Here is a 71,010-nt window from a genome sequence, read left to right as displayed (position 1 = left end):
CCTTTAGGTTAGTTGTTGACTTTGTACAATATATGACAAGCTAGAATTGATAGAGTAGCACCACTGTAGAACTTACCAAGGGGTACTGGCAAGTGGTCCTCTCCCAAGAGGCCAAACCGAAAACTGTCTTCAGCGCCTCCAGCTAGCACTGGCAGAACCGGGTTCTCCTCTTTGGGCTGCAAGGGGCACCTAAGACCTTTCAACGTGTCATGGACATCGTACTCAGTCCCTATCCTGAGTTTGCAGCCGCCTAAAGTGATCATAAACTCCACATGTTCGGACCAATTGTTCCATCTGGGGGAGGTCCTGGGAGTTCTCCAGAAGGCAGGATTGACAGCAAACGCCCTCAAGTGTCACTTGTGGCTGACCGAGGTACAGTACCTGGGCTACTGCATCAGTTGGGGCTTACTTAAGCCACAAAAGAAGAAGATAGAGGCCGTTAAAGAGTACCCCAACCCATGATGAAGAAACAGGTACATGATTTTTTAGGGCTGGCTGGGTACTTTCTTTGGTGGTATGTCACTGAATGTGCAATGTTCAAATTTGTTTAACATCTAAATGTAAATCAGGACATTTCAGAGCTGACTCTGGCATCTTCACAACAAAAGGCCATGTGTCCATGGAATCACAGCTTTATAGCAAACAGGAATTAATTTATCATTTATGTGAATTAAATTATAATTTATGTGTTTTAGATATTTATCTCAGGGAATAAATATTTACTCACATTGGACTTCAAGAGCAACAGCAGGGGATTGATAATTATGTCCCAGTATAGCACAGCTGTAATTGCCTGCATCCTCGTGCCTGACTGACTGCAGACGGAGCAGTTTGTTGTAGGTGAGTAATCGATGTCCGTTTTTGTACCAGCTGAATATTGGAGTGGTGGTGAGTCTGCATCTGGTTTTACAAGAGACAGTGACGGCGTCTCCCTCAATCACCCTGTTAAGAATCTCCACCTCAAGCTCTGTGAACAAGAATAACAATATGGTTTAACAGCCTTCTCGTAATTACTAACTCATTAGCTACCAAACTTCATACTATCTTACTGCTAAAACTAGAACTCAGAGCTGCTTTGCTTGAAGCTGTAAATGTTTCCAATTACATGAAGCAGTGAAAACCAATGAAATTAATACAAAAACTTTAAAGAATTTCACCAGTAAACTTTAATTAGAGGAATTTCACAGTGTGTGTGTGTGTGTGTGTGTGTGTGTGTGTGAGAATGAGAGAGAGAGCGAGAGAGAGAGAGAGAGAGAGAGAGAGCTTTTTTGCTGCAGAAGATCTTTACATCAGTTCATGAATCTCTGTGATCTTTAAACTTATGTAGCTCACCAGTGACTGAAAGCGAAACTTCTGCGCCTTGAAACCTCTCTCCAGCTGACGTTACAAACATGCAGTAATATATCCCATGGTCATCTTTTGTAACATCCCTCAGTCTGAGGCTGCAGTCATGTTGTGTGTTGATATGCTGTACCCTGTCTTTGTATTTTGAGTCTGAGGACAGATCAAGGAAGTCTTTACTCCAAAAAGCTTTTACAACTTTGGAGTGAAGGTTGCAGCTCATGGTCACTGTAGATCCTCTTCCAGCACAGATATATTTCTGTGTGTAATACACACTTCCATCGTGTTGGGCTACAACAACTCCTGCCACACGAAACAATGAGGAAACACTCAGTTAATGTTGCTTTAGTTTGTGCACATTTTATCAGGTCATTTTATTTGAAATAAATTAGAAGACTCATTTATTTGTCACATATTCACTACAGCACAGTAAAATAATTTTCTTCACATATCCCAGTTTAGAAAGTTGTGGTAAGGGACCAAGGTCAGCACCTTGAAGCATTAAGCAGAAAGGGTTAAGGGCGTTGCTCAAGGGCCCAGCAGCAGCAGATTGGCATCTAGGATTTAAACCCCTGCCCTACTAATCACCTCAGAGCCTTAACGGTTTGAGCCATCACTTCTTAATGGACTTTTTGCCATTAATCTTTATATATTTTAGAAAAAATTGCAACAGTACATTGTAGAAGCAAGCACCTTTAGCAGCAATGTCAGGTAATAAAAGTCTGAGAGGATTCAAATGCAGTTTCAAGAGAAAAAGGCAAACAGATCCAACACATCAGGCAATATCACAGGTCAAAAACACACACAGGTCAGGTAAGGATCAGACCAAAGTGTAACTGTGCAGAGTCCTAGTGACTAAATGTGGCATAGAAAGGGTCCATGTGTGTGTGTGTGTGTGTGTGTGTGTGTGTGTTTGATTGAGAAATAATGAATATAATCAAAAGTCCTTTGAAGTCTGATGCGTCCATGCTTGTTGGGCCACTCAAGTGTCTTGACCCTGAAGCAACAACCCAGTGTTACCTTTTCCCCCAAATTGCATGAATTTGTTCAAGAGCCTTTGTTTATTTTGCTGAATCCAGCCAGTAGGAAGTAATTGACTAGCATGACATTGGCACCAAGATGCTTAAATGTAGCTATGGGATTACTAACACCTCTGATTCCCAAAAGAGTTTCTATGTCATCACACCATCTTTTTTTCTCATGTCCCTGCTATATGCCTTTTACTCTAGCCACTCTTCCATAAAAGAATTGCTTGTCCTTCCAGACATATCTAAATATTCCATGGTAAGAGCAATATATCACATGAGTCCCACACAGAGCTGCAGGAACACCTCCAGAACCACAGACAGCTTAATTTAGGTGGTTGAAAACTGACCACATTATACATAGTCCAATGTTGCTGAATTGCTTATCCTTCCAGTAGTGTTTTCTATCTTTCAGGGAGGACTTCTGAAGATCTGTTAGGGTGTCCATTGGGCTTACTAAGTCTATGGAGAATTTAATGGATTTCATGACTTGGTACATTCAGGTATGTGTTAGGGAGTAGGAGTGAGTACCGAGCATGGCCTGTTATCCAATTGGATAATGATGTGAGAAACTAGGCAGGAAGCCGGATCAATAATGTAGACCTCAATAACAATAATGGAATTGTGTGGCAATGGTGCTTGTGATGACATCAAGAGCAGCACTCGAACCAAGGAGACTGTGCTAAACAAGAAAGCAATATTTCAAGGAGCACACAGAATCGAGTCAGAGAACCTGCTCTGGTACTCATGCTTGGCAGCAAAATAGGAAAGTCACTGGCCAAAATTTACATGCTACAAAGATGAGGGGGAGGGACCCACTCATCACGGCTAGTTTAAAGGTCCAGTGAGGAATGTCACTCACTGAACCAGTAACAAAATAGATTTTTGAGAGAAGAGGGGAACAGTGCTAACTCTTGACCTGAACCTCAATAAAAATATATATAAATCCAATGCTGGAAAAAATCAGGTAGATTCAAAAAATAACCTCTCTCATACATGGCACAGACTTTGTCCACATGCCAAGTGAAAAAAACACTGGGGTTTAAAAAGCAGCATGCACAGGTGCCATGTGTCAGCACTGCATCACTACAGAGGACTGGCTTAAGTCCGCACATACTTAAAGTGGGGTTGATTTTCAAAGAGCGGGGAAGTTCCAGGCAGCACACGACAGGATTTATTCTCTGCAGGATTTTAAAAGGCCCAATATACCGAGGTGCCAATTTCTTGGACTTTACCCACAAAGGCAGATCCTTAGTTGACAGCCATCCTTAGTGGGCAGGGCGGAAGGTGGGAGCCATGTATTACTTGCAATTTGCCATGCAGCTGCCTGAAGGGCTGTCCTGGCCCTCTGCCAGACTCTACAACACCATTCCACCATTTGTTCTACTGCCAGGACTCCTAGCTCCTCCTCCTGCTCGGCAAACATGAAAGGAGGGTAGCAAAACTGCCACTCAAAAGGCAACATACCCAAAGCTGAGTGCCATGGAGTGTTATGGGCATACTCCACCCACATTAGGTGTTAAGCCCATGTTACAGGATTGTAGAAGGCCAGACAACAGAGGGAATGCACTAAATCCTCATCAGTTAACAGCCCTGATGTGAACCAAGTTATAGGCACTTTATAGGTCTAGTTTGGAGAAGATCCTGGCCCTGTAAGCAGTCAAAAGCCAAGTTCATCAATTTCCTCTCAGAGCAATTACCACTCTGATATGTGGCAGGGCTACGTCCACATGCAAACTGAAAAAACACTGGGGTTTAAATAGCAGCATGCGCAGGTGCCATGTGTCAGATGTGATTACCTGCATAGGACTGAGGCCTAGTCCACACGGACACGGGTATTTTTAAAAAAGTTTTTCCTCCTTCGTTTTTAAAAAAAATCTTGTCCACATGAAAATGCAAAAATGCGGTCTGACGTGCGGTCAAGAGCATGCACAACCAACAGGTGGTGATATAATCTCAACCATAACGCCACGTTGGCCAATCAGAAGCCTGAGACACCGACTTCACTAGCAGTGTTACCAGATTGGGCAGGTTTCCAAAGTGCATTGGGCAGGTTGATAAAATCTGGCATGGTTTTTGATGCAACAGGTTTTTATTTTTGACTATAATAATGATATTTTATTAATTTTCTATTCAAATGAACTTTACAATAAAGTGTAATATGTAATGTTGACATTTAATTATATATATATATATATATATATATATATATATATATATATATATATATATATATAATAAGGTTCAGGAGAGTCTTGCCAGTCAGACCAGTCTTGTCCAGTCTTGATTAGCGGGTTGTTGTGATCGTTGTACTCGTTAAGCCGATATCACAAAGTTATTAACTGTTATAACTGTTTGTTATTCTATTAGTTATAACAGTATGCATTTTGGGCTGGTATATTTTTTTTTAATGGGCGGGTTTTAAGCTGTAGTTGAGCTGGAAATCTTCAGTCCAATCTGGCAACCCTGTTCACAAGCCAGAAATCTCCAGTCTCGCTGTCTACACGATAACACTGAAACCAGAGTTTTTGAAAAACTTCACCCTGGCAGCAGTTTTCAAAAAAGTTCGGTTTCAGTGACCAGATGCTGCGTTTGCGTGTGGACGACCGGCCAGACCACATAAAAAATGCTGTGGTTTTAAAAATATCTGCGTTCGTGTGGACAGGGCCTGAGACACTATAAAAGAGTGTGCATTTGGCCTCAGAGTTGCCTGGGAAGGGACCTGCGATGTTACAGGTGTTGTCCTTTCTATACCATGTCCAATCAATTGAATTTGCCACAGATTGAACTAGACTCCAGTCAAGATCAAGAGACATTTCAACATAATTAAAGTGAATAACTTTTTTTAATCAGATACTTTAGTTTTTTTTTCAAAAATCCATAGATCTACAAGGTATTGATAATTCAAATATGCAATTACCCACTGAACAATGAACCCACTGTATAATTCTATTAATAATATATGTCTATAAGACAGTAACATGGAAAACAGCCGAGCTTATTTATCAATTTAAACAGTCACTGAATCAATCAGTACTCAAACAGACATCTCCAGAAATGACATGAAAACACTTCAAAGAGTTGAGACTCACCTGAAATCATGAGCAGAACCAGCAGAAAAGAGGGAGGAGTCCATTTGAGTGACATCATCAGTTAACCTGCATGATCACGATATATGTAGGAAAACACTGTTCAGTTTTAATATCATAAATCAATTGATTATCATACGTTTTAAGCTTCTCCCCAGATACAGTTTCTAGGCTGACAAGGTAAAATTCTCCTCCAAATGTTCATTAACACCTCATTTGTTGCCTCAGTACCATTTACTGATGCCCCAACCTCAGTATGTCTCTGTAGGTTTGGTGATCATACATCCAATCTTTCTCCAAACACAACTGATTAATTTTTTCCATAAAGTTATTGATTTGTTTTGTCTTTTGTCTGATTTGTCTACATGCTGTTAGATGTGCATTTCTGAGCTCCTTGTGTTTTTTTTGTTTTTTTTTTGCAGAGCAGTTCTGTGTGAGGTTTGGGAACAGAGGTTATTGCATTGAAAACCATCCTCCTGCTTGCAGACAATAATTTCTTACCCATATATCATCTATCCACTGCTGACAGGGGGGAGATCTAATTGCTCTAAGAAGTCCGAGATGCCCCTTCACCTTCACTGTTGTGTAAAATCTTTTACCTTATGTACCATTTACAAATACACAAAAGTTACAAATGTAAAAAATGTACAAATGCTGATGGCATGCAAAAAGCTTGAAATGGTAAATTACTATAACACCAAATTATTCAGTACATTTTACAACCAGTAAAAATCAAACTGGCTCTTAAATAGAAAGTAGTTAGAATTATAAATAGGGTATTTTAGTAAAATCATCTAGACCGCTGGTGATTTTTACAGTGCAGCTCTGATTTGTAGCACCATTTATAAATATATTATGATAAATCATATATAAAAATATACAGAGCTGCAGGAACACCTCCAGAACACATGACAGGAACAGAGGATTTAATCATGCTGAAGTAATGGGATCTGAATGTTCAACACTCACTCTGGACAGAAATATGATCAGTCAGACTTACACTGGTTAGTAATTATGTACAGGTTTCATATTCAAAACTTAGGTCTTCACGTTCACATTACAGTGGACCAGACCAAAAACATTAGTGTAGTGATCAATAACACATGAACAACCTGGTTTATTTATCTGCATCAGAAAGGCATGTCCTGAATGCAGAAATGACGTGAACGTAGAAATAAAAAAAGAAAAGCATATTGTATCTCTACACATTTTGAGAACACAAACAAATGGGACTATTTGTTAGTCATTATGTTGTCAAGTGAGTCTATTGCCCATTTTATGGAGCTAGATAATGTGTATTAATCATATCTGCTTTTTGGAAGCTGTTAAGTAAAGATTTCTCTATAAATGGTTGAATAAAGGTAAACGGAGGTTGCTTCAACTATAGCAACAAACTATACACATCAAAAAACCATCAACTGTCCTTGAAAAGGATGCTTTAATGTCTTTATACAGAAATGTCTGATGTAAAAACACCGAGATTTACTGGCTATTTTGACTTTATCCACTGTAAAGAAGTGTTATGGTGTTTAAAAAACTACTCAAAAATGGCAAAAATGGTTTCTTTCTTTGTTTTAAGCAAGACATCTTCAGTGTCATAAACCGTTTTGTGTTTGGCTTTACAAGAGCTACACCAGAAACACAGACGAATCCAACACAGAACCTAAATTACCTGAAGAGAATCTTGTAAAAGCTTTGACTTTGACAATGATGTGAATGAATAAGTATATTTTGAAGTTTTGAGTGCAGAAACAGTGTGCATGCAGGTATTTTATTTGTGTTCTGGTGAGGGAAAAAAACAGAATTCTATGCTTACCTGTTTTTTTCCCCCAAGTTTCATCAGTGCTCTCTGAAGAAATACAGAAAAGAAGAAGCAGCTCTAAGGTTTTTTGATGGCAAAATGGCTGTGACTCACACAGTTTCCGCAACTTAAACTTAGCAATTTTACTCCCCCTTGAATTGTGTTGGTCAGCTCTGGACACGACCTCATCAGGCTCATGAGTCGCTATTGTTATTATAGCAAGTTGAGCTGAAATCCCGCATAAAAACACACACCCTGGTCTTTACTTGTCCATCTGTAAATGAAGAGTCAGATTATATTTATAACATAACATTATAATTGTATCGTTATAAATTAATCCCACCATTTGAGCACGACCTTTTGGTAAAGTTTGGTGTCAGCAAATAGAAAGAGAGAAATAGAGACCCCAAGGCAAAAAAAAAAAAAAGAGGAAGATTTCGGAGGAAATACTTCGATAATTCAGTATCCAATAAACATTGCAACACTGAGCTGCTGAGCTGTGACTCAGTGCTGAAGAAGAGGGTAAAGAAGGCAGAGCATAAAGATCATTACATTCTGACTCAACTGCTATTTAAATACTGACCTAAGCATAAGAATAAAACATGAGTAAAGTGTCGTGTCAGCATATATATGAACCGTTCAACATTGTTTCCTGCTTTTTATAAAGGTTAAAAAATCCCTCTCTCTCTCTCTCTCTCTCTCTCATTAAAATGCAGTTTACACTTTAATTTCAGTTTATTGTGTAACATTTCTTTAATAAAAAAAAACATTAACAACATACATGTTTGTGCTTAAAGAACAAATGAAGCATGAATACATTGTGTTATCTGAGCGGCTAAATATAAATCTATTTAAAACAAGCTAGAGGTAGAGCACGCATGTAGAAAAAGGATGTACACAGGTGTGATGCAGAACAGTTACAAATCCCCACACACCGCTTTTATCACTCAGAGAATTAAGACCCATATGCAATATAATGCTCATAAATGCAAAGCTGTCACTCAAATAAAGTAAAACTAATTAAAGTTTGAGGTTAATATGGATTCAAAAACAGAGTTAGCATCAGTCATCTCTCTCTCTCTCTCTCTCTCTCTCTCTCTCTGTCTCTCATGTTGATGATCTCATTGTTGCGTACTTGCATTCTGAAAAAATAAATTGTGATAAAGGGCTTAAGGAAATGTTCCTTCTCGTAAATCTGTTTAAACTGGTAGATTGTAGTAATCAGAAGAAATGGTCAGAGAATCCGGATTCGTGTACGTGTCATCAGGAGGACTCGAGTGAACCTCCTGTGTGACAGAAGGAGAAATCAATCACATGTGATACACCAGATCTGAACATCTGAGCAAAGTGTGTCTCTGAGGACACTTACTGTAAGTGTGTCGTACACGCCGTTGGACCTGGTCTGAAGATCCAGAGCTGTGTACGTGTCATCAGTAGGGTCGGAGTAAATGCTCTGTGTGAAGATGATAAAGGATGTGTTTGGTGTTTTGAGGAATTTATACATATTTGAAGAAGCTGTGCATCAGATGGCATTCTGTGATGTAACACTATTTACTTATAGTTAATGAGTATCTACACACATTAAAGATGTGCATGTTTATTTTTCTGCGACAGGAAACAACTCAAACAGCATGTGCTTTCATACTGTGAAGAGAGACTCACTTCAAGTGTGTTGTACATGTCGTTGGCGGATATGGAATTGGGGTCTGGAGGTGTGGAAATGTCTTCCCCAGCATTCTGCAGAGAGAATATTGACAATTTCATCAAGTTATTTAATCAAGTAATTAAAGGAAACTGGGTTTACTTGGTAGGTTTCACCTTATTTCTTTAAGAAAAGGTTCACATGAACGTAAGTGTATGTGACAGTCATGAGGATTGAACTGAGTGAACCGTGTCATTAATCAGCTCAGTCTCCCAAACTGGAGCATCTGAATCTAACACGATGCACTGAGAACGTAAACTCTGTACAAATAAAGTGCTAGGATACTGATATTTTCAGGAACAATTCACCAAATCATTACTCAATCCTAAAACACAGAGATACTCATTAAATATCACTCGGTCAGGAGAAATGGTAGAGAAACCTGCTGTGAGGGGCTCGTCACATTGTTAGATGCCTTCTGCCTCTTCCTCCTGCTCCCAGGACAAAAAACAATCAGTTTATTCACTGGTTAATAGGGAGCTATTAACATAAGTAAACAGACTTATGTCTCCACATGCAATCACTTGTTCACAAGGGAACAAATGTGTCTAAAAGCTTCAGTGTGGCTCCACTGAATAATAAATAAAAAACAATTCAACTTTGCAAATAGATTAAAATCAAAATATGTAAAAGTTTATAATTGGAATACACATACAGTGAATTTAAATACAGACAAGTGTTACCTCATATAATAAAGTCCAGCAATGAGAGCTGCGACTCCACAGAGGACGACTACAACAACTACCAAGTAACCCGTCATATAACTGGATTTCTCTCCTAAAAGAAGAAAAAACAATTAATTTACACATCACTGTGTTCACATAGTGTTTGATTTTAATGCACTGGTGAAGACAGAACACCGGCCATTCATTTGAAAGATATTTCATAAATGTCATCTGCATTTTAAAATAAGTTTAAAAAAGTTTCCTGCAATGTCCTCCATGAACAAAAAAACAACTTTTCCATGGACTTTATAGAAAAAGCTAGAATTAATGAACTATCCTTAGGTCAAGGGGAGCCTGTGCCATCGGGCATCAAGGCAGGATACACCCTGGACGGAGTGCCAACCCATCACAGAGCACACATACACACTCCTGGCAATTTAGAGACTCCAATCAGCCTAGTAGCATGTCTTTGGACTGCGGGAGGAAACCGGAGCGGGAGCAAGACTCGAACCCAGGACACTGGCGGTGTGAGGGAACCTGTTATTGCATTATATGAATGTATTTTATCCTGGCCTTGGTGTAGTTTTCTGTGTATTTACAACTCAATCACGAATCATGGTGTTTACATAAAAATAAAAATCAAGATTAAGCCTAGGCGTGATGGTGCAGTGGGTAACGCTGCCACCTCACAGCTCCAGGGTCCAATGTTGACCTCGGGTTGCTGTCTGTGCGAAGTTTTGCATTCATGTGGGTTTCCTCTGAGTTCTCTAGCTTCCTACCTTTCTGGTTACATTAAATTGGAAAATGAGGTGTGAGCGAGACATGAGAGTGAGAGATATAGAGAGACAGAAACAGAGAGAGAGAGAGAGTGTGTGTGTGTGTGTGTGTGTGTGTGTGTGTGTGTTTCTGCAGCCACCCTGACGAAGTGCTTACTAAAGTTGAATGGATGAATTGTACCCGAAAACAACCACCCTGCTACACTGAACAACTGAACTTGGGAATAAAACAACACATAATTAGTATTAAGTATCACTAATCAAATTTCATAACTTGAGCAAAACAACAAAGGCCATGTACAACTCTGTTACAGATGAATGGTGTACGGTCCGGTTTGCTAACATCACAGACTCAGTTTCCCACAGTGAATCGACTGGACCTTACTCACCTTCCCAGAAACCAACTGTTTAAAAGCACATTTTGTTTCCCTGTTTCTTTGTTAAACAATCATTTAGTCTGTGACCTCTTCAAGCCTACTTTTTTTCTCTGAGAGTTTCCAGTTTCTGAATTTTTGCTTTTTTTCCCCTGCCTCAGTTTGCTGTGATTCTGATCATTGCATGAAACTCACATGTCTTTTGGCTTTTGTCTGTTTGGAACTGTTTCTGTTAAACTGACCTGCATCTGCAGCATCTTCTAGTTTTTTACCTGTAAGCACATTAAGCCTGAGATAATGGGAGCGATAACCATCTTTCTGCACAGCACAGCGGTACTCTCCAGCATCACTCCGGTTGACTGATGGCAGACGCAGCTGGTTTAAGGAGGATGTGGAGGAAAAATAAATTCCATTTCTGTACCAGAAGAATGTCGGAGTCTCGGTCAGGTTGCAGTTGTATTTACATGTGAGAATGACTTCATCTCCTATAAACACTCTAGCAAGATTCTTCTCCACATGGAGCGCTGTGGATGAAAAGAAAGAAAATTCTCTAACTCATTAATTAGCTGGTGTTTGACTGTATTACATACAGCATGATGCTGCTAACATTGCTCCTGGATGCTAGCTAGCATACTCGATGCATGTTAACTGTGAGCACATGCAGTGTATTTGACTAACATCTTTAGAAAATTATCCCAGTTTTTCACAAGATATTAAAAAAAAATCCACTTTGCCCCAGTTTTTAAGAAAACTTTAGCTCAAAGATCCACTTTGCTTCCACAATTGTGGAAAAAACTTCCACAGAATTCCAAATGAAATTAATTAATTCAAAAGAATAAATGCATTTTATTGCAATTATGTTTAGAATTTGTGTGTGTGTGTGTGTGTGTGTGAGGGTGAGAGAGAGAGATGTTTAAACTGAAGCAGCTCACCTGTGACTTCAAGCATAACTCCGTTCTTATCCTGAAACACTTTTCCAGCTGACGTATTAAATGTGACATAATATTTCCCATAGTCATCTTGTACTACATTTGTCATTCTGAGACTGCAGTCATTTGGAGTCTCTCTGAGATACTGAACCCGGCCTCTGTACGATGCACGTGAAGACAGGTCACCAAACCAATATGAATGGACGCTCCAAAAAGTTTGGTGGAATGTGGAATTGGTTGAATTATATATGTAGCTGCATCCCATGGTCACTGTAGATTTCCTTACAGCACAGATATAGGTGTGTGTGTAATTCACACTCCAGTTATTCTGAGCAACAGCAAGACCTGCAACACAAAATGAAGAAACAATTCGTTTGCTTATGCTGGTCTGAAGCAAGCTGCAAAGGACAGAAAAGAAAATCAGAAAGCAGAAGTGAACACACTGCACAGAGCTGCTTACGCTGCACACAACTCAATAACACAGTGGATGAGGATACACTGAATATAGACTCAATATGAAGGCTTTACTAAGAAGAAAGCGTTGTTGTATACAGTATATTTGAAAGCGATGTGCTGAAAGCAGTAACTCGCCTGAAATCAGGAGCAGGAGCAGCAGAGAAAGGGGAGGAGCCAATTTCGGTGACATCATCAGTGCAGCCTGGATGATCAGAATACACGCTGGTTAGTTTTAATATTACAAACATGCCATTAGCTGTCAAGCTCCTTAATGCTGCACATGCGTATTAGAGGCTGTGAAAATGTGGAAAATGTTTGTCTGGTGTGTAAATCAAACAAAACATACTCTAGTCAATCCCTGAAGTGTGTCATCAGACAAACATAGTCAGAGTTCAGAGGAAAACACACCACAAACATCAAAAATTAAATGCAACCTTGTGAGGTATGAATAATTGTCTCTGAGGAATGTAAACAGGGAAATAACCACAAGTCGTGACCTTGTTTGCTACATTATTATATATATAAATAAAGAAAAAATAACCTACTGATAATCAAACAAACATTAAACCAAAAAACAGTCAGTTTATCAGTTTTCCTTCATCATCCACAAACTCTAATAATCTTTGCTAAATAAATAAACAACTTTTTAAAAAGATACTAAGAACAATTTCCTACCCTCATTAAACGGTGTTCGCATCGGACGTCCAAAACACAACTCAGAGAAACTAGGTCACTCGGTCACTTCTACCTGTCAAACTGTGTGGTAAAGATGGGTTGCAAATGTTTTCTTCCCCTTTGTTACTGAGACATTTTGCAATTAGTTGGGAAACACTCAAAGGACTTGTGATAAAACATCCTTTTATTGACATCCTGTTATTTTCTCTTGAATATCTGGACCAGATTGATTTAAATGAAAAAAAAAAACTAGAGTGTGAGAGTTATAGTGAGATAACAAGTACTAAAAATGTTTTAAATGACAGTATCGATGATGAACCTTTAACTGCATATTGTGTCAGAGTGCTGCATTTAATCGTCAGATCATCATATCCTCCTGATTGCATATCCCACTGTTTTGTGGAGTGTGTATGCTGGGATTTTGATGTATTTCTTATTCATGGAGTATGATATTTCAAAAAGCAGTGTGTTTCGTGTTGAAACACAAAATAACACCTTGCACTTAGTACACTTCATGTATGCTTTGCTGTTACAACCAGATCTGCAACACCGTGATGCGTGTGCTTCATCCACCATCTCTGGGAGATGGATAGACTCTCAGAGCTCCAGTCGGGTGAGGTTTCCACTTTTGACATGGTGAAGTCTTCACCCTCATCTTCTCTCTCACTGGAGATTCCTATTTGGCCCCAAGTAATCAACCGCTCACCAAAGAGCCATTTTAAGGAACTTCAGTGGTTTCTTCCCCAGAAGTCAGCAGTCACTCTTATACTGCAGCTATGCATTTGTTATTGCCAGACCAAAGTGCGAGTGGCCACCCTGTAGAAACTTACTTTGTGGTCGGCCATATGCACACCATCCATGTTGCTGTTGTACTCAGCAATGGCCAATGGTCTTGACACCTGGACACACTTTTTGTCTTACTTAGACCATCTACTGAGTGTGTCCTCAGGGTCAGTGCCATAGGCAGATGATGCCATGACCACTGGCTTGTTGTCAAGCCACTTAATGACAGCGAGTTCAGGAGAACTTCATTTGACCACAATCTCAAATGCCCCTCTTCCTTTCTTTTTGATGGTCTGATCCCCTAAAATGTTGCACTCCTTTGGAATTCTGTTCTTCCTTAGAGTTCCAGTTCTTCTTCAGCCCCTTCTCCATCAGGGCCTCCAGGAGGTCAACAGTTGTAAAGGACCTGTGGGTTCCTCTGGGAACGGATTCGGCCAAATGAAGGACAGCTTGTTCTCTAATGCCCCATGCTTCTGTGACTCCACCCCTACAAGTTTGGTACCATTTAATAGTCCTAAATGTCCTCTTTGCAGAACAAAAGAAGTTAGGTCAGTGATATGTAGGAGGTGGGAGATATTCAAGTTTACATATGTCCTCTAGCGAGGATAAAATTTTGAACTGAGGGTAGTCAGGGGGATTTTTTTTTGTAATAATATAATAATAAAATAATAATAAAAATAAAATAATAAAAAAAACTGGAGTCAAAGTATGAATCTGGATTAATTGAACATCACGCCACCTTCCTCACATCTTATTCAATCCATCAAGATGGATTGTTATTAAGAGCCTCTAAAAACTAGTTAGCTTAACAGAGGAAAAGTCTGAGTACATTTTATCTAAGCCAATATGTTTACTGATTTCAAAAATAGCTGTTCTTTATATGCCACATTTAATAGATGACTTTATTTTTCACATACTTTACAGCACAATGAAATTCTGTCTTTGCACGATGGAAGTTGGGGTCAGAGTGCAGGGACAGCCATGATACAGTGCCCCTGGAGCAGTGATGGTTGAAGTCAATGAAGTGAAGGGGCTGGAAACCTGAGCCTCCGATCAACTCTCTCACATCCTGTTGTAGAACGTTAAAGTGAGAGTTGTAAAATTATAAGTAAATAACATAGGGTTGAGTTGCTACTTTTCAAAAAATCACATGCATTAATTTCAGCTTTTTCCATGAATACTGGGCATGATGCCACACACACACACACACACACACACACACAGAGTCTATCCATTTTGGGAGTTGGGAATAAACCTGGAGGAATATTTTTTCCATGTGTGATTGTATGAGTTACACTGCACACGAGCATGTGTGAAAAAAAAAATAAAATCACAGGCCCTGCATGTAAAAAGAGTACTAGTTATAATATAAAGTTAACCTGAATTTCCCTCATGGGATCAATAAAGTATCTATCTATATGAATACAAGCAAGTTATGTGTTTATTCTTCCATCAACGTCTCTCTTTTTAAGCAATTTCCTAGCCTTATTAAGCAATGTCTGTCTCCAATAATACAAAGGTCAATTTCATAGAAATCTCTGTCAAGTCGACCTTTCAAACAGTTTTGGAAATTTTTTGAAATATGGTGCAAGTTTTTCTGTACAAGATCATGGGCCACTTTTTTTTTCTCTTCCTCTTTTTTTTCTGAATTAGTCCTTCCTTATTCAGCAAGTAGGCTGCAGGTTGGGAAACACTCAAAACATTTAAGTCAACATTTTCCTTGTTCACGTGGAAACACTTTTCAATTACACCACTTCCTTCTGCATGATACAAGTGGTTGGAATATATTTAGATTTCCATGGTGTCACGGTTCCATTGGACAATTCCCCTTCAGATCACCAGAGGGCAAATTTGTGACATAGGGAACTGAACTGAGCTCACACCATGCCTGTATATAGCCATGACGTTCAGATCATTTTAGTTTCAGGGGAGTTATTTTTATTAAACCTTCCACACACAGGCAGAATTAGAGCCTTTTTAGGAGAGCACCTGTACTGAAAAATAATCTGAATTTATTTTCATCCACTTGATTAAATGTCTCTGCTGACTGCAAACGACTAGTACTACTGTCACTGACAGTCTGGCCCAACAACCTCCCTTGGACTAAATGAGGGTTAGTTGATAATGTTCCCTGTTTGTTTCCCTGTTTGTTAGAACCTTGACCAGATGTAGACGCATCACTTTGTCTACGAAACCTCTCTGAGGAACGTGACTTGCACGTGCTGTCTGCCGTTTATTGAATTATAGAAACGGACATTTCCTTTTTTAAACTATCAAATAAATTAAATTATTATTTATTAATTAAATAAAATCATTCATTTTCTGTGTTTGTGATAACCCTCATAATACCCCCTTGGATTGGTCAATACGCCCTTGAATCTGCCCTTATTTGATGGTCATTATCAGTAATATCTAGTTATAAGGAGGAATGACTTCACTTCATTTGCCCAGTAGGTGGCACTAAAATACACAAATGTGCAGTACACAAGGAAAATAAGTTATGAAAGGAGATGTATGGTGGCATTTAAGTTATTTTTTATGAGATGAACTTTCACCAAACCAATTACAGCAACATAAAAACATAAAAAAGTTTAAACAAAATAAAAGAAATTCTTTAATAAAAAAAATAACATACATCATTGTAATATTATGCTGGCATTAAATGCAAAGTTTTGCTTAGAAGTTTCAAAAATGGATGAGAGAGATGGAGTCATTAACATTCTTGAGTCCAAATCCTGCAAAAAGTGTTTCTGTAAATGTTGTACGGAAAGTGTGTACGCGTGTCAGTGTGGGTGGGTCAGAGGAGATGGTGTAAAAGGACAGAATCCCAGCTGGGACATCCACATACACTGCTACTCTGTTAAACTTGGAACATGAACTGACCATTATCTTGTTATTGTGCATTACTGAACAATTGTTAAGATCTCCAACAGAACCAGACAAATCCAGGCTCCAGGACTTTTTTGAACATCCGAACACACAGTCATTTCTGCGTCCCCTCTTACTGATAGATTTGTATGCCACAGCGATGGAAGCCTTTTGATGCCACTCAATTTCCCAGTAGCAACGGCCAGACAGACTCTCTGCACTGAGCACCTGTGTCACGTACTGAAATTTCGGTCTGTGGTCTTGACCTTGTGGCTGATGTTCTGTCATAAGCAACAACCTGGTGTTTTCTTCGGTCAGTGAGAGGCGTGTGTTTGCTGTGTTGGGGTCCAGCGTCAGCTTGAAGGCATCTACACATGAGAACTTCCTTAGTATTACAGACATATATTTTACACTGACACTTTTCATAAAATTTTACATAAATAATAATACATTTTACAGCAAAAGTCAAAATTAGGAGAAGTAGAGTCAAAATTCAAAATTATGAGAACTGTATAATAGTTTTTTAACTTTACTTATTACTCATATCAGAAGTAAGTGTGTATTCTGATATTTTTGTGGTGTGTGTGAAACACAGCTTACACTTCTTGAGTCCTCTAGCTATTCTCAACTCTCCACAATGGTCCATACTAGAAGATAACAAAACATAACTAACTAGCCAACAATTACTAGGGTGGAATCAAACTTCATACCCAACAGTTATAGAGTTATATATACAGTTGTGCTCAGAAGTTTGCAGACCCTGACAGAAATGGCTAAACATTGCCATTTATTTGGAAAATATGACTGATAATGCAAAAGTTTTTTTCTTATTTAAGGATAGTGGTCACATAAAGTCATTAATTATCACATAGTTGTTTGACTCCTTTTTTAAAACCTAATGATAACTCAAATCACCCAAACAACCCTGATCAAAAGTTTACGTATCCTTGAATGTCTGGTCACATTATTAACACACAGGTTGACACACAGAGGTTTAAATGGCTATTAAAGGTTTCCACACCTGTGACTCATTGTAATTGTAATTAGTGTCTGTGTGTAAATAGTCAGTGGGTTTCTCAGCTTATGAGGTGATGCACTGACTTGGCTGGATACTGCACCATGGGGAAGATAAAAGAACTGCCAATGGACCTGCATAATAATGTAGTTGAACTTTATAAATCCGGAAAAGGATATAAAAAGATATCTCAGCACTAGAAAAAGAAAATACCTGTCACTACTGTTCAAACTCTGATGAAGAGCAGGAAAATAAGAGGTTCTGTTGATACTAAGCCACCGTCAGGTAGACCAAAAAAGATTTCACTCGATACTGCCAGAAGAATTGTTCGGGACACAAAGAAAAACCCCCAAACAACTTGGACAGGAATGCAGGCTGCTCTGGAAAAAAGTGGTGGTGTTGTTTCCAGAAGCACAAAAAGTAGGTACTTGAACACAAATGACCTGCATGGCCAGGAGAAAGCCACCACTTCACCCATGCCACAAAAAGGCCCGCTTTCAGTACACCAGACAGCACAGACAAGCCTCACCGCTTCAGAAGTAGCATCATTTGGAGTGATGAGACCAAAACTGTCCTTTACAGTCACAACCAAACATATAAACGTTATATTTGGAGAAGCGTCAACAAGGCCTATGGTGAAAAGTACACCATCCCTACTGTAAAGCATGCTGGTGGATCTCTTATGCTCTGGGGCTGTGTGAGCTCCAGTGGCACGGTGAAGTTAGTCAAAATTGATGGCAAAATGCATGCATCATGTTATCATAAAATACTGGCAGACAATTTGCATTCTACAGCACAAATGCTGTGCATGGAACGCTCTTGGATGTTCCAACATGACGATGATTCAAAGCACAAAGCCAAGTTGACCCTCCAATGGCTACAGCAAAAAAAGGTAAAGATTCTGGAATGGCCATCACAGTCTCCTGACCTCAATATCATCGAGCCACTTTGGAGAGATCTCAAACATGCAGTGTGTGCAAGGAAACGAAAACATTTACAGGAACTAGAGGCATTTTGCCAAGAGGAATGGGCAGCTATACCACCTGAGAGAATTAATTATTAAACAATTATTACAAAAGACTGCATGCCATCATTGATGCTAAAGGGGGCAGCACATGATATTAAGAACTAAAGGTATGCAAACTTTTGAACAGGGATTATTTCTTCATTTTCTTTAAACTCATGTTTTGTTTGATGATTGTGCTTCATGTCTTACATATGAACTTGAGTCCTATAAAAAAAACTACATAAATTAGTTTTGCCTTCTCACTCATGTTTTCTTTAAAAAAATGGTACACAACTTGCAAATTATCCCAAGGTATGCAAACTTTTGAGCACAACTGTGTATATATAGGTCAGATCAATAAGCTTGTCTTACTTGGCCTCCAGTTTATTGTCTGAAGTCCTCTTCAGTGAAATAAATTCTTCTAACTCTGGTCCTAGATGATTGTAGCTTAAATCCAGCTTGGTGAGGTGTGTGGGGTTTGAATGCAGAGCTAACACGAGTGAAGAGCAACTCTGTGATGTGAGACAACAGCCAGACAATCTAGAGATAGAAATACACAGAAAAAAAAATCTACCACCACCAGTGAATAATAATAAAACGCTCCAATAAATTATGAGAACACTTAAATCACACACTGGATCTTAATAAATGAAATATTCAAGTTGAAAATGTTTATTTATATACATTGTGTACATTGTTGAGAGCAAAATTATGTGACAGTGGTCATTGGAAACCAAACCACTGAGAAAAAGATTCAAAATTAAAATTACAGACTGATTCAAGTTGCATGAATTACAACACAGCAACTCATAATGCAAGTCTGTATTGCCCCCATGTGCACTCCTAACAATGTTTCATCTCCAGACTCTTTGCCATCCATCACATATGTTCAGTGTGGACCTGTCCTCATCAGTAAAGAGAACAGGGCACCAATGGTTGACCTGCCAATTCTGGTGTTCTCTGACAAATGCTAATCGAGCTGTCTGGTGCTGGGCATTGTGAACACAGGTGTTGTCAGAAATATGCACACCCATAGACTGCTTGAGGTCATTATGTAGGTCTACCTCTTTTCATATCCCTGAAGTTTATACCGTGATATCCCTTCATTTTTTGAGCAGAGTATATTTCAGTAATATGTTCAATTTTTGACCACTTACCTCAGTATTTCCAGAACACATTCTGAACTCTTTAATCCATCAGATAACACTTTGATACCAGAATCCAGCAGGTCGTTATCACTTAAATCCAGCTCTCTCAGGGACGAGTTTGCCTTTCTCAGAACTAAGGAGATACCTGGACAAGACTGCTCAGTGAGTTTACAGTCTGAGAGTCTAAAATCAGCAATGGGAGAGAATATTTAAGTTACCTATTAGACATTGTAAGGAGCACAAAGACTTTTTTTTATGCTTGTCCCTTAATGAAAGACATCAGTTGCATCAAACAAGTCAGGATGTGATTGAACACTTCAGATTGTGTATTAATATGTGCAGTATTATTTGCCACTCACTTCAGTAAGTTCAGATTACAGTGTGAACTCTTCAGTCCCTCAGATACGAGCTTCATTCCTTTATCCCGCAGTTCATTGCAACTCAGATCCAGCTCTCTCAAAGGTGACTTTTCTAAAGCTTTGCCAATGGATTTGCAAGATTCTGCAGTGAGCTTACAATCTGAGATCCTGTTAAACAAGAAAAAAAATGTGTACTGCCTGAGGGACTAATTCAACACAATGTGATGATTTGGGTTTCATTACATTCTCTTAAGGGAAATGGATTGCTGACTTGGGGCAGGAAGTGAAAAAAGGTCATGTAAAGAACAGTAAAGCACAATAAAGGCAGGCTATCATGAAGATATGTTCAAGTAAAAAGTAAACGTATTGTCACGGCCAGGATCCTCGCCCTAGGTGGGGCTCGAACCCGCGCCGTCCGTGGTGCGCGTGTACACACCAACACGCGACTAAATGCAGACCCAGACACAGGATTCAGAGAAGCGCTGCTTTATTACATAAAGACAGGACATGGGGAAACAGACGGGTGACGAGACATGGCGTGGTTAACTGAATACTGAAAACTAAAACTAAAGACGGCCAGGAGAAGAGCCGGACTGGAACCACGGAACGAATAACAGCAAACAATCACGGACAAAGACATGCACAGAAGGATCCCTATTTATAGGGCTAAACATTAGGGTTAACAGGTTACAGGTGACACAATCAGGGGACAGAACAATAGGACAGGTAATCACAAGTCACACACGAACAAGCAGGCTTCTCAGGTTCCCCTGCCAGCGCCCTCCTCAGGCCAGGCAGGGAACAGTCCAGCAGTTTCCTGACACGTATATATATCCATCGTACAGGAAAAGAATTCAGGTTTACTTTTGGACGATTGTTTGTTTCAAAAAATCTAATATTGTTCAACAGGAAAAGTAATAACCATTCTGTGACTGACCTTAATGTGTCCAGTTTACAGTTTGGGCTCTTGAGTCCAGTAAAGAGCTGATCTATCCCCTTCTGCAGGTTATTGTAGCTCAGATCCAGTTTTCTCAGGGAGGAATTTCTTAAACATAGCGCTGACAATGTGGTCAGCTTACAGTTAGAGAGACTGTAGATAGGAGACACAATATTTTTTATCAAATTTTGCTAATTACAATTGCCTTTTGCCATTTAATTGTGTACAACTCTATTTGGTGGTCCATTGCAGGACACCATACAGTGATTCATCCACACCTGAAACTATCCACCTGGTATGTTTTGGGAGTTCATTTTGCACAAATTTTCACAGTGTGTTTCTTTACCGTAGTATCTCTAATTTACAATTTAAACTCTTCAGCCCTTCATACAGCAATTTTAGTCCTGCATCCTGTAGGTCATTGTCACTCAGGTCAAGCTCTCTCAGGGGTGAATTTGCTGACTGTAAAGCTGATGCAATGTTTTCACAGGACGTCTTTGTTAGATGACAATCTGCCAGACTACAGCAAGAGAAATCAGAGAGGTGTTCATCAATTTATTAATTCTGATCAGCATACAGTATATCCATGGTTAAACATTTGAAGTATGACGATGCTGCTGTTAGTTTTGTAAAGAGATTTCACAATAAACCAGAATAACAAACTGTTTCCTAAAACAAAAAACATTTAAAGTAGTTATGTTAGCAGATATACTCACATAGCCTTCCTGCAGTTCCTTAGCGCTGGAATTAGTCTTCTACGTCCCTCTTCTGTTGTGTTGTATTTTTTTAGGTCCAACTCATCTATCACTTCTTCTGAAACTTGAAACATGTTAGCCATAGCTGAACAATGTGCAAGAGTGAGCTTTTTGGACTTTTTTTTAGACTTGAGGTAAGTCTGAATTTCTTGCTGAAGAGTGTCATCCTTCATTTCTATTAAGCAGTGTGAGAGATTGAGCCAGCGCTCAGGGTTGATGTTTTTTTTTTGTCCGTGTTTCAGGTTTTGCTTTATTTTCTCAACACTCTCGGGGCTGCTCATGGTATGGGGTAGTAGACCTTGCAGGAGCCTCTGGTTGGATTCCAGTGACATGCCGTGAAGAAAGCGGAGGAAAAGGTCAAGATGTCCGTTCTTACTCTTCAAGGCTTCATTCACTGCATGCTTCATTAGAACATCCAGTGGTACTCCTTCCACAACCTTGGTCTTTGGCAGGAACATCTTCACTTCTGCCAAGTTCTTGCATAGATAACAATAGAACACATAAAGAGCAGCAAAAAATTCTTGGAAGCTCAAGTGCACAAAGCAATAAACTTTTGTGCGAAAAAACGGAGATTCCATTTTAAAGATTTCAGTGCAAAGCCCAGAGTATAAGAAGGCTCCTTGGACATTGATTCCACACTCTTCAAGATCTTTTTCAGAGAAGAGAACGTTGCTATTTAGCAGCTGTTTGAAAGCCAATTCGGCAAGTTTCAGAATCATGTTTTTGTTGGACTCCAGCAGTAACTTTGAGTCTATTTCATGGCTCTGGTCAAATTTCTCATTCTTCCTGTTTATCTGAACAAGTAAAAAGTGAGAGTACATTTCAGTTAGTGTTGTGGGGATTTCTTCTTTGTGAATGTGGGTAAGACAATTCTGAAGAGCAGTAACTGAAATCCAACAAAAGACTGGAATTTGGCACATAATGTGAAGACTCCTTGCTTTCTTAATGTGCGAGATGATTCTGTTGGCTTCGTTCATATCGGTCACTCTCTTTCTAAAGTACTGCTCCTTTCGGGAGTCACTGAATCCCTGAATTTCTGTTACATGGTTAATGTACTCGGAGGGTATCTGATTGGCTGCTGCCGGTCGAGATGTTATCCATATAAGAGCAGAAGGGAGTAGCTTTCCTTTGATGAGATTTATAATTAAGGCTTCCACTTTACATTTGGTGTGAACATCACTGACATGACCTTTTCTAAAGCTCAGCTGAATTCTACTCTCCTCAAGACCATCAAATATGAATAGAATCTTTTTGTCAACATATATGTTTGAGTCACAGCCTTTAAGTTGGGGATGCAAGTAAACCAAAAGTTCATGAAGACTATAATCAGCTTCGATCAGGTTCAGCTGACGAAATGGAAGTACAAACAGAAACTCCACATCTTGATTAGCTTTATTCTCAGCCCAGTCAAGGATGAATTTCTGCACAGAGACTGTTTTTCCAATGCCAGCTACACCCTTTGTAAGAACAGTTTTGATTTCTTCTTCATTCTTCCTAAAGATGTCATTGCAGTTGATTCTGGTTTCGTCTGAAAGTTTTGAATCACCGTTCATCAAAACCTTATCATGAGCATCACTTTCTCCTTTTGTAATAATCAGATCTGTGTATATGTCATTAAGTCGAATCTTCTTCTTATCTTTAGCAGTCTCCTCAACTATGAAACTATTTCGAGTCTTCAGCCAGTCTTTATGTTTTTCCATGACAATCTGATATTGATCAGGCTCTTGCTCTGTTCACAGAGAGAAAATGTCATTGTCATAAATGACAGAGATTTTAGTTTGCCAATTTATATACAGCATAAAAAATTTATTTCAACTATACAGCAAGCAATGTGGCTTTATAATTACAAGTCACATTAATTTTTTGAATCTCGACTTGTGAAATGTACATCCTCTGACTGGACAAACACTTCAGACAAAGAGACGATGCCTGGATTTTCTTTCATGTTGTACTAACTGCTCCTTGTAGTCCCTGAGCTACTGTATGGTACAGATCAGGACATATTTTTGATACCGACTACAACACACTTCTGTAATTAGCTCTTGAGTAAGGGACTCTGCAACTGTATCTGCTTTTGTATTGACTTATACTGTACATAGTGGCAGATTTTTTTTATTTAAGCTTAAAGTGATCAGGAATGTGGGTCAGAGAGACCATGTGAACTAAACCTGGTTACCTAAACTATGTTGAACTAAGATATTCCTCAGGGCATGTTTGGTGTCATATTTCATGGTGAACAATGTGGTGACATCATAAATATCAGACAAGTTTAGGAAACAACGTTCACGGTATATAGTTTTATATCCCACATTGTTTACACATTAACCTTCTAAGACGACCTAATGGTAAGGTATTGGTATGTTAAACACATTTTAAGATGATCTCTGACTAGCTAAAAGAACCTCCTGCAAGTATATAAAAAAGCCTAGGCATGCAAATCGTTAGAAATCTCTGAGTTAATGGCATAACTGTTTCTTAAATAGTCTATTAAAGCCGTTGACATAAGTACATTATTGTATGAGCAAGTCTTTCTGCAACACTGTTGTAATTATAATGGTGTAATTATGCTATTATTAGTTCTACACTGTAAATGTCCATGGGTAGCAAATCATCCTTACCTTTGACTGACACTTTTACACCGGCTGGTTGACCCGTCTCTCTTGATTCATGGGCCAGTCTCTGCTTCTCTACAGGCACAGCATTCTGATCAGACTCTTTCTGTTGTTGTTGTATTTGCTTTTCTAATTGACGTGCAAGATTATTGTTTTTCATTTCTTTCAAAATGTCTATAGTGATTTGAAGAGCATCTTGATTCCCATATGTTTCGATCATTTTTTCAGCCACTACTACTTGTGATTTTTTGAACACGGCTCCTTTTGGAATTTTTTTGTCATCCCTTTGACAAAGAAAAAATACAAATCTCTCAAAGTCATCACCCACAAGATCATCCAAGGCTTTAAGTAGAGTGATTGCTGATCTGTTCATGGTGTAAGGCTGGAAAAAAAAAAAGGTTTTGGGGGTTTTATTAAATTTCTTGTTGAATTACACATTATTACACATGGATTAACCAACTGGTTCAAACTGACACTGTTATTAAATTACCTTTTGTAATGAAAGTCAAGCAAACATCATCCAACACCATATTCTTCACAACATGGTAATAGAATAGGTTACAATGCCGCACTATAAATGTTAGCAATCACTGCATTCATAGTAACACTCATATTTATTTACAGTGGGTGTTATTGCATATTTGTATTTTTTATTTTGTGATGGAAATCACAACACACCATTATCAAAGTTATACTATCTGACAGGTTCTTATATTGCTGATTGGTCTGCTGATTTAAATGAAAACTCTGGACCTGATGTGCTGTGCCTGTTGGAAAGTTCTGAAATAAACAGCATTATGGCTTAAATCTATAAACGAACTACAAGGTGTTTCACAAGTCCAGCATCATAGACTTTATCTAGAGTTGTACGCATGTATCTGAGCAAGGAAGGACATGGTTAGAGGGTGCTGGAGAAAAAACACTGTTTAAATTAGCTAAAGCACATATAAATTTATGTGCTGGGAAATAAAAATGTAATGGAAATGTCAGTAAAATTGTTTTATTTTTCTCTTAGGATGCTGGACTTAACTTCTTAATGGTGAATTCTATTATTGAAATTTAAATAATGTTCATGAAATAAAACCGTGCTAAGGGGCCGTATGGAACTTATTTTATGGATAAGAGGAAAGTTAAGAGGCAAACCTACAGTACCTTCTGTACTATAGAATCTACAGGAGAACTCGTTTTAGTCATCATTTGATTATTAATTCATTTCAAAGGTGTCTCTTTATCCATTACAACAAACCCAGAGGTTTCTGATGAACTGATAAACTCTGCATCAGGAAGTTGCTTAGACATCCACTTGCGCAATATCTATTACTATTGCATGTAAAGTTAAAACTAATCGCCCTTCATCACATCTTTGGATTCATAACGCGTGTCCATCTTTTCTTTTCTTTTTCCCCCCTCCCTCTAAAAAGTCTCCTTAATATGATTGCTTCAGAAAGAAAGTGAGCGCGTAAAATGAATGTAAACGCAAACACCGCCATTTTATAATCTTTCTCTTACTTTTTTTTTAAAGTCTGTTATAAACATCGATACCATATATATAAAGTCGGAGCCTAATACTGACCGCGCATAAAGTTTGAGTCTTACACCGCTTAAAATACCGAAAGTAATACCGGTTTGAAAAATACAAATATAGATCACCTGTGACATCGCTGAGGTAAAAGAATGACTCAACACTTTCATTTCACTGAAAAGAACCCGAGAAATTGGCGCCAAAGCCTCCCGCTTATTCAAAATAAAAGTCACACGGTTTGAGGAAGTGACCTGTAATACGGGCAGGAGGTGTATTTAGAGTCCACACTGGTTCTTCACTTCTCACTATGGGGGAAAAAGTAGACTTCATCTGAACTACTTCAAGTATAGTGCAAGTTCACTCTCACGTGGCAGTATGCTATGAAATTCTTAATTAAATGTTCTCTTGAAACAACATTAGACATGGACATGACAACAAGTTAAGGATACTTCACTGGCCTCCTCAGTCACTAGATTTTAATACATTTGACACGTGGTTTTACAAAACATACTTTTTATATCATGTTTTTATATCAATCTTATATATTCATTTATTTATGTACCTAACTGACAATAATAATTGTTGGTATTATCATCAGTAACTATTTAGTTTTCTCCCAGTAAGTAATCAGTTAACATTACACTGTATATTATAGTGTAGATTCTGAGGGTGTGACACTGCTTCAACCTGCAGCCTCTCACACTTCTTTAAACACACTAGGCCCTCTTCCAATTTAGTTGTCATGCTCTTCCCCTGAGCACTTCAACTTGGAAGAGGCCATTAAACAGGGAGGAAACACCTATTATTATTTAAATAGTCCAACATCCTTTCACTGAATCCAATAACACAAATAGGTTTTTTCATGACTTCCAGTGGTATTAAATATGAAAAGAGAAACATGTAGGCCACAATGACATGATTATTTATCAATCATACACAAGCAGCAGTTATTCTCCCCTGCAACTTGAACTTTACCGAGTGCAAGTGTCTAGGGGAAGTAAGTAGAGGTTTGAATTTGCTACAAGAAACTAAAAACAAGTAAGCTTTTTTCAGACTTCCTGTGGAAAAATTTACCAGCAGCTGAAGAGCTAGACAAACCATTACAAGCTCACCAAATAGTAGCTCACACTTTTCCTCCTTGAAAATGTGTTGGTAATGTCAGATCTAATATAACTTAGTTGTTTTAGCGCTGTAGCATACATTATGATGAATCTTTTCAGATTATGTTTTTTTTCCAAGGCATTGTTACTTGCCAGTGTGTCCTGTCATGGCTATGCTAAGTTTTGATTCCTAAAACACTATTAAACTATTTTTATGAAGTCTGGTTTGTGGTAGCTGTGCTTAAAATTAAATCAGTATAATCTTAATTCAAGTAATGAAAGATTTAAAATTCTGACAGTAAACAGAGTTGAGTTCTACTGTAAGGTTAACCCTGCCTGGGATAAATGTTTGGAAATTATTTCATTGAAAATATCCATTAGAAACTTAAAAGTAATCAAAAAGTAATCAAATGTAATCAGTTACTTTACTTTTATAAAGTAATTGAAGTTACACTACTTATTACATTTTAAACAGAGTAACTTGTAATCTGTAACCTATTACATTTCCAAAGTAACCTACCCAACACTGCTCATAGTCAGCATGTCATCTTCTGCACTAAAGACATCCCTTATTCATCAAACTTTTTGTTGAGATTTGTTGCTGTCAGTCACAGGCTCAATTAAATATGGACAATGTTGCAAAAGAGAGGAGATGGAATGCAGGAATCTGAAACACAACAGACACTGAAGGAAATCTCAGAACTTTAGAATGAGTGTTTTACTGAACAATTGTGTGTTATATTTTATATATTAACAGTCAGCTATGCAAAAGTAACAAAACACAATCTGAAAGGTGAGTAATCCAACAAAAAAGGCATAGGGTCAAAACACAGACAGGCAATGGCAGAGGAACAAAGAACGGTTCAGTAGAGTAGTGTGAACTAATAATACCTTGTGTAAAATGAATTGAGATGTCGGTTTAAATGTCCCTAATGGCAGGAAGTGACCCGGAAGTGTTCAATACTCTAATAAAAAAAATTATTGTTTACATTAAAAATATAATCTTTTGTCATACTTTTAAAAGCTTAACACCTTTTCATCATTTGTTATAGTCCCAAGAATGAGGACTTAGGGGGTTAAGATCGTCTCAGTTTGCTCTGTTTGCTCATACTGCCACACTGTGAAATGAGCCAGACAAATTCTGTTCAAATTTAATGTAAATGTAGATTTTATTTCTATAGTTCTATTTATTTTATTTTCTGTAGATTTTCTGACCATGTCATGGATGTCACAGAGAAAGACTCACAAACTGACTCTGACACTGATGGTAGATTCTTGGTGCATAACACAGCTTGGACAAAGAGGTCAGTCAAACTGCTTGAAATGTATTCTTACATATGTGAACATAAACATTTTCATTTTTGTAAATCAAATAGACACAGACTCCGCCAATCAGCAATAGAGCAGAATTACATAAACATGGAGACAACAGATAATGAATCTATGGACCTGCTGCCCAATTTTAGTTCCAGGTAAGATTTCTGCTAGGAAAGGGAAGAATGGTAAAAATCTCTGAATGCTATCAACCAAGCTGTTTTTGAAAAATTGATGTTTTTCTGGGTGTGTGTTGCTAAACAACTAGCTGTAACTTTCTAACACCACATTGTTTTACACTATACACCACCGAAGTGTGGAGTTAACACTGCATTATGTACATATTGTGATCGTGCCACGCCCGCCGCCGCACGCACACAGAAAAGAGCCACTCCTCGCCTCCCTCCTTTCCCGGAAAAACACGGAAGCAGATCTGCACCATGGCCAGAGCCGCTAAATTAGAGCGCAGGGCGGAGCGGGAGAAAGTGCGCCAAAATGCTCTGGGCCAGTCAGAAGCGCCCTTAAACCCTTCACCCTCCAGCAGAGCAACATAGCAGAGAGGTTGGCTCTGCCGGCCACACAAGGTGAGGGGAGCCCCCTACTGGACTAACAGGTACCCTATGTGTTGTTTCCAGGCAGTTTGGACTGAGAGAAGCCCTGTGTGGAATTGCTGATGCCCAGCCTCCCTCCTGGATCTGCACCAGCCTCCCTCCTGGATCTGCACCAGCCTCCTCCTAACGCCTCCAGGCCTGGCCAGGACCCTGCTGCTGCCCACGGCTTCTTCACTCCGGTTCAGGGAAGGAATTGCCTTAACTGACTCTTCTCTTTTATTCTCCTTTTTCCTTCTCTTCAAGCCCAGCAAGTTTCTTCCTTCCTTACCTTTTTTGTTGTTGGTGATTAAAAGCTGGTATTGACATGCTACCTGGCTCTGTGTGTTGTTCTCTGTCACGACTCAGCACGCTACACTGGTGGAGGATGCGGTGAGAGGACGCCGAATAACATGGAGGCCTTCCTCGAGACCTTCGAGTGTACTGCTGAACGGGAAGGCTGGCCGCAAGGGGACTGGGCCGATGTGCTAGCCCCTCTCCTCACAGGGGCCGCCCAACTGGCTTACCATGCCCTCAAGCTGGATGAAGCGCATGATTATGAGCTGGTGAAGGCGGAAATCCTCTCCCGGTGCGGCCAGTCTCCAGTCAACGCAGCAGGGGACTTCCATAGGTGGCCGTACAACCCCAGCACCAACCCATGGGCCCAGATAGATGATCTCCTCTCATGCTGTCACTGGTGGCTCCAACCTGACCAGCTGTCAGCCAAGGAAGTCACAGAGCAGGTGGTCATGGATCAGTTCCTGCAGGCCCTCCCTCCCAAAGAGTGCAAGGCCGTGGGGCTCCATAGCCCCACCTCAACGAGAGAGCTCCTTGATGGACTGGAGTACACGCTGGTGACCCTGGAGATCTGGCTGCCGGACACGGGGGCCCACGGGGAAAGAAGGAGGCTAGACAAGAGGCCCCCTCGTGGCCCCGTCAACGAACCCATGCCCACCGAGCCCAAACTTGCGCCACCGGCCCGGGGTCCCAAACCCTGGCTGGCGGGATGTGTTCTGCACGTGGCCACCCTGCCGGATTCCCCTCAGGTCACGGTAGAGTTCCAGGGCCACCCCGTGCAGGCCCTGCTGGACTCAAGAAGTACCATCACCCTGGTCCGACCCGGCACCCTCCCCAAGACCACAAAGCCAGCGGGGACTATACCCTTCTCCTGAGGATGTCCATCTATCACCTGCAGACGGATGGGCTGGTGGAGCGGTTTAACCAGACCCTCAAAAGGATGCTGCGGCGGGTGGTGGACGAGGAAGGGAGGAACTGGGATCTCCTCCTCCCCTATGTCCAGGACATGCAGGCCAGAATAGGCCGGGTAGGGCCTATTGTACAGGAACATATGGAGACAGCCCAAAGAGACCAGCAGTGGGTCTACAACAGACCGGCCCAGACCTGGGAGTTACACCCCAGGGACCAGGTGATCCTCCTAGTCCCCAACACCGCCTGCAAGTTCCTGGCCAAGTGGCAGGGCCCCTACACAGTCCTCAAATGGGTTGGGCCTGTGAACTACCGCCCCCAACAACCAGGTAAGCGTGCAGACACACAGCTGTACCACATCAACATCATAAAAAGATGGTTGCCGGCCCAGCCAGTTGTGTCTGCATTTGCTTCTGCCACCACAGACCCCCAGGAGCGCCCCCTGGTCGGGAGGGGAGAGGAGCTGAAAGCGGCGCTAGCCAGCCGCCCGGTGCTCCGAAACCCTGATTTCCAGCTCCCCTTCACCCTCCACACCGACGCCTCCGAGACAGGGCTCGGCGCAGTTCTGTCCCAGGTATTTGAAGGGGAGGAGCACCCGGTCCTCTACACCTCAAGGAAGCTGACCCCGGCTGAGAAAAACTACGCGGCAGTTGAACAAGAAGCCCTGCCAATCAAATGGGCCATTGAGGAACTGCGCTACTACCTGGCAGGGCACCACTTCACCCTGGTCACCAACCACGCACCCCTGCAGTGGATGGCTAAAGCCAAAGACGCCAATGCGCGGGTGACTAGGTGGTTCCTCTTGTTGCAGGACTTCTCGTTCCAGGGCCAGCACAGAGCTGGGGGCCAACATGGGAACGCAGATGGTCTGTCTCGCGCCCACTCCCTTTGGGCCCGAAGATCGCCAGGAAAAAGGGGCTCAGAGCTAAGGGGGAGGCCCTGTGATGGCCCCGCACCCGCTGCCGCACGCACACAGAAAAGAGCCACTCCTTGCCTCCCTCCTTTCCCGGAAAAACACGCACAGCAGCGCTTCAGCACCCTGGACAGCGGCGCCAGTGCAGCGCGGAAGCAGATCAGCACCACGGCCAATGCTGCTAAATTAGAGCACAGGCTGGAGTGGGAGAAAGCACACCAAAATGCTCTGGGCCAATCAGAAGTGCCCTTAAACCCTTCACTCTCCAGCAGAGCAACACAGCAGAGAGGTTGGCTCTGTCGGCCACACAAGGTGAGGGGAGCCCCCTACTGGATTAACAGGTACACTATGTGTTGTTTCCAGGCAGTTCGGACTGAGAAAAGCCCTGTGTGGAATCTCTCCTGGATCTGCACCAGCCTCCTCCTGATGCCCCCAGGCCTGGCCAGGACCCCGCTGCTGCCCACAGCTTCTTCACTCTGGTTCAGGTAAGGAATTGCCTTAACTGACTCTCCTCTTTCGTGCTCCTTTTTTCCTTCTCTTCAAGCCCAGCAACCCTAAGTTTCTTCCTTCCTTACCTTTTTTGTTGTTGGTGATTAAAAGCTGGTATTGATGTGCTACCTGGCTCTGTGTGTTGTTCTCTGTCTCCGCTCAGCACGCTACAGTATGTTGTATGTATACGCTAAAAACATCTCAGAATTGATTATACTAATCACATTCAAGTGGTTAAAAGCACTAAAACATTAAAATTTTAGGCTTCTCATGAATGTCTTTGAAAATTCAGATTTGCTAAACTTTTACTCACACACGTCACTTGATTTTGAAAGTGAAATTACAAGTTAACAATTTCCAACAGACAAAAAGGAAGGAGGATACAAAAGAAACAAGAAGGAGTGGAGAAGAAAAACATGTCTGATAAGTTGAAGGAAATGACAAAGAAGAACAGAAGACTTGAGAGACTGTTAGAGGAGGCCAGTGAAAACAAATCTCAAAGAAAACTGCAACTTGAGAGACTGTTAGAGGAGGCAAATCATATGAACAGGAAATTAAAGGTTAGTATCATTTTATAGAAAAAATTTTAACAATCATACTGTCGCACAATGTTATAGTGTAGAATTCAGTATTTACATTTTGTTTAGCTCACAGATCAGAATGTTCTTAGCTAAATATACCTGTCTAAACCTAACTGCCTCTTAAAGGATTGGTTTAGAAAATATCATTGCCTCAATACTGTCACGGATGCATCGACCTCAGCCATGCAACCATGCCCACAATCACCAGTTGGATTTATCTCCTGTGGTACCCTGTTTGTGTTCGGACTGCAGTGCTTTAGTTCTTACGGTTTTCCGTTACCCTTTTTAGTACCTCCTTTTTTCCCAGTTTCTGGTTCGTCTTTCCCACCACGTTCCTCAATAAACCACTTTGCACATACCTGTTTCATCTCGGTTCTCATCCTTGGTCAAGTGTGACAGTTTTGTCTATTTTTGTAGAACAACATTCATTCTGTCATTTGGCTGACCCTGCTGGTTCTGGTTCCACTGGGTATTGGATTACACTTTGATTGTAAAGGTAAATGCTGATCAAACTACAGCTACCAAATATCAAATCCAATATTCCCACTAAAGTTAAAGACCAAACAGAAGACCCCTGTATTATCCATATTATCTGCTTGGTTTTGTATCTGCTTTTTAGAACATGAGGTGAATCATCCTGAGCTTCGACTGATGTTAGTGGGGAAAACTGGAACAGGAAAGAGTGCATTAGGAAACACCATCCTGCGTGAAGAGGCCTTCAGAGTCGAGGCGTCTCCTTCATCTGTGACCACAAACTGTAATACGAAGGACAAAATCCTGGATGGTGAGAACATCACCATAATTGACACTCCTGGTGTCATGGACACGTGGCTAATATCGACCCAAATGGCCTACAATGCACATGATTGTATCTCCATTTTTTCTCACAAACCACATGTGTTCCTGCTGGTTATCAGAGCTACTGTAGTTAAGTGCAGGGTTTTTTGGAGTGCTGACCAGTTAGGAGTAAAGTGTTCATAGAACAGGTGGGCCTTTGTCTGTTTTTTGAAGATACTGTTTTTTAGGTGATAGATAGTGCTGTCTGGACTGAGTATGGAAGTTTATTCCACAGTTAGATTGAAGGTTCTGGACAGGGTTCTCAGGCATCAATGAGTACGTAAAAAAAATTAGATAGATGGATGGATGGATGGATGGATGGATACTTTATTCATCCCAAAGTGAAATTCACAGTTTCCAGCAGTATCACAAACACAGGTAATAGATAAAATAGGAAAGAATATAACAAAAAATACTAAAAAAAAAAAAAAAATTAGGGTACAGAAATATAACAAAAAATATATATCAAATAACAAAATATAAAATATTAAAAAATATATCAGAATATAACAATATTATAAAATATAGCAGAAAAAATAGTATATACAGAGATTTAGGAATAAATATGGAGAATGATATGCAAAACAAGATAAGTAATGTGCAAAAAAGTGTTTAAGGTTTCAGACCTAGTTGATGTGCAAAAACTGTTTATGTGCAAAAACTGTGTGTTTATGAGTCCTGTGCAAAATTTATTGAGAGTTCTGTATAAACGGGAGTGTATTATGTGTAGTGTGTGGTTTATTGTACAGTCCAGGACAGAGAGAAGAGTAGTGTCAGCACTGACACTCCTCAGTCTGTCAGTGGAGCAGGGCAGTGACAGCAACCTGTCACTGAAGCTGCTTCTCTGTCTGGATATGATGTTGTACAGTGGATGCAGTGGATTGTCCATGATGGACAGGAGCCTGCTCAGTGCCCTCCTCTCTGCCACTGATGTCAGGCTGTCCACTTCTGAGCCTACAATCGAGCCCGCCTTCCTCACCAGCTTGTCCAGACGTGAGGCATCCTTCTTCTTTATGCTGCCTCCCCAGCACACTGCTGCATTGAAGAGGGCACTCACCGCAACAGTCTGATTGAACATCTGCACTAGCTTTTTGCAGATGTTAAAGGAAGCCAACCTTCTTAGGAAGTACAGCCGGCTCTGTCCTTTCCTACACAGAGCGTCTATGTTGGCAGTCCAGTCCATTCTTTCATCCAGCTGTACTCCAAGGTACTTGTAGGTCTTGACAAACTCCACAAGACCTACAAGTACCTTGGAGTACATTTGTATTTGTTTTTTTCAATAGGTTCCCAGGGCAGACCCTACACCAAGAATAAAACTCTAACTAATATAAGACTGGAATGAGTGGGAAAAAAATTAGAGAGGGTGAAAACTTTTGCACTTATTTCCATAATATGTAAAATTGGTTTTCACAGGGTTGCCAGAATTTAGCAGTTGTTGTGGGAGTAATTTTTGTGGTTTAGAGTGTTTAAAGTGTATATGAATGCATTCTTGTTTGTGTTTGTATAAAACACTGAGAATCAGAGGACAGCTGTGATTTGGTTGTCAGGCACCACATGAGTTTATTGAGCACCTCTATTTACAGGTTTAACAATGTAGGGTTTAACGCGGCATGAGGGACGAGAGGTTTGGGTACGTTTATTGACTTTGTACCGAGACTGGATGGCCTGTGTAGAGTGAGTAACAGTGTTAGTAACATCAGTCTGACAGACCTTCTTGGCAGTAGATGGAACTTGGACAGAAGCGTCAATCCTGTGACGGCCGGGGTTGGAGCTGTGTCCAAGGTCCTCGTGCCCAGCCGTAGGTGTATTAGTACCTTGAGAAGAGTAGAGCTGGGCCCTGAGCAGGAGCACAGCACGTCATAGAGAGTCAAGGGTTGAAGGAGATATAGCTGGGAGTAAGTGGGAAGATAAATGCTATTAAATCTGCAGCTAGTACAAATGCAATAGAAAAAGAGCAATGAATTAAAACTAAGCAATAAAAGACAGAGCATTTTTATGACTGACCTCGAAAGTTTAATTATAATGGAATGTGAAAAAGTTAAAAGGTAAAAGATAATGGTGTCCAAAAAGAACCTGATTTTCCAGAAAGAAAATGTGAGGGACTTTCCCAGCAAAGAGGGGTTGGTTTGAATATTATGAGAAGATAATAGAAAAGAATAAAAGGACTATGGTTTGGGATGTTATTTGCAAGGTTGTTGGGATGTCATTTGTGAGCATCTCCGATTACAAATAATATACCTTGTCTCTGCATTCGTCCAGTCTGCGCAGTTTGGCTTTCTTTAGTTAGAGTCTTGCTCAACTGAGCTTGTCGGGACTATGTGGACTTGGAGTCAGATAATAGCAAGTATTAATTGAGCAGTATAAAATATTTTCCACATTGTCTGACAACCTTTTGAAGTAGGTATGATTTCACAGGTTGCCTGGCAACCTTGCTCAGGAGATGGGTGCTAAGTGAGTTCCCTATCAATGTAATAGGATTATGAGCTTTATTCTGTGATCTATAATAAACTTTCATAATTCAAACAAACCTAAATGATGTGTTCACTTAAATTCTTGGCATTTGGCAGACACTGTCATGTGTAAAATTACATATTATCTCATTCATACAGTTGAGCAGTAAAAGGCTTTGTGCAAGGGCCAGCAGTGGTAGCACTTGGTGGTAGTGCTGGGATTTGAACTTTTTGCCTCTTGAGCAGTAGTCCAACATCTTGATTGCTTAGCTAACAATGCAGCCTTTCACAGCCACCAGCACTGAATGTAAATAAAAATTTGTGGGGGAAAAAATGTATTTGTATGAATGTTTAAAAAAAGAAAATGTAAACTGTATTTTTCCAACTCTTTAATGCGGCTTGATTTGTACTTGGGGGTCACAGGAAAAAATTTATTCTGAACAAGTCTATGAAATACTGGCCCACTCTCAACACCTACTGGTGACATAACTAATAGATAAGTAAAAAAACATTCACCAAAAAGTTAAGTATAAGCTTTAAAATCATCTCTGTTGGCTTTTACCGGGGTTTCACGAATTCTTAAGTCTTAAAAATTCCACAAATTCCGCAACACCTTCCTCCATTTAAACCATTCTAAACCACTGAGCGTGACATGCCTTTGACCTTTGTCTGTCTCTTCAAACTTTGAGGATTTAGTTTTGTAGATATATTATGGTAAGCATATTTATGAATAAAACAATTAAAGTAGCGTACAGTCCACACTCCAAAGTTTTCAGGTGCAGCAGAACTCTAACGTTAATTGTCTATAGCTCCTTGTGCACATCTGCTTTTCAAAAGTAAACAGCGTCTCGTGCACGCTCCCTTTATTCAATCTCGCATTGCAACACGTTGCTCTCAGCATATACTTTGATCTGATTGGTCAAATGACAGACAGCGCGAGACCTGCAGCTGAAAGTGCAGCTGAAGCACACGCTCACTGCATGTTTAATAGAGAAACTGTGGAGAAAGTGAAAGACTTGAGCTGCCTTAAAGTCTCAACAAATGACTCCAAAGCTCTAAATAATTATTGGATTTTCAGGTGATCAGTTTACTGGGTTATTTTTAAATTGCTGTACCCAGGGGCGTTTCTAGGATTTGAAAACATCAGGGGCTGAGCCTGAAACATCAGGGGCTAATTAGGGAGAAAGGGTAAGCAAGAATAACATATTTTGCAAGGGCATTTTTATGAATTGTTTAATAATAATATTTAATAATAAACACAAATGAACACAAACAGTATGCAACTTTAGAAAATTTCATTCAATCTTTTTTCTGACTCCTCCCATCATTTCAGAGTCTTGCTACTAAAAAAGGAGTTCATTAAATTCATTAAATTTTCTCTCCCACAGGTATGCCATGCAATATTATCTCTTTTACAGCTTGTGTGTGAAGTTCCTTCATTATTATCATTTTACAATAATCTATATTATACGTGCACCTATTATTTCATTCCTCATTTATGCTTCTACTACTGTATGTATTATTCTTTGTTTCTTCATTTATTTTTTTGTCTCTCTTCTCTTCTCTTCTCTTCTCTTCTCTTCTCTTCTCTTCTCTTCTCTTCTCTTCTCTTCTCTTCTCTTCTCTTATTGTTCTCTCATTCTCTCATTTGTCTTGCTGCTTGTATCTTGTCTACTTCATGCTCTTTGTGACTTTTCTATCCTATTTTTTTGAGGGTGGAATCATCAGAGAGTATCTCCAAGACTGGACATGAGTAAAACGGTCAGTCACCATACTAGTATTTATAGAGCTGAGAATTCCTTTATCAACAGACAGAACAGCCGAATGATGGAGTCTGTTCTGGTCCACTGTTCACCTAAGTCATGTCTGGATTTTAACTTAAATACTGTGTTAGATGAATAATAGAAAGTCATGATGTTCAGACTGTAATGTCTTAGTGCTTTAACAGTTTATATTTTTTTATTATATTTATATTTTTAGACCTATCGTTAGGCTTATTTATTTTAAGGCTTTTCTATGTCTTAGGTATGGAATAATATACTAAAGGGTCCTACACGTCAGGGGTTTTCAGAATCAGAGACAGTGGGCCTCCTTTTTGACACATACATTTGTTAGCCGACTTTTATCAACTGTGTTAACATTAAAAATTAAAAGTTAGACTATTATCTAGATTGTTGTGTTTTCTGACAGTTTTTTAAATTGCTCAAGGGCTGTAAGGTGTTTTAGTCACGTGGTGTGAAAGCGGCGCTGTGCAGACCGATAGGTGTATGACGTATCGCGAGAGCGGTTCTAGAGCATATTCGAGCGCACACTCTTGCGTTATTTTGGTGTGTGTGTGTGTGTGTGTGTGGAGGGAGATGTCAGTCATAATCGTGTACAGTTAACTGTAACAGTGCTCAACTAACCGATCGAAATTTACTTAATTCCTTAATTAATAATGTTTAGTTGTAATATCTGGCTTGTGTATCTTGTATATCTGGCTTGTGTTTATTGCGTTAAATGTCTCGAAAAGGAACGTAGGTGCAGTCACGTGACATGAGATATCCGACTATATGTTATATACAGAATGTTTGCTGTCCATGCCATTGAGTTGATTTGCCTTTCCTGAAGAAAAGCTTTAACATTATCATTATCATCCTGAAAAATGACCATCACCAAATATATTTTCTATTGATGGGATGAGAAAAGTGTCCAAAATTTCTAGGTAAACCTGTGCATTGACTGTTGAGGTAATGATTGCCATCTCCCCAGGCATGCAACCCAATATCAAAAATGACACCAGCCAAAAGTTCCAGCATCATCTCCTTGGTCACTGCAGATTCATGATTCATCACTGAATATCACTTTCAGCCAATCATCCATACTCAATGACAGCTTCTGCTTAGCCCACTGTAACCTTCTTTTATTCTGTTCTGGTGTTAGTGCTGGTTTTCATTGAGCTTTTTTATATTATATATATTATAGATAGATAGATAGATAGATAGATAGATAGATAGATAGATAGATAGATAGATAGATAGATAGATAGATAGATAGATAGATATTCTTTTTGGCAGAACTTATTTCCTGGATTTTATCGCCATAGTCTCTAAATGTATGGAAATGCAAGAAATGCACCCCCCCACCCCCCCGGTTCTGATTCAGTCCCACACTGGTTGTGGCACAGTTCAGTGCATCCAAAATAACAAAACCGATGTTTGTCAAAAGAATAAAAATGCCATGTTTATATTCTACAGTTTCATTTATTTAGACTTCCTGCCCGTGCCACAGATGTCCCAGAGAAAGACTCACAAATTGACTCTAACATGGACAGACAAGGACTCACCAGCATCTGACGTGAACATGTGCACAACATATAATACACCAAGGTATTTAAGGTAAGGTTCAAGGTAAGACTTCTGCTAGGAAAGGGAAGAATGGTAAGAATCTCTGAAAGCTACTGTCTCTACTGTATGTCTGGATACCCAAAAACATGGTTTGTGTAACATGTGGATGGTGTAATGATGTAATAGTGTTTTACAGCACAGTTATCTGTAGTATCAATAACATCACAAGACATTTCTTGGTTGGTGTTAGAGTTGGTCTCAGCATAGCAAGCTAATGGTATTCAAGGTAGTCATGGAAAGATAAAAGGTACAGAGAGCATCAGTGAGGTCAAGTGTTCTGGACAGGGACCTCATGCCTCACTGAGTAGGTATTACCAGGTGTCAGGCATTAACCAGTGATAGAAGGTTACAGGAGGGAACATAAAACTTAGAGATTGTTCAGGTGGTGGCGGTGCTGTTCCAGACATGGTCTTCCACATCATCACTGATAGAAAGCAGGAGAGGAGACCCTGAACATGGACCAGGAAAAAACCAACAGCAACATTATAAAGAGTGAACGGATATTTTTTTTTTTCAATCCTTGAAACAAAGATGTCAAATTAATCAACTGTGTCTTACTTTTACCAGTTAAACTCTTCAACACTACTGAACTACAATCACTATTGTGTTGTTCATCTCATTAAATTTAATTTCATTTAAATTTCAATTTACACTCCTCAAAAACATAGCCATGCCCTGTAAAAAAAAAGGAAAAAAATCAGGCCTCTTCAACTTTTTTTTTCAACTTCACTTCAAATTTTCAAGTGACATGTTGCACCTAAAATATTTAGTTGGCTCAGTTAAGTTATGTAAAATTTTTGTTGTTGTACTGATGAGCTCTTAATGTTGACTGAAATTGCAATCAAATACTGAGTCAACTAAAGGTTTTATTTTGACCAAATACAGTAGGTGTCAAATATATTTAAAAGTAGATAAGCTATTAAATTTCATACAATGCAAAATGTACGGTAAATTATTAAATGATTTTAATTAGATCTAAGAGCAAACATTGTAGAACTGCACAAAAGTACTGCATACAACAGAACTGTGCAAAATAGAATACAAGACATATGATGTGCAATACATTGTAAAAGCTTGAGTGCAATTAGCCAATTTTGTATGTATATTTTTATATACATTTATTTTACAGCATCCTGATTTGAACTGGAAATTCTGTTTACAAAACATCATTACATAGATCATTACTGCATTTTAAGACTACACAACTATATCACCTAGTGCAAATTGGTTTTAGCAGCAAAACAGTGCATGAGAGTGTACTAATTTCACTTCACCATAAAAATGTATTACAGGTTTACTTGAAAATCAAATGCCTTTTCTTTAGATCAAAAGCAAATTGCTTCCTCACAGTCTTCTTCTTCTTCTTCTTCTTTCGGCTTTACCCTTCAGGGGTCACCACAGCAAATCATCTCTCTCCACCTATCCCTATCTTCTGCATCCTCAACACTTACACCCACTAGCTTCATATCCTCATTTATTACCTCCATATACCTCCTCTTTGGCGTTCCTCTTTGCCTCCTGCCTGGCAGCTCCATGTCCAACATTCTCCTACCAATATACTCACTCTCCCTCCTCTGGACATGTCCAAACCATCTTAATCTGTCCTCCCTAACTTTGTCCCCCAAACCTCCAACATGAGCTGTCCCTCTGATGTACTCGTTCCTAATCTTGTCCCACCGTCTCACTCCCAAAGAGAACCTCAACATCTTCAGCTCTGCTACCTCCAGCTCTGACTCCTGTCTCTGTCTCAGTGACACTGCCTCTAAACCATACAGCATGGCCGGTCTCACCACTGTCCTGTACACCTTCCCCTTGATTCTTGCTGAAATTTTTCTATCAGACAGAACTCCTGACACCTTTCTCCACCCATTCCAACCTGCCTGCACTCGCTTCTTTACCCCTTTCCCACACTCTCCATTACTCTGGACTGTTGACCCCAAGTACTTAAACTCCTGTACCTTCTTCACCTCTTCACCCTGTAATCTTACTGTTCCACTTCCCTCCCTGTCATTCACACACATGTACTCAGTCTTACTATGACTGTGTTTCATTCCTCTTCTCTCCAGTGCAAACCTCCACCTCTCCAGGTTTTCCTCCACCTGCTCCCTACACCACTCTGACATACTTCTCTGCTACTCCTGACTTCCTCATACAGTACCACAGCTCTTCTCTTGGCACCCTGTCATACACTTTCTCCAAGTCTACAAACACACAGTGCAGCTCTCTCTGACCATCCCTATACTTCTCCATCAACATTCTCAGAGCAAAAATTGCACCTGTTGTGCTCTTTCTGGGCATGAAGCCATACTGCTGCTCACAAATTTCCACTACCTTCCTTAACCTAGCTTTCACTACTCTTTCCCAAAGCTTCATTGTATGGCTCATCAACTTTATCCCCCTATAGTTGCTGCAACTCTGCACGTCACCCTTATTCTTAAAGATCAGCACTAATACACTTCTTCTCCATTCCTCAGGCATCTTCTCACTCTCTAAAACCCTGTTAAACAGACTAGTTAAAAATTCCACTGCCGCCTCTCCTAGACACTTCCAGACCTCCACCGGGATGTCGTCAGGACCAACTGCCTTTGCACTTTTCATCCTCTTCAAAGCCTTCCTGACTTCATCCTTTCTAATCTTATCTACTTTCTGTTCCACAGAGTTCACCCCTTCTACTCTTTCTTCACTCTCATTTTCCTCATTCATCAGCTCTTCAAAGTACTCCTTCCATCGCTTCCGTACACTCTCCTCACCTTTCCATCTCTATCCTTAATAACTCTAACTTGCTGCACATCCTTTCCATCTCTAGTGTCTAACCTAGTGTACAACTCATCATACGCCTTCTGCTTGGCCTTAGACACCTCCTTCTTCACTCTGTGCTGTAACTCCTTGTATTCCTGTCTATTCTCTTCAGTCCTGTCCATGTCCCACTTCTTCTTGGCTAACCTCTTCCTCTGAATACTATCCTGAACTTCCTCATTCCACCACCAAGTCTCCTTATCTTCTTTCCTCCTTCCAGAGGACACACCCAGCACCTTTATTCCTGTCTACCTGATCACTTCTGCTGTAGTTTCCCAGTCATCTGGCAACACTACCTGACCACCCAGAGCCTGCCTCAACTTCTATCTAAATTCCTCACAACATTCCTCCTTTTTCAGCTTCCACCATTTGGTTTTCTTCTCTATCTCTATCTTTGACCTCTGCTTACAGACCATCAAATTCATCCTACACACCACCATCTTATGCTGTCTGGCTACACTCTCTCCTACTACCACTTTACAGTCACTAATCTCTTTCAGATTGCCTCTTCTACATAGGATGTAGTCTACCTGTGTGCTCCTACCTCCACTCTTGTAAGTCACTCTATGCCCCTCCCTCTTCTGAAAATAAGTGTTAACCACAGCCATGTCCATCCTCTTAGCAAAGTCCACTACCATCTGTCCTTCAAGGTTCCTTTCCTTAACTCCAAACTTGCCCATCACCTCCTCATCACCTGTGTTCCCCTCACCAACATGTCCATTAAAATCTGCTCCTATCACCACTCTCTCCCCCGTAGGAATAGTCTCTATCACCTCATCTAATTCACCCCAGAATCTCTCTTTCTCCTCTATCTCACAACCTACCTGTGGGGCATAACCACTAATAACATTCAACATCACCCCTTCAACCTCTAACTTCAGACTCATCACCCTGTCTGACACTCTCTTCACCTCCAGAACATTCCTCACAAACTCCTCCTTCAGGACCACACCTACCCCATTTCTCTTACTATCCACACCATAATAAAATCCTGCTCCTATACTAAGAACCTTGCTGCCCTTCCACCTGGTCTCCTGTACACACAGTATATCCACCTTCCTTCTCTCCATCATATCAGCCAGCTCTCTACCTTTCCCTGTCATAGTACCAACATTCAGAGTTCCTATTCTCAGTCCTACACTCTTACCTTTCCTCTTCTCTCTCTGTCTGCACACTCTCCTTCCTCCTCTACTTCTTCAACCAACAGTAGCCCAATTTCCACCAGTGCCCTGTAGGTCAATGGCGCCGATGGCGGTCGTTGTTAACCAGGGCCTCGACTGATCCGGTATGAAATTTAAAGTACTGACGATTCGCATGGTTAAATTTGGCAATGTTTTACACCAGATGCCCTTCCTGACACAACCCTCTCTATTTATCCGGGCTTGGGACTGGCACAGAAGTCACTGGACTGTGACCTCATGGCTAGATTAAATTGCTTCCTTACAGTACTGTTTAAAATACATTAACATAAAGGATTAATTAACAGTTTTCTGGTTTATGTTGAAAATTCAGCAATTTTACCAAAAAATTAAGTCAGTAAGAAACTTCTGGTGTGAAAGTTCAACCATGCTGTTCAGCAGCTTTGCCAAACTCTGCATCAGTTTCCAACTGCAGTATTGGCAAAAAATAATCAATGTCATGAAAATGTTCAACTGTTGCAGTGTTTCCAAGGTTCCAAGGTTCACTAAGATCTTCTGGATGACCTCAAAGGTGTACCTCAAGCCCTTGAGTTAAGAGCATGAAGAAGACCAGAGAGGAGAATGAAGGGTTTTATGGAGTCTCCCAGATTGTCCATAACTACTTCTTCTTCCAATACTACTGCCACACTGACCACAATCGAATTTGATCCTGAGTGAGCAGTGCAGTCATTTACCACTTCAAGAATTCCCATTTTCATGCCCTTTGTGCAAAACTCCAATGCATCAGTGTCCTATGAAACACAGTAAATAATGGATAACAGTAAACAATTTCATAAAGAAACAGAAAAAACTGAACTGTGGTAAACTTTTGTATAGTTTTTAGTTTTTAGAGCTTGTAACAGCAGTGCTAGTAAAAATGTAAAGTTTTTTTAAAAAGTTTTTGTTAGTTAGCAACAGCAGTGCTAGTAAAAATGTAAATAAACCTCACAACAAATTACCAGAATGGTCTTTGAAATCTCAGCTGTCTCTCTCATGTACAAGGGAAGACCATGAAGAACAGTAAACTTCCTATGTGAAATTACATCCAAGGACTGCCAAGAGACACAGTTTATAGAGTGTCAACATGTCAGCCATGACATCTTTTAGATAAAAATATTGTTTTACAGTTAAAACACCATACATAGTACAATATCATTCCACAGATGATTAAGTAACAGACCTGGGCATCCAGTTTTTCAAGAAGTTCTTCTAGTTGACTACCCCCTACTTGTGTTGCTTTGGCTCTGTACATTTTCAGCAACTCCCAGGTGTGATTGTCCAGGAATGTCAGGAATGTTGACTTCAGGTCAACACAGTTGATGTGTGAGAATTCTGCATAAACCTGTGGACAATCATGAGAGAATCCAAAAAAGCAAACATCGAATAATGCAGTGCAACTGATTAAGGCATTCACTACAGGTGGTACATTAAAACTAGAGATTATTTACCTGTTCCTCAAAAAACAGCCCTGGCCATTTTTGTTTAATCGTTAACACCAGAGGCTGCCCTTATGAAAAATAAGTGCACTTTAGTATACTTTTCTAAAGTGTACTTATTGTGCAAATAATATACTTTAAAAGAACACAAATAATTGTGAATTAAATGTAATGTTTTTGCCTCTTAAGTGCATTTTATTTGTAATTAATTTCAAATGAATTACAGTTCAAATTTATATTAAACGCAATTAGTTGAACTTTTGATTGTTTTTTTAAACAACTTAATTGGGACTTTAGTACATATTTGTATGTAATTTCATAATTGCTTCTAATGTCTTTAAAATATACTTAAAGTGCACTGTTTAATGTACTGACAAGCATAAAGTTCGTCCAAGCCAAGTGTAAAGTGTGCATTTACGAAAGAAACACCTCATATGTTCCTGTTGGTTATCAGGCTGGGAAGATTCATGGGGGAGGAAAACAACGCTGTGAAGTGGATTCAGGAGAACTTTGGAGAAGAAGCTCTGGATTTCATCATGATTCTGTTCACTGGTGGAGATCTGCTGGAAGGGAAACCAGTGGAGAAGTTTATCAGTAATAGTTATGATCTCCAGAAACTTGTAGACACCTGCAAAGGTAGATATTATGTTTTTAAAAACTATGATCAAAGTAAAAACACACAAGTCACAGAGTTGTTGGAAAAGATCAATTTAATGCTACACTTGAACATAGGTTACTTTTACACACAAGAGCGGAGTGACTATACTGTAAGAGCAGAGAGATCAGACAGGAAGAGGAATTAAAGAGGAAAACTACGAAAGAAAAGATGAAAATGGAGGAGAGAATGGAAATGAATGCAATGGCAATGAAACTGAGAGACGAGCAGAATGAGAACAAAAATCTGAAGGGAGAGTTAGAAGACGTGTATCGGACGTCTTTCTGGTTCTCAACTGGCTTCCTCATTCTAATACTGATCATTGTGTTTTCCATGATGTCGACATGTCTGAATCTATTAATTGGTACAAATGACAGAAGTGTACAGTCAACTCCAGATTTATTGGCACCCATTTAAAGACAAGACAAAAATGCTAAACGTTAGAAGCAATGAGCAGTGAGAGCTGTTAGAGAAGCCTCTGTACAGAGACCACAGGGCAGACCCAGGAGCTGCTGGAGATATTAGATCTCACAGTTGTACTCTCTAGTGGTGCAAAGAAAACCCTATCATCCAGAGACAGCAATTCTGAATCCAAACAATACCACAGGAGAAACAGGCCATACTCTCAGGGATGCTCTTACTCTCCTGTCAATCATAACGACAACAGACAATAAAGAGCAACAGTGAGGTCATGCACCATGTACTTTTAAAGTAGAAAGTACACAGATTCGAGGTGTGAGAGCTACTGTAGTTAAGTGCAGGGTTTTTTGGAGTGCTGACAAGTTAGGAGTTAAGTGTTCATAGAACAGGTGGGTCTGTTTTTTAAAGATACTGTTTTTAGGTGATAGATAGTGCTGTCTGGATTGAGTATGGAAGTTTATTCCACAGTCAGATTGAAGGTTCTGGACAGGGTTCTCAGGCATCAATGAGTAGGTACTACCAGATCAGGCATTAACCAGTGATAACAGGTTACAGGAGGGAACATAAAACTTAAGGAGAGTGTTGAGGTGGTGGTGGTGCTGTTCTAGACAAGGTCTTGTACATGTGCATCAAGGCTTTGAATTTGATGTCAGGCAAAATGAAAGGTTCCACATTATCACTGATAGAAAGAAGGAGAGGAGACCCTGAACAGGGACCAGGAAAAAGACAACAGCAACATTATATGAAGTGAATTTTCATGTGTTTGGACTTTTTTTCATTTATTAAAACAAAGATATTCAATGAATCAACTATGTCTTGCTTTTTACCAGTTAAACTCTTCAAGACTACTGAACCACTGTCACTATTTGAGACTGTTGTTCATTTCATTAAATTTCATTTCATTTAAATTTCATTTTACACTCCACAGAAACATAACCATGATGAAGCTGACACTTTTTCTGTAGTAATGAAAGTTACCTGACTGAGAAATCTGAAGTCTCAGAGTTGAAATCAGGTATTAATTGAAATCTCAGAAAACATACTCTAGCCACTCAATTATATTATAACTCTTCATGGCAAGGTCAAATATCTGAAACAAATTATTTGTTTTTTTCAGTAGGTTCCCAGGACACGCCCTACACCAAGAATAAAACTCTAACTAATAATAGATAGGAATGAGTGGGAAAAAAATTCAAAATAAATGTATTTTTTATTTTGGTTTACCCAGATGTTAGAGAGAGTGAAGACTTTTGCTCTCATTTCCATAATATGTAATTGGTTTTCACAGAGTTTAGCACTTTTGAAGTAGGTATGATTTCACAGGTTGCCTGGCAACCTTGCTCAGGAGATGCGTTCTAAGTAAGTACACTATCAGTGTAATAGGATTATGAGCTTTATTCTGTGATCTATAATAAACTTTCATAATTCAATCAAACCTAAGTGATATGTGAGTGATTCACAGAAAGCACAGTTACTGTAAACACCTTCAGATTTCAGGAGCTTTTATTCTACAGAATGGTCATTTTAAACTAAATATAAATAAACTCATTATAAATAAACAAACACACAACACATTCATAGTATCTGTGAGTATTCAGGCTGAATGTTTTTACAATCTTTTACATAAAAACTTTCATAATTCAGTCAAACCGAAATGATGTGTTCACTTAAATTCATGGCATTTCGCAGACACTGTAATGTGTAAACTTACATTTTATCTCATTTATAAAATTGAGCAGTAAAAGGCTTTGTGCACTTGGTGGTAGTGCTGGGATTTGAACTTTTTGGCCTTTTGAGCAGTAGTGATTTTGAACAAGTGTATGAAATACTGGCCCACTGTCAACACCCACTGGGGACATAACTAATAGATAACTAAAAAATGTATATAAATATAAGCTTTAAAATCATCTCTGTTGGCCTTTACTGGGCTTTGAACAATCCCTACATCTTAAAAATTCCACAAATAATGTTAACTGTTTTGATTACTGATCACAAAAAAAATTAATGTAATGCTTTCTTCATAAAAGAAAATAAGGAAAATCGCTTCACAAAAAATGGGATAGTAAATTATACAGTCCAAGACAAAGAAAGAGTGACAACAGTTGATAAAGTTTAATGGCCGAAGCACTCTAACACCTTCCTCCATTTACACCATTCTAAACCACTGAGGGTGACACGCCTTTGACCTTTGTCCATCTCTCCACACTTTGAGGATTTAGTTTTGTAGATATATTATGGTAAGTCTATTCATGAATAAAATAATTACAGTAGTGTACAGTCCACACTCCACAGTTTACAGGTGCAGCAGTCTTTAAGTTATTTATTAGGATTTATCTCACGTTAATTGTCTATAGCTCCTTGTGCACATCTGCTTTTTAAAACAGTGTCTCGTGCACGCTCCCTTTATCTCAAATGGCAACACGTTGCTCTCAGCATATACTTTAACCTGATTGGTCAAATGACAGACCTGCTGCTGAAAGTGCAGCTGAAGCACGCGCTCACTGCATGTTTAACAGAGAAACTGGGCGGAAAGGGAAAGACTTCAGCAAATTACTCCAACACTATAAATAATTATTGGATTTTCAGGTAATCCGTTTACTGGGTTATTTTAAGGAATAAATATTGCTGTGCCACAAAATATCTCTGGAAGGAACACAGGTGCTGTCACGTGATATCAGATACCCGACTATAACGGAAAACGGAAACTCCGACAGTGGAGTGCAAAAGAGCAACACTTTCTAAGAGGTAAATTATCTACTGCTATATTATCTTTATTTGAAGGTGTTTATTTGCACTAGTATTATTTATAGAGTGGTATGTGGCTGTGTAGAAGTTTGGAGTCGCGTCTCTTTCACTGCAGTAAAAGTGTGAAACTTGGCCTCGGTTACTCCAGCAGCACTTTCTGAAAGCACAGTTCCTGTAAACACCTTCAGATTTCAGGAGCTTTTAGACACTTAATCTTCTACAGAATGGTCATTTTAAACTAAATATAAATGGACTCATTATAAATAAACAAACACACAACACATTCATAGTATCTGTGAGTATTTAGGCTAAATGTTTTTACAATCTTTTGCATAAAAATGGGCAAAATATTTCCAGTTTAAAGAGAGTTTATAAAGCATTCGACTAAATAAAAATAAATTTAATAATAACATCAGTTAAGAATATGTATTATTGTTGTTATAAATCTAAATATTTGCTTGTAAATACATTTTAAAAAGTATCAGTATTTCACTTATCTTCATGCTGAAATTAAAGGGACATTTTAAATTGGTAGACCATCAAACTCCCTTATATCAGTGACCTGCTCTGTGTTCACAATATAAATCAATTAATTTTACTGATTAATTATAGCATAAAATTTTTAAGTAACTGCTCTTCAATTTCACTGGTTCTATGAGCCAGAAGGCTAAATGGATGGATTATCAATGGATTATCATGTAAATCTGCACTGAAAAAAAAAAACACGATACTTTGGATCAACTTAAAAAAAATGCTCCAATTTTTTACAGCTAATTTTTTTACTTTTTCTCAAAACATATTTATACCTTTATTTTATGTTTAATTTTGATTACGTGTTAATCAATTCTTCTACTTTTCCCCAATGCAAAATATTTGCATCCACACAAGTCAAAAACTAAATTTATTACAAACGAATAGGCCAATGCAGTTGCGTTTTACTATAACTTTATTATTTCACTTTATAAAAACCTAAAATTGATCATTACATCCAAATGTAGTTTACTTTGGAAAAAACCAATTGCTGTAATTTTGTTTTTAAGTTATGTTATTAATTTTTCTTAAGTGTGATTCTGTACAAATTAAAATTTATAACTGTAGCTAGATCAATATCTTGTCCTGACTTAAATCCAAAAATGTAGCTACAAATAAGTTTGTGTAAACAACTTAAATGTGAACATGAATACAACCAAAAAAAATGTATGTAAAGTAAAAAAATGTACATTAAAATAGTTTCTTACTTCAGATGAAACTAATAATTTCCTCAGAGGCAAATTTATTAACAAAATAACACTAAATAGACAGTTAAGTTCTCCTCCAAATACACATTTATTATGTATTTTAAAACATACATTACCTTTTCTTTGTATTGTTCTATGAAATTAAAATCAGAAAAACAATGATTTAATAGAAAAACAAAATAACATAACTATAACATGAATAAAACAAAGTAAACTAAAAACAAAACGCATTTTAAATCCAGAAGCATAAAAAAGTGTAGTGCACAACAAAAACACTTAAAGAAGAAAAATAAAAAGTGCATGATGTCAGTTATGGTCTTTGGATTCTGTCGGTGATGACATTTTGATACACGAGTCAGAAGTCCATTCCAAGTCTTGCAAGTGCATGGACAGTTGAAATAGATGCATGGATAGGAATGGTGACGTCCATAATGTCTGTGTTCAAGCTTATACTGTTTGAGAAGCTCAGATCTTCGCAAAACTGAGGGACCACAGTCTTTGCATTTCCACATTCATAGGAAGACTAGGAAAGAAAGAAAAAAAACCTGCTTTACCAATTAGCACTCAGAACAAATCACAAAAGGCACCACTGTAAACTGCATCGATTATATTTGTTTCAGTCCTCAATAAAATTAGAATTTGCTGAAAAAAATAATCTAAGGACGGGCATTGTAGAAAGGACAAGTATATATTTAATTTTAGTATTTAACTCTTGTCAAAAGCTACTAAACAGGAAAAAGCCCATGGCTGTCTCATTTTATTGGCTAGTTAACGAAATGAAATTCAATCTGCAACCATTTTGATAATCAATTGTATCAGTCAGATAAACTGTAAAACAAATGTAAATGTAAATTTGCTAATGTTTCATTTTTTAAGGTGTTTGAAGCTTTTGTTGTTACATTAATGTTTGACCAGCAGTTGAAAAACACAGACTTGGCAGATTAAAATCACAGAGTCTGAGAAACACGAATTTCTCAAACCTCCCCCGGTAAAAATAGTCCTGTCCGAATGGTGCTATAGCAACATTAACATTATACATTTTGTGCAAATGAACCGGATGCCATGTCTGTGTGGGTTGCACACGTTAGCAACTCCAGCTGGCCTTAAGCATGCAGTTCCACTGCAAATAGCATGCACTCCTATAAAATTCGCATGTTTTGTAGTTAGATAAGATTAACATTAATTATTACATCATTAACCAACCGTTGATGATTCAACCATTGGCATTTAAATTTAATTAATATAAGCAGGGAACTTGGCATAATAGTCTTAGTGACTTAGAAAGTCAGCCGTTTTTGAAAATAGTTTTGAGCTAGCTAGCTAACGTTAGCAAACACACCTGCCAAATACATTCTACAAAGTAGTTGTTCGTAACCCACAGCATACATGCATGACTTGTGTTAGCATACAAAAGACACATTTACTTCAACAGTGATATACATTTGTCTTCTTACCTTGTGTAAATGACCTTTCTTTTGCTTTACACAAAGTTCCCTTTCCAAGCGAGAGAAAACTGTAATGGTGGCCAGCGGATTCTGGTTCAGACCAATCTGGTGCGACGTCATGAGGTCACGTGACAAGGCGACCCTTTAGTTTGAAGTAGAAATGGGCATTGAGGAAACGGATTACACGTAATTGTAACCAAGGGAGGCGGCGTTTGCTTTTAAGCAAAGTAAAAATAACAGTTTCAGATAAGAAATCAAAATTTTCTATCAGACTAATGAAGAAACATACTTTAGATGAATGAAACAGACGTTTTACTTTTTTCAGTGTGTGTGTGTGTGTGTGTGTATGCCATAACTGCACATTAGTGAAAACTGCTGAGTGTTTGTTCTGATTCAGTACACAGTGGTTGTGTCACAGTTCAAAACTGATTTTCATCAGAAAAATTAAAAATCTGTCTTTTTATTTTATAGTTTTGTTTATTTAGATTTTGTTTTCTGTAGTTTTCCTTCCCGTGTCACGGATGTCCCAGTGAATGGCTCACAATCTGACTCTGACAGGGACAGAAAGGGAATCAACAACCAATCACTTAATTGGACTTAATTATAATTGGACAAACTTCTGTCCTAGCTCTGTGTTGTTTTTTGTGTTTGAACTATATGTTGTATGTTTATGTAGCACCAGGTCCTGGAGAAACGTTGTTTCATTTCACTATGTATTGCGTCAGCTGTATGTGGTTGAAATGACAATAAAGCTTCTTGAATTTGGAATCTTGAATCTTGAATCAGCAGCATCTGACGTGAACATGGAGACAACAGATAATGAACCTAAGGAACCAGATCATTCCAGTGGTTTAAGGTAAGACTTCTGCTAGGAAAGGGAAGGATGGTAAGAATCTCTGAAAGCTACTGTCTTTGTCTGGATACCCAAAAACAGGGTTGGTGTAACCTGTGGATGGTGTAATGATGTAATGATGTAACATCCCAAGACATTTCCTACTTGCTTGACCTTCTGACCTATTCTAGCTTTCCCATTGAACTCTACATAATACATTTTATTTTGTAAAAGACATCCCCCTTTCTTAAGAAGATTGGTTACTCTCTGTTCCAAGAGAAGTTAAATGTTGAACCATATATTCAGGTTCAGGAGCTCCCCTGGATGGCAGGTGGTAGAGTTGGTCTCGGCGTACCAAGCTAATGGTATTCAAGGTAGTCATTGTGTCATAAAACGGGTGTCTCCACAGAGTGGAATCAGACCCAAATGCAGGGATAGCAGACAAACAATATTTTTTCTTTTAAGAACACAAAGACATACACAGGAGAAATCTGTGGAAAACACTAGGAAGAAAACTAAGTAACAGAAATACAAAACAGGATACTGGGAACAAAAGAGGCACACAACTACAACGTGGGCCTCAGCAAATAGCAAACAGCAAGTGATAACAACTCATTAGGAACAAGTGTGCAGAGGTGGGAAAGGACTATGGATCAGACAGGACAAACACACATGAAAACACAAAATGAAAAAAAAACACGAGACAGAACACACACTGCTGGAAAGCCCCCTAGTGTTACTGCAGAGAAATGTCCAACCATCCAGACACATTGAGGGATAAACACACAGATAACCAGGAGTGAAAAAATAATGTGTTTCTAAATAATCCTGTTAACTTTGTGCCACTTACCTGTACTAACCTGTACCATTATTTTCTACTAACTACAAATAATTTAAAAAGTTCAGTACAACACAGTTCTAAATGTGAAGAACATATTTTTCAGAAAAATTATAGATTAAGAATTATAATATTGTAATAATACTCATCACATTCAAGCATTTAAAAGCCTGTATTACATTTGTAGGCTTCTAATGAATGTATCTTGAAATGCACATTTTCTATTTTTCGATTTTTATATATTTCTTTAAATTATGTATCAGATAAAATATAAAACAGGATCATGTTTTCCTGAAGTGAAATTACAAGTAAACAATTAACAATTTCCAACAGACAAAAAGAAATGAAAATACAAAAGAAACAAAAAGAAGGACTGGTTACTGGTTCTGTCTATATTAATTGAGCCATGAGGCTAAAATAGACATTTTATCATCTAAATCTTGTGTGTGTGTGTGTGTGTGTATGTGTGTGTGTGTGTGTGTGTGTGTGTGTGTGTGTATGCCATAACTGCACATTTATTGAAAAGTGCTGAGTATTTGTTCTGATTCAGTCCCACACTGGTTGTGTCACAGTTCAGTGCATCTAAAATAACAAAACTGCTTTTCATCAAAAATTAAAAATCTGTCTGTTTTTTTTCTAGAGTTTTGTTTATTTAGATTTTATTTTCTGTAATTTTCCTGCCAGGTTCATTGATGACAGAGAGAAACAAATTGACTCTGACAGGGACAGACAGGAACTCGACAGCCAATCAGCAACATCTGATAATGCAGCAGATTATGAATATATGGAACCAGATCATTCCATTGGTTCAAGGTAAGAAGAATGTAAGTGTGTGTGTGTGTGGTAAATTTTTTGTTGAGTTTTGTTGTGGTCAGTCACAGGCCCAATTAAAGTCATGTATCATACATTGTGAAACAAAGTGCAAGAGATGGAAGGCAGGGATGTGAAACATTCACACAATAGACCCTAAAGGGAAATCTCAGAACTTCAGAATGAGCCTTTTGCGAGGAGCGGGCCTGCTGGGGAAGTTTCTGTGAAACTCCTCTGTGAGTGCTGGGTCCAGAATGTCAGCAGCATTAACCCAGCAACGTTCCTCAGGACTGTACCCCTCCCAGTCCACCAGGTACTGGAGGCGGTTTCCTCGACGATGAGAGTTGAGAATGGCGTGAACCTGATAGGTGAGGGAACCATCAGTGTCCAGGGGAGGGGGTGGTTCATGGGCAGTGGAACTCGTGGTGCAGGAGTCATGGCAGGGCTTAAGCAGTGAAGCATGAATGGTGGGTGAAATACGATATGATGCAGGCAGCTCTAGGCGATACGAGACAGGGTTAATCTGGCGAACGATTCTGAAAGGGCCAATGAACTTGGGGCTGAGTTTACGGCTGGGTAATTTCAACTTCAAGTTGCGTGTGGATAGCCACACTTTCTGGCCCACCTGGTAGGCTGGGTGTGGGCATCGTTGGCAGTTGGCCTGGATTTCCTGTCTCCGAATTGCTCTCTGAAATCACACATGGGCCCTTTCCCAGACTTCTTGGCTTTGCCTATACCAGTCGTCTACTATGGGGACGTCAGAGGGATCCCCAGACCATGGAAATAGTGGGGGTTGATAGCCTAGCACACACTGAAAAGGTGTTAGACCCATAGAGGAGTGGAGTAACATGTTTTGGGCATACTCGGCCCAAGGGAGAAACTCACTCCAACGATGCTGTTCGTGGCTGCAATAAACCCTTAGGAATCTTCCCAACTCTTGATTCAATCGCTTGGCTTGACCATTAGATTAAGGGTGGTATCCAGAGCTGAGACTGATGTTAATACCGAGGTGCCTGCAGAACTCTACCCACACTCTAGAGGTAAATTGTGTGCCCCGATCTGAGATGATATCCCCTGAGAGGCCATAGTTTCGGAACACGTTCTGGAAGATGGCTTGGGCGGTCTCCATAGCAGTGGGTAAACCTTTCATGGGTACAAGATTACAGGCCTTACAAAACCGGTCAATCACCATCATGATGGCTGTAAAACCTTGGGATTCTGGGAGGTCAGTGAGGAAATCAATGGACACGTGAGACCAGGGGCATCATGGGATTGGTAGAGGTTCTAGCAGACCCTCTGGTAGCTGGCGGCTTGTCCGGGATTGAGCGAGAGATCAGCTCCCTATTCCCCACATCATAGTTGGCCTCAGCTGGCGTGAGTTTACGGGAGAAGAAGGCGCATGGGTGGACTTTTCCGGAGTCTGGTTGGCATTGAGAAAGCACCACCCCAATACCGCTATTAGAGGCATCAACTTCAACAAATGGCAGCTCAGGATTAGGATGGTAGAGTATGGGAGCAGAGGAGAAACTTTGCTTGAGTCTTTGAAACCTCACGCCAGGGCATTTGTAAGTCCATAAGGCATGACCTGGTATTCGTAATGTCCGTGAGTCGTATGGAATGCAGTCTTCCATTCATCGCCCTCCTTTATGCGGATCAGGTTATATGCGCTGCGTAGGTGTAGTTTTGTGAATATTCTCGCCCCCTGTAACTGTTCGAGGGCCACAGGAACCAAGGGAAGTGGATAAGGATAGAGAACTGTTATGGTGTTCAGACCTCGATAATCAGTGCATGGTCGAAGGCCCCCATCCTTCTTCTCGATGAAGAAAAACCCCGCTGCAACAGGAGATGTAGATGGATGGATGTATCCAGCTGCGAGAGCTTCTTCAATATATTCCTCCATGGCACTTTTCTCAGGGAGTGAGAGGGGGTAAACGCAGCTCTTGGGTGGCATGGCGTTAGGAAGAATTTCTATGGTGCAATCCCATGGCTGATGAAGGGGTAACTTGGCAGCCCTTTTTTTTTTACCAAAGACTTCTTGGAGATCACTATACTCTTTGGGGAGTGTTATTGAGGGGGATGACTCTGGACTCTCAACGGATGTAGATGGGCATGGGCGTGATAAGTGCATGTGAAAGCAGTTCTCTCGACAGAAGGTGGACCATTTTCTTAATTCCCCCTCTTTCTAGGAGATAACAGGATCATGGAGCTGTAGCCAGAGAAGGCCTAAGAAGATGGGGTTAGATGGTGAAGTGATGACAAAGAATCTTAGTTTTTCACGATAAAACAGTCCAATTTGGAAGTCCAAGAGTGGGTTTGGTGAGTAAGGAGGCCTTCTCCAATGGGCTGACTGTTGATGACGGTTACTTTTAATGGTGGGGTGCATGGAATGGTGGGTAAGTGGAGTTCATGTACCAGGCTGCTGTCTATGAGGTTGACTGCTGAACCTGAGCCAATTAGTGCCGAGACTGAGAAACGAGAGTCATTCGGGAACATGAACACCGGTAGGGAGACTTTATAAGCCAGTTTAACAATCTCTACCTGTGATGTGGTAGGTTTCACCGGGCATTGAAACACTCTGTGATCAGGCTGTCTGCAGTAGAAACATAACTGGAGCTGTGTACGACGCTCACGCTCATCTTTAGAGACACGTGACCTCCCTAGTTGCATGGGCTCAGCTGTTTCTTCCCTGGGGCTGTGGAATTTCATGAGGGAGCATGGCTTAGAGCGTGGCGTGAAGGCTGTAGGTCGGTGCTGCCGTCGGAGGTTGTCAAGCCGAATGACAGTGGAGATGTACTGGGACAGTGTAACATTATTCTCCCGGCACGCCATTTCCGCTTTCAGATCCGGATTGAGACTTTTGTGAAACACAGCCATAAGTGCTGTCTTGTTCCACCCTGACTGAGCTGACAGCGTGCGGATTTTAATGGCAAAATCCGCTGCTGTATCTGACCCCTGACGCAACTTAAGCAGCTGCACGGAAATGTCCTTTCCTCCCACCGGATACTCGAAAACTTTCCTGATCAGATTGGTGAAATAATCAGCCGAAGTCTTCACTTGAGGATCAGAATCCCAAACAGCTGAAGCTCAGTCTAGCGCTTTGCCCGTCAGTAAAGAAAGCATGAACGCACACCTGATGGTTTCAGTGCCGTAGATTTCCGGCTGCTGCGCGAAGAAGTTGTCACACTGGCATAAGAATCCATGGCAGCGATCGGCAGAGCCATCAAACTTCTCTGGTAGGGAAAATCGGGGTAATCCACTGGTGCCGCTGGTTCTGGTGCATCAGTGGCGGCTGGAGGCTGTTGCCAGAGCTGGGTGTTGGCGGCTTGTAGCTCTGCCACCTGATCCTGATATACACGAATCATGTGTCCCTGGCGGACGATGGTGGCGCAGAGATCCGCTGGATTCTCAACTGGCGAGGTATCCTGTAATGAAGTATGTGAGGCTTGCGTAGTAGAATCCATTGGCAAATTTTTATTCACAAAATCGGCAGGCAAAAGTAGGTATTGATATGGGATAGCAAAAGGGTCAAAAACCGGAAAGCAAACACACTGTAAACCTAAACCAAAACACAAACCCGAACTCGTAGTCAATAAGCAAGGCAGGCAAGGATCATACACGAGGTAAACCATACAGCAATAACTCAAGGCTTGGTACGTGACACAAGGAAACGATACTTCGCGTGGAACAGAGGGAGCACGCTGCTTAAAAGCTCTAGAGATCCGGAAATGAGTTCATGGCAGTCAATATTTGGGCGACAGCTCCCTCTGGTGTTCTGGCTCTGTGTGGGTTGTGACAGTTATATTTGTTAGTAAATTGTGATAAAACATCACTATTAACTTATTTCTCATGTGTCTTGTGTTTTTATTGTGTTAACTGAATTTGTTGTACAGTGAAATGCATTGGTTTTTCTCGTGTGGAAGACAGTGTTTATTGTTCTGATTTTAGAAAAATGATTTAAATATGTAAAAATGGGATTTATTCAAGTCTTAGTGCAACACAATAGCATAATGAAATTATGTATGATATCTTCATACCTTAAATTTATTGAAGATCAATCCTCATATAGCTTAAATGTTTAAAAAGTTATATTGTTTAAATTAAAAATATAAAATATTGTTATACTCTCAACAGCTTAACCCTTTTTGTTATTTGTTATAGTCCCAAATATTAGGACTTAGGGGTTGTAGCTGGGTTGTAACAGTAGCTCTGTGAAATGAGCCAGAGAAATTCGGTTCAAGTGTAAAGTGATTGTATATTGTGTTTCTATAGTTTTATTTATTTAGATTTTATATTCTGTAGTTTATCTTCCCATATCAGGCATGTCAAAGAGAACGGCTCTGACACTGATTCCAACCTCTTGCCACTTAACACAACTAGGACAAAGAAACAAAGGAACAAATTCATAACTGCATGAAATGTATTCTCACATATGTGAAGATGAACATTTTCATTTTTCTAAATCAAATAGACAGGAACACAACCATCAATCAGCAAGAGATCTATCTTGTATGAATCTGGAGACAACAGATAATGAATCTATGGGCCAGCCAGTCGATTCTAATGATGAAGAACCAAGTCATTCCAGTGGTTCAAGGTAAGACTTCTGGTAGGAAAGGGAAGAATAGTAAGAATCTCCAAAAGCTATCAACCATGCTGTTTTTGTGACATTTTGCTACATCCTGTTTTTCACTTTCTTTAACATTCTTCAACAACATGGTTTCACACTGTACACGTTTGTCCCCTCGGTGTGGCGTTTACCCCACATTATGTACATACACTATATTGCCAAAAGTATTCGCTCACCTGCCTTGACTCACATATGAACTTAAGTGACATCCCATTCCTAATCCATAGGGTTCAATATGACGTCGGTCCACCCTTTGCAGCTATAACAGCTTCAACTCTTCTGGGAAGGCTGTCCACAAGGTTCAGGAGTGTGTTTATGGGAATTTTTGACCATTCTTCCAGAAGCGCATTTGTGAGGTCACACACTGATGTTGGACAAGAAGGCCTGGCTCTCAGTCTCCGCTCTAATTAATCCCAAAGGTGTTCTATCAGGTTGAGGTCAAGACTCTGTGCAGGCCAGTCAAGTTCATCCACACCAGACTCTGTCATCCATGTCTTTATGGACCTTTCTTTGGGCACTGGTTCACAGTCATGTTGGAAGAGGAAGGGGCCAGCTCCAAACTGTTCCCACAAGGTTGGGAGCATGGAATTGTCCAAAATGTCTTGGTATGCTGAAGCATTCAGAGTTCCTTTCACTGGAACTAAGGGGCCAAGCCCAGCTCCTGAAAAACAACCCCACACCATAATCCCCCCTCCACCAAACTTTACACTTGGCACAATGCAGTCAGACAAGTGGCAACCGCCAAACCCAGACTCGTCCATCAGATTGCCAGATGGAGAAGCGCAATTCGTCACTCCAGAGAACGCGTCTCCACTGCTCTAGAGTCCAGTGGCGGCGTGCTTTACACCACTGCATCCGACGCTTTGCATTGCACTTGGTGATGTATGGCTTGGATGCAGCTGCTCGGCCATGGAAACCCATTCCATGAAGCTCTCTGCGTACTGTTCTTGAGCTAATCTGAAGGCCACATGATGTTTGGAGGTCTGTAGCGACTGACTCTGCAGAAAGTTGGCAACCTCTTCGCACTATGCGCCTCAGCATCCGCTGACCCCGCTCCGTCAGTTTACGTGGCCTTCCACTTCGTGGCTGAGTTGCTGTTGTTCCCAAACACTTCCACGTTCTTATAATACAGCTAACAGTTGACTGTGGAATATTTAGGAGCGAGGAAATTTCACGACTGGATTTGTTGCACAGGTGGCATCCTATCACAGTTCCACGCTGGAATTCACTGAGCTCCTGAGAGCGACCCATTCTTTCACAAATGTTTGTAAAAACAGTCTGCATGCCTAGGTGCTTGATTTTATACACCTGTGGCCATGGAAGTGATTGGAACACCTGATTCTGATTATTTGGATGGGTGAGCGAATACTTTTGGCAATATAGTGTATGTTCCATATGTTAATAACATTTCATAATAATCTCAGAATTATACCTTTCTGGTTATACTAATCATATTCAAGTGTTTAAAGGCTTCTGATGAATGTCTTAGAAAAATCACATTTGCTATATTTTAATGACACACATCACTAGATTTTTAAGTGTCAGATTAAATATAAAACAGGATAATGTATTTTAAAAGTGAAATTACAATTAAACAATTGTAACAATTTCCAACAGAGAAAATGGAAGGATACAAAAAAAAACAAAAAGACAGGAGAAGAAGAACATGTCCTACAAGTTAAAGGAAAAAACAGAGGAAAACAAAAGACTTGAGGGACAGTTAAAGAAGGTGAATATACAGTTGACTGAAAAGGAAGAGGAGAATAGAAGACTTGAGGGACAGTTAAAGAAGGTGAAAATACAGTTGACTGAAAAGGAAGAAGAGAACAGCAGACTTGAGAGATCTTTACAGGAGGCAAATCATAACCACAGAAAATTAAAGGTTAGTATCATTTTCTTTTTTACAATCATGTTTACAATTTTTACTGTTAGCCCAGAGATCAGAATTTGTGCGTTAAATATACCAGTCTAAACATAACTGCCTCTTAAAGGATTGGTTTAGAAAATATCATTGCCTTAAAACAAAGTTTTGTCTATTTTTGTAGAACAACATTTATTCTCTCATTTGGCTGACCTCCATGCTGGTTCTGGTTCCACTGGGTATTGGATTACACTTCGCTTTCAAAGGTAAATGCTGATCAAACTACAGCTACCAAATATCAAATCCAATATTCCCACTAAAGTTAAAGATCACGCAGAAGACTATTGCATTATCCACATTATCTGTTATCTGCATATTATCTACCTTTTAGAGCAAGAGGTGACTCATCCTGAGCTTCGACTGATGTTAGTGGGGAAAACTGGAGCAGGAAAGAGTGCATCAGGAAACACCATCCTGCGTGAAGAGGCCTTCAGAGTCGAGGCGTCTCCTGCGTCTGTGACCGCAAACTGTAAAGTGAAGAACAAAATCCTGGATGGAAAAAACATCACCATAATTGACACTCCCGGTGTCATGGACACGTGGTTAATATCAGACCAAATGGCCTACAATGCACATAATTGTATCTCCATGTTTTCTCCCAAACCACATGTGTTCCTGCTGGTTATCAGGCTGGGAAGATTCACGCTGGAAGAAAGCAACGCTGTGAAGTGGATTCAGGAGAACTTTGGAGAAGAAGCTCTGAATTTCACCATGATCCTCTTCACTGGTGGAGATCTGCTGGAAGGGAAACCAGTGGAGAAGTTTATTAGTAATAGTTATGATCTCCAGAAACTTGTAGACACCTGCAAAGGTAGATATCATGTTTTTAACAACTTTGATCAAAGTAACCACACACAAGTCACAGAGTTGTTGGTAAAGATCAATGTAATGCTACACTTGAACATGGGTTACTTTTACACACAAGAGCGTATTGACTATAAGAGCAAAGAGATAGAAATCAGACAGGAAGAGGAATTTAAGAGGAAAACTATGGAAGAACTGCAAATGGAGGAGAGGAGGAAGATGAATGAGATGGCAATGAAACTGACAGGTGAGCTGCATGAGAACAAAAATCTGAAGGCAGAGTTAGAAGAGGCGTATCAAGATGTGTCTTTCTGGTTTAGAGTCTCAACTGGCTTCTTCTTTCTAATACTGATGATTGTGTTTTGGGCAAAGAAATAAACTAGCTAAAGGATTGGGGGATTTTCACAACTAATCAGGCCGTGGCTTAAAATGACATTTTTTGTTCTCTTGAAAGCTATCAGCTTACAAAGCTTACAAATGATAAGAATGATTTGCAGCATACAGAATGTGTGTAGATGTCTGTGGTGTTAGAGTGTTGTTAGCATTTGTGGCTATAATTAAAATATATGCTTATAAATGCACTATAAATGAACTATAAATCTAACAATCAGACCTCATGAACCTGATGGTGACAAGTCTGAAACTATTAATTTGTTAAAATTTCAGAAGTGTACAGTCAGCTCCAGATTCAGTGGCACCCATTAAAAGAAAAGACAAAAATGTTAAATGTTATAAGGCTAAGGTGTTAGAGAAGCCTCTGTACAGAGACCACAAGGCAGACCCAGGGGCTGCTGGAGATATTAGATCTCACAGTTGGACTCTTGAGTAGTACAAGAGAAAACCCTATCAGGTTAACCCAATCACAGATAGAAAGTCTTAATCCCGACAATTCCACAGCACAAACAGGACTCTCAGGGATGCTCTCTCTCCCCTGTCAATCATAGAGACAACAGTGAATCAAGAGCTTGAGTGAGGTCATGTATGCAGAAGTGGTTGGATAGTGCTCAAGATATGTTTACATTTATTCATTTAGCAGATTCTTTTATTCACAGTGGCTTACACATGAAGAAATAAAAGATAAGCCTTATATCAAGCAGACAACAATACAAATAGTGTTACCATACCAGATTTTTAACTGAGAGCTAAAGGAGAGAGTGCACAGTGTTGAGGTAAGTTCAGGGTTTTTTGTTTGTTTGTAATTTTGATTACAAATTATGGAAGTTCATTCCTCAGTCAGATTGAAGGTTCTGGACAGGGACCTCAGGCCTCACTGAGTAGGTGATACCAGGCGTCAGGTGTTAACCACTGATAGCAGGTTACAGGTGGGAACATCAATCTCAAGGAGAGTGTTGAGGTGGTGGCTGTTCCAGACATGCTCTTGTTCATGTGCATCAAAGGCCCTGAATTTGATGTCATTCAAAATAAAAGGCTCCACAACATCATTGGTAGAAAGCAGAGAGAGGAGACCCTGAACGAGGACCATAAAAAAGACAAGAGCAACATTGTAAAAAGTGAAGGGAATTTTTTTAGGTATTTTTAGATCTTGTGTTTTGGTTTATTTTTCATTCATTAAAATTAAGATTTGAAATTAATCAACTGTGTTTGGCTGTGTTTGCAATTAAACTCTTCAAGTCTACTGAACCACTGTCACTGTTGAAAATGTTGTGGCATGACCATGAAAATTTAATTTTACGCTTTAATGTATACACAACCATGATGAAGCTGACACTTTTTTTTCCTAGTATTGAAATGTACCTGGCAGAGAAATCTTTTTTTTTTAGGGTTGAAATCAGTAAACAATCTCAGAAAACAAACTGTAGCCACTAATTTATTAATATCTGGAAAAAAATTGTTTTTTTTTTTCAAAAGCTTCCCAGGACAGACCCTACACCAAGAATAAAACTCTTACTGATAATGGATAGAAATGAGTTGTTGAGATAGAAAGTGCAAAAAAGAGGTATATTTTCTCTTGGTTCACCCAGAAGTTACAGAGAGTGAAACCTTTGCACTAATTTCTATAATATGTAATTGGTGTTCACAGGGTTGCCAGGGTTTAGCAGTTGTCTGACAACCTTTTAAAATAGGTATGATTTCACAGGTTGCCTGGCAACCTTGCTCAGGAGGTGGGTGCTGAGTGAATTCATTATCTATCTAATAGTATTATGAACTGTAGTCCATAATGAATGTTCATAATTCTATCAAATTTAAATGATAATTTACTTAATTACTGTCATCCAGAGAAAATTTATAATATAATAAAGATTTTTTTCCAGCTCTTTAAAGCAGATTGATTCTACTTCGCAGTCGCAGGGAAACGTTTATTTTAAACAAGTGTATAAAATACTGCCCCACTGGCACCACTTAGGGCTTGGTCACACTATGAGACTTTAACCATCGGCAGATCGCTTTGCTGTTCAGACTACATGACTTCACTGTATGTCTTTTTGTCCTTGTGGTGTTCACACTACGTGACGCTTTGTAAATGATCCACAAGAGGGGGTCACACACCACACCATCTGACAACAACTCTTGTCACTCAACGCCGTCCCCAAAACACATTTTGTCACGAAAACACACGCGACAGGTGGATCCGGAAATGACGCAAGACTTTTGGTAGAGGTTTGTTTTGAAAATGGACGTCGGCAGGAGTCTTGCTCTAAATAAATGTTAATTTATTAAAATAAATGTTGTGTCCACACTATTTTTGAAGCCATGTTGCTGCTGCTGCTTTTCTTCCAGTGACCTCAACTCTGTTGACTTGCTCTCTCATTGGGTGGAGGTCGTAGCTACAATTGACACCATGTGATGTCGAGTCGGCCGACCGTCCCAGATATTTAACATGCCAGATATCTGGATTTTGTCTGCAAGGTGTCAGCGACGGGTCAGTGAGCCTCTTTGATGCGTCGTTGAGTAGTTCACACAAAGATTGCCGAGCGTTGATCACCCGCTGATTTTCCCACAATCACAGACCGATCTGTCAGTGAGCTCGTTAATTTGCAAATCGGGCTTAAAATCCTGTAGTGTGAACTAGGCTTTACCTACAACATAACTATCTACTAATTGTAAGAAGTGAAAGTTTTGCAATACAAAAGTGTGTCACATTCACAAAAAGGTTAAGAACCACCGCTTTAAAGTCATCTCTGTTGTTCTTTATCAGGCTTTCAACAATCCTTAAGTATTAAAAATTCCATAAATAGTGTTAACTGTTTTGATTATTGATCACAAAAATAATGCAAAGGTTTCTTCATGAAAGATTATGAAAATTGAAAATGACTTTCCATGCACAAAAAATGGGACGGTAAATTAAACAATCCAAGACAAAGAAAGAGAACAGTTAGTTTAAAGGCTGAAGCACTCTAACACCTTCCTCCATTTACACCATTCTAAACAACTGAGGGTGGCACGCCTTTGACCTTTGTCCGTGTTTTCAAACTTTAAGTATTTAATGTTGTAGATATATTATTGTATATCTAGTTAAGAAAAAAACAATTAACAATGCTTATTTATTAGAACTTATTTATTAGGATTTAGCTCAAGTTAGTTATCTATAGTGCCTTGTGCATGCACATCTGCTTTTAAAAAGTAAATGGTGCCTCATGCTCACTCCATTTATTCAATCTTACCTGGCAACATGTTGCTCTCAAGCTATACTTTAATCTGATTGGTCATATGACAGACAGCACAAGCCCTGAGGAACCAATCCGAAAGTGCAGCTAAAGCACACGCTTACTGCATTTCAAGTGAGAAATTGTCCAGGCAAGAAAGACTTCAGCTGTTACTGTTATTGTTACTTCGGGACAAATTTTACGAGAAAACACTCAAAAAATACTCCAAATCTCTATATAAATATTAATGAGGTGGACAAAGTACACAACTTCCTTACTTGAGTGAAAGTACAAATACTACCGGTCAAACATTACTCCTTTACAAGTAAAAGTTGTAAAGACAGATTTTTACTTAAGTAAAAGTACAGAAGTACTTGTTTTTAAAAGTACTTAAGTATCAAAAATAAATGTCAACGCATTGTTTTATTATTGTTGCATTGTTGTATGCAATACTTACAGTACCTTTTGTAGCATCCTAGTGAATATACTGACCAGTTTGTAGTTTGTAGGAATTGAGCTTTTAGAATGTTACAAAACCTATAGAAATTAAACAACTGAATTGACAAGACAGAAAAGAAAAGACAGGTATAATCATTTTCATTTTTAATTTCACACTCCTACCACCCCCAACAAAAAAGTACAGGTACATCTCAAAAAATTAGAATATCATGAAAATGGTCGATATTTTTTATCACTCAGTTCAGAAAGTGAACCCCATATATTATATAGATTCATCACACAGAGTGAAATATTTCAAGCCTTTATTTCTTGAAATTGTGATGATTATGGCTTACAGATAAGGAAAACCCAAAATTCTGTGTCTCAGAAAATTAGAATATTACATAAGATCAATAAAAAAAGGATCTTTCAAACAGAAATGTCAGACTTCTGAAAAGTATGTTCGTTTCTATGCACTCAATACTTGGTTGGGCCTCCTTTTGCATCAATGCAGCGTGACATAGATTCTCTATAGGGTTCAGGTCAGGCGAGTTTGCTGGCCAATCAAGCACAGTAACACCATGGTCATTGAACCAGCTTTTGGTACCTTTAGCAGTGTGGGCAGGTGCCAAGTCCTGCTGGAAAATGAAATCAGCATCTCCATAAAGCTCGTCAGCAGAAGGAAGCATGAAGTGCTCTAAGATTTCCTGGTAGATGGCTGCATTGACTGTGGACTTCAGAAGACACAGTGAACCAACACCAGCAGATGACATGGCAGCCCAAATCACTGACTATGGACACTTCACACTGGACATCAAGCAACATGGATTCTGTGCCTCTCCACTCTTACTCCAGACTCTGGGACCTTGATTTCCAAATGAAATGCAAAACTTACTTTCATCTGAAAAGAGGACTTTGGACCACTGAGCAACAGTCCAGTTCTTTTTCTGCACAGCCCAGGTAAGATGCTTCTGACGTTGTCTCTGGTTCAGGAGTGGCTTGACACGAGGAATGCGACATTTGTAGGCCATGTCTAGGATTCGTCTGAAGCTCCCCCAAATTCTTGAATGGATTTTGCCTGACAATCCTCTCAAGGCTGCGGTTATCCCTTTTGCTGGTGCACCTTCTCCTACCACACTTTTTCCTTCCACTCAACTTTCTATAAATATGCTTGGATACAGCACTCTGTGAACAACCAGCTTCTTTAGCAATGACCTTTTGTGGCTTACCCTCCTTGTGGAGGGTGTCAGTGACTGTCTTCTGGACAACTGTCAAGTCAGCAGTCTTCCCCATGATTGTGTAGCCTACTGACCCAGACTGAGAGACCATTTAAAAGCTCAGGAAACCTTTGCAGGTGTTTTGAGGTAATTAGCTGATTAGGGTGTGACACCATGACTTTCCAATATTGAACTTTTTCACAATATTCTAATTCTCTGAGACACAGAATTTTGGGTTTTCCTTATCTGTAAGCCATAATCATCACAATTTCAAGAAATAAAGGCTTGAAATATTTCACTCTGTGTGTAATGAATCTATATAATATATGGGCTTCACTTTCTGAACTGAGCAACAAAAAATATTGACTTTTTTCATTATATTCTAAATTTTGAGTTGTACCTGTACACATCTATGTGTATCCACTCATGAACATTTCAATCAAATGGTCTGTAAATGAAGACTGGTCAGGAAAAAAAAAATCTAACCTGCTTTAAAACCCAGCTACACAACTGTAGCTGTACAACCACCCAACAGCAACACTGCTTTAACAAAGAGTTATGTATATTTCCACAATTCATTTACACCATTTTAATATGCATTTACACCACTGTCCAGGCTCCTCCCTCCTGTGTGCAATGCGTTGTGGGCAATATTACCCATTAGAGTGTGCATTGTTCTGCACTTTGAATTTCTACCGGAAGTAGTAGAACATCCAGGAATTTTTGGAATACTCTTCAGTATACTACGATTTGGGGCATACTAATTCTATTTTTGAATACTATTTAGGACACATAGTATGAGGATTTGGACAAAGCATACGTTTTTGTGTGTTAACTAACATCATTACCAATGCGTTGGTGGTGTATAATATACAAATCATACACTGTATTGCCAAAAGTATTCGCTCACCTGCCTTGACTCGCATATGAACTTAAGTGACATCCCATTCCTAATCCATAGGGTTCAATATGACGTCGGTCCACCCTTTGCAGCTATAACAGCTTCAACTCTTCTGGGAAGGCTGTCCACAAGGTTTAGGAGTGTGTTTATGGGAATTTTTGACCATTCTTCCAGAAGCGCATTTGTGAGGTCACACACTGATGTTGGACGAGAAGGCCTGGCTCTCAGTCTCCGCTCTAATTCATCCCAAAGGTGTTCTATCGGGTTGAGGTCAGGACTCTGTGCAGGCCAGTGAAGTTCCTCCACACCAGACTCTGTCATCCATGTCTTTATGGACCTTGCTTTGGTCACTGGTGCACAGTCATGTTGGAAGAGGAAGGGGCCAGCTCCAAACTGTTCCCACAAAGTTGGGAGCATGGAATTGTCCAAAATGTCTTGGTATGCTGAAGCATTCAGAGTTCCTTTCACTGGAACTAAGGGGCCAAGCCCAGCTCCTGAAAAACAACCCCACACCATAATCCCCCCTCCACCAAACTTTACACTTGGCACATTGCAGTCAGACAAGTACCGTTCTCCTGGCAACCGCCAAACCCAGACTCGTCCATCAGATTGCCAGATGGAGAAGCGCGATTCGTCACTCCAGAGAACGCGTCTCCACTGCTCTAGAGTCCAGTGGCGGCGTGCTTTACACCACTGCATCCGGCGCTTTGCATTGCACTTGGTGATGTATGGCTTGGATGCAGCTGCTCGGCCATGGAAACCCATTCCATCAAGCTCTCTGCGCACTGTTCTTGAGCTAATCTGAAGGCCACATGAAGTTTGGAGGTCTGCAGCGATTGACTCTGCAGAAAGTTGGCGACCTCTTCGCACTATGCGCCTCAGCATCCGCTGACCCCGCTCCGTCAGTTTACGTGGCCTACCACTTCGTGGCTGAGTTGCTGTTGTTCCCAAACACTTCCACGTTCTTATAATACAGCTGACAGTTGACTGTGGAATATTTAGGAGCGAGGAAATTTCACGACTGGATTTGTTGCACAGGTGGCATCCTATCACAGTTCCACGCTGGAATTCACTGAGCTCCTGAGAGCGACCCATTCTTTCACAAATGTTTGTAAAAACAGTCTGCATGCCTAGGTGCTTGATTTTATACACCTGTGGCCATGGAAGTGATTGGAACACCTGATTCTGATTATTTGGATGGGTGAGCGAATACTTTTGACAATATAGTGTATATTCATCCATTTTGTCAGAAATTGATCAATTGAGAAATTGAGTTAAAAAAAATTATGGAAAACCACTGAACTTTACAACACGTGATGCTACAAGAGTGAAAAAAACCATCCTATGATTAATGTAACTACTTTCTACTCAATGACCTTGACAGAAATGTAGTGGGGTAAAAGTAGAGTATTTGTCTTTCAAATGTAGTGAAGTTAAAGTAAAAATTATCCAGAAAAAATAATACTCAAGTAAAGTACAGATACTCAAAAAGTGTACTTAAGTACAGTACTCAAGTAAATGTACTTCTTTACTGTCCACCTCTGTAATTATTGGACTTTCAGGTAGTCCGTTTACTGGGTTATTTTGAAAGAATACATATTGCTGTACATCAAAATGTCGAATTTAAATATATTCATTGTTTGAAAAATAAATTGCTGATGATGGTTCCACTCCTCGCCAATGCACTCACTCGCCTGAGTTTAAATTAAGCACACCTGCACCTTGTTTCCAGAGCACGCTCACTCCCCTATTTAAACTTTACGTTTTCACCCTTTCTTTGTCTGGTCTCACACGTAGATGCCGACTTGTTACCCCTCGCTCTAAGCATAATACTAAAGTTTCGCCTTCTTGTTATTTCCACTACTATTCTCAGCATTTCACTTCTCCAGCTCCACTTACCTCCTTCCCCAGAGTGGACTTCTCCTGGTTCCTTCTGCCTCCATTCTCTGGTTGCCGAGTATTCCTCTACTTCATCTTACTATCTATATTCTGTTTTGCTCAATAAACATACCCCACTCGGGGTTTAAACTCCCTGTTTGTTCCTGTCAGGTATCTGTGACAAATACATCTTGGATAGACCAAGATGGCGGCGCGTGCACAAGGCGAGGCTCGGCATCTCCCCAGATTCTGCGATTTAGTAGTTATTTCTCTACTAGTTGCAAGTTTATTCTCTCAGAATAGCCTTGCGTATATATCGTACAGCCGACAAGCATTGTTGGACATCGGTCATAACTGGATTAATGGTAATTCACCGACCTTTCAACTCCATCCGAAAATCACTAAAACACCGCTGATCTCTGCTCCAGCTCACCCGACAGGGAGAGTGCAGCGCCGGTGCTGCGAGCGTAAACAAAGACTTGGTAAGCGTAGTGGCATTAGAGCGAGGCTACAGCTAAACTTTCATTGAACATCGCTCCCAAGCATCTTTCTTGCTAATGTATGATCTCTGGTGAATAAAATGGACAAACTGCGACTATGGCTAACAATGAAAAAAAGGATCAAGGAATGTAATGTCATGTTTTTCACAGAAACGTGGCTTAACAACAACATTCCTAGCAGTGCCATTGAACTAGAGGGACACAGTGTTTTCCGGGCAGACAGATCAGCAGTGGACTCTGGTAAGCACAAGGGTGGAGGTCTGTGTATTTATGTTAATAAATCATGGTGCACAGACTCAACTGTTATTGAAAGTCATTGCTCTGCTCATTTGGAGTATTTGATTATTAAATGCAGACTCTTTTATCTACCAAGAGAATTCTCAGCCATTGTTGTGACTGCAGTATACATCCCTCCTGATGCTAATGCTAAGGCTGCTGTGGAAGAACTGCATGCAGCTATCAGCAAGCAACAGGCCACACACCCTGGGGGAGCTATTATTGTTGCTGGGGACTTCAACCACACCAACTTGAAATCTGTACTTCCCAAATTTCAGCAGCATGTTTCCTGCACTACTAGAGGGGACAACACACTGGACCATGTCTACACTAACATTGTTGAGGCATACAGGGCCATTTCCCTCCCCCACTTGGGTCAGTCTGATCACCTCTCTTTGTTCATGCTACACAAATACACACCACTCATCAAACATGTGAAACCATCAGTGAAGACTGTGAAGGTATGGCCAGAGAGGGGTATTTCCTCACTACAGCAACAACTACAAGATGTTTGCCTCACAGGCCACCTCAGACACACAAACAGACATTAACACCTATACATCATCTGTACTGGACCATATAAACATGTGTATTGACAATGCCACCACTGTCAAGCATGTGAAACCCTTTCCTAGCCAGAAGCCATAGATGAACTCTGAGGTCTGCCTCTTGCTGAAAGCAAGAGATGCTGCTTTTAAATCCAGCAATGCAGAGGACTACAGCAGAGCCAGGGCCAACCTGAAAAAGGGCATTAAGAAAGCCAGGCATGCACATAAACTGTGTATCGAGGAGCACTTCCACATCAACTCCTGACCACAAACCAACAATACAGTCTCTACCTACCAGCAATTCCTTCCTCCCAGACGAGCTCAACCACTTCTTTGCTCTCTTTGACCAGGACGTCACACACACCAGGAATGATGATTCCTCTACAGCTGATCCTCCAATATCACTCTCCACAACAGAGGTACACTCAGCACTGAGCAAAGTAGATCCACGTAAGTCAGCTACCCTGATGGCATACCCGGCCGTGTGCTCAGGAGTTGTGCTGACAAACTGGGGCAAGTCTTCACTGACATTTTCAACCTGTCATTGGCCCTAGTAAACTGATCACTAAGCTCAGTGACATGGGTATCTGCACATCCATATGCAGCTGGATTATGGACTTTTTAACATATCGACCTCAGTCTGTAAGGTTGGGTAATCACTTATCCTCAACCCTCATCCTGAACACCAGTGTCCCACAAGGCTGTGTGCTGAGCCCACTGCTCTACTCCCTGTTCACCCATGTCTGTGTATAAAACTACACGGCGTGAGTACAGAGACTGCTGTGTCTTTGTTGTTACAGAGACATGGCTCAGCGACAGAGTTCCGGGCGCTGCCATTCAGCTAGCTGGGCTAACCGTGTTTCATGCCGACAGGAATGCATCTCTGTGCGGTAAGACACCGGTGGTGAAGTGTGTGTTTACATCAACACGGAATGGTGTAAGGACTCTGTGCTTGTGTCTAACTACTGCTCATCGCTAGTGGAGTTTGTGACTGTCTGATGCAGACCTTTTTATTTACCCCGGGAATTCACTACCACTTTCATCTTCGGAGTGTACATTCCACCCAGCACTAATGCTAAGGAAGCTCTGTGTGAGCTGTAAGGAGCTATTAGTGAGCTGCAGAATGCTCACCCCGACGGACTGTTTGACAGACTGTTGAGATTTCAATCATGCAAATCTCAAAACAGTGCTCCCTAAATTC

At 40.0% G+C, this 71,010-nt stretch overlaps 5 protein-coding genes across 9 annotated transcripts in view; 2 read left to right on the top strand and 3 right to left on the bottom strand.

Annotated features, from left to right (window-relative positions):
• Nucleotides 1–7,844, bottom strand: part of LOC131346935 (sialoadhesin-like) — a 10,727-nt gene extending 2,883 nt beyond the window's left edge. Inside the window, exons 1-4 of the mRNA XM_058380742.1 lie at nucleotides 7,272–7,844; nucleotides 5,459–5,524; nucleotides 1,333–1,644; nucleotides 728–967 (exon numbers count right to left, since the gene is read on the bottom strand). Of these exons, the coding sequence (XP_058236725.1) occupies nucleotides 728–967; nucleotides 1,333–1,644; nucleotides 5,459–5,516 (610 nt within the window). The 5' untranslated portion in view covers nucleotides 5,517–5,524; nucleotides 7,272–7,844. The remainder of the gene's footprint in view (nucleotides 1–727; nucleotides 968–1,332; nucleotides 1,645–5,458; nucleotides 5,525–7,271) is intronic.
• A 143-nt stretch (nucleotides 7,845–7,987) lies between these two features.
• Nucleotides 7,988–12,934, bottom strand: LOC131346925 (uncharacterized). Of its 2 annotated transcripts, XM_058380728.1 has the most exons (9): nucleotides 12,834–12,934; nucleotides 12,294–12,360; nucleotides 11,706–12,047; nucleotides 11,046–11,297; nucleotides 9,642–9,735; nucleotides 9,341–9,389; nucleotides 8,919–8,993; nucleotides 8,626–8,709; nucleotides 7,990–8,542 (listed from the first exon to the last, which is right to left on the bottom strand). In XM_058380728.1, exons 1-9 carry the CDS (start codon nucleotides 12,837–12,839, stop codon nucleotides 8,456–8,458), a joined length of 1,056 nt encoding a protein of 351 aa, XP_058236711.1. In that variant the 5' UTR covers nucleotides 12,840–12,934; the 3' UTR covers nucleotides 7,990–8,455. The 2 variants fall into 2 exon arrangements, with proteins under 2 accessions (XP_058236712.1, XP_058236711.1); XM_058380729.1 differs by lacking the exon at nucleotides 12,294–12,360 and having other exon boundaries at nucleotides 7,988–8,542; nucleotides 12,834–12,909.
• Nucleotides 12,935–16,172: 3,238 nt separating this feature from the next.
• LOC131346875 (NACHT, LRR and PYD domains-containing protein 12-like) lies at nucleotides 16,173–26,043 on the bottom strand. 3 transcript variants are annotated; one of them, XM_058380601.1, is made up of 10 exons: nucleotides 25,967–26,043; nucleotides 24,323–24,698; nucleotides 21,666–23,433; nucleotides 21,296–21,469; nucleotides 20,950–21,102; nucleotides 20,013–20,180; nucleotides 19,663–19,836; nucleotides 18,878–19,045; nucleotides 17,085–17,131; nucleotides 16,173–16,852 (listed from the first exon to the last, which is right to left on the bottom strand). In XM_058380601.1, the coding sequence occupies exons 1-10, from the start codon at nucleotides 26,006–26,008 to the stop codon at nucleotides 16,302–16,304; spliced, it is 3,621 nt and encodes a 1,206-aa protein (XP_058236584.1). In that variant the 5' UTR covers nucleotides 26,009–26,043; the 3' UTR covers nucleotides 16,173–16,301. The 3 variants fall into 3 exon arrangements, with proteins under 3 accessions (XP_058236584.1, XP_058236585.1, XP_058236586.1); XM_058380602.1 differs by lacking the exon at nucleotides 25,967–26,043 and adding an exon at nucleotides 24,807–25,909; XM_058380603.1 differs by lacking the exon at nucleotides 17,085–17,131 and having other exon boundaries at nucleotides 16,522–16,852.
• A 3,672-nt stretch (nucleotides 26,044–29,715) lies between these two features.
• Nucleotides 29,716–33,257, top strand: LOC131346886 (uncharacterized). Its single transcript, XM_058380627.1, has 4 exons — nucleotides 29,716–31,443; nucleotides 31,812–32,007; nucleotides 32,446–32,524; nucleotides 32,648–33,257. Exons 1-4 carry the CDS (start codon nucleotides 29,846–29,848, stop codon nucleotides 33,007–33,009), a joined length of 2,235 nt encoding a protein of 744 aa, XP_058236610.1. The 5' UTR covers nucleotides 29,716–29,845; the 3' UTR covers nucleotides 33,010–33,257.
• A 14,415-nt stretch (nucleotides 33,258–47,672) lies between these two features.
• On the top strand, nucleotides 47,673–61,993 carry LOC131346898 (GTPase IMAP family member 4-like). Of its 2 annotated transcripts, XM_058380660.1 has the most exons (7): nucleotides 47,673–47,931; nucleotides 51,404–51,470; nucleotides 52,969–53,097; nucleotides 57,563–57,688; nucleotides 59,339–59,603; nucleotides 59,767–59,848; nucleotides 59,974–61,993. In XM_058380660.1, exons 2-7 carry the CDS (start codon nucleotides 51,418–51,420, stop codon nucleotides 60,822–60,824), a joined length of 1,506 nt encoding a protein of 501 aa, XP_058236643.1. In that variant the 5' UTR covers nucleotides 47,673–47,931; nucleotides 51,404–51,417; the 3' UTR covers nucleotides 60,825–61,993. The 2 variants fall into 2 exon arrangements, with proteins under 2 accessions (XP_058236643.1, XP_058236642.1); XM_058380659.1 differs by lacking the exon at nucleotides 47,673–47,931 and having other exon boundaries at nucleotides 49,390–51,470.
• Nucleotides 61,994–71,010: the final 9,017 nt, after the last annotated feature.

This window comes from Hemibagrus wyckioides, linkage group LG26, assembly GCF_019097595.1.
Source record: "Hemibagrus wyckioides isolate EC202008001 linkage group LG26, SWU_Hwy_1.0, whole genome shotgun sequence".
In the NCBI taxonomy this organism is placed as follows: domain Eukaryota; kingdom Metazoa; phylum Chordata; class Actinopteri; order Siluriformes; family Bagridae; genus Hemibagrus; species Hemibagrus wyckioides.
This window is presented reverse-complemented; position numbering and strand designations above follow the sequence as displayed.

Bases quoted from the DNA above. Each gene is read 5' to 3' on its own strand.
- LOC131346925 (XM_058380728.1), bottom strand. The intron at 11,298-11,705 runs GTGAGCTGCTTC...TTTCATCCACAG, and splicing joins AGTTATGCTTGAAGTCACAG to CGCTCCATGTGGAGAAGAAT. The intron at 8,543-8,625 runs GTAAGTGTCCTC...TCTGTCACACAG, and splicing joins GCGTGTACGACACACTTACA to GAGGTTCACTCGAGTCCTCC.
- LOC131346875 (XM_058380601.1), bottom strand. From the start codon at position 26,008: ATGAAAGTGTTGAGTCATTCTTTTACCTCAGCGATGTCACAG. The intron at 20,181-20,949 runs GTCAGTCACAGA...CTTGTTTAACAG, and splicing joins TGTAAACTGGACACATTAAG to GATCTCAGATTGTAAGCTCA. The intron at 16,853-17,084 runs GTAAGCTGTGTT...TCTCATGTGTAG, and splicing joins AGCTAGAGGACTCAAGAAGT to ATGCCTTCAAGCTGACGCTG.
- LOC131346886 (XM_058380627.1), top strand. From the start codon at position 29,846: ATGTGTTCTGCACGTGGCCACCCTGCCGGATTCCCCTCAGGTCACGGT. The intron at 32,008-32,445 runs GTTAGTATCATT...CTATTTTTGTAG, and splicing joins ATATGAACAGGAAATTAAAG to AACAACATTCATTCTGTCAT. The intron at 32,525-32,647 runs GTAAATGCTGAT...TCTGCTTTTTAG, and splicing joins ATTACACTTTGATTGTAAAG to AACATGAGGTGAATCATCCT.
- LOC131346898 (XM_058380659.1), top strand. From the start codon at position 51,148: ATGGCTCACAATCTGACTCTGACAGGGACAGAAAGGGAATCAACAACC. The intron at 51,471-52,968 runs GTAAGACTTCTG...TTTTCCTGCCAG, and splicing joins GATCATTCCAGTGGTTTAAG to GTTCATTGATGACAGAGAGA. The intron at 59,849-59,973 runs GTAAATGCTGAT...TCTACCTTTTAG, and splicing joins ATTACACTTCGCTTTCAAAG to AGCAAGAGGTGACTCATCCT.